The sequence below is a fragment of the Haemaphysalis longicornis genome, unplaced genomic scaffold (assembly GCF_048455015.1).
Source record: "Haemaphysalis longicornis isolate Haplotype H1 unplaced genomic scaffold, Haemaphysalis longicornis Haplotype H1 scaffold_15, whole genome shotgun sequence".
NCBI lineage: Eukaryota > Metazoa > Arthropoda > Arachnida > Ixodida > Ixodidae > Haemaphysalis > Haemaphysalis longicornis.
This window is the reverse complement of record NW_027526257.1, coordinates 26,369,317-26,441,405: the sequence shown is the minus strand read 5'-3', so window position 1 is coordinate 26,441,405 and position 72,089 is coordinate 26,369,317. Positions and strand designations below refer to the sequence as shown.

General features: G+C 46.9%; 2 protein-coding genes across 2 annotated transcripts; both read right to left on the bottom strand.

Annotated features, from left to right (window-relative positions):
• Positions 1 to 45,954: 45,954 nt before the first annotated feature.
• Positions 45,955 to 47,587, bottom strand: LOC144165726 (uncharacterized). Its single transcript, XM_077695521.1, has 2 exons — positions 47,488 to 47,587; positions 45,955 to 46,286 (listed from the first exon to the last, which is right to left on the bottom strand). Exons 1-2 carry the CDS (start codon positions 47,585 to 47,587, stop codon positions 45,955 to 45,957), a joined length of 432 nt encoding a protein of 143 aa, XP_077551647.1.
• A 54-nt stretch (positions 47,588 to 47,641) lies between these two features.
• LOC144165725 (uncharacterized) lies at positions 47,642 to 48,901 on the bottom strand. The gene is made up of 2 exons (XM_077695520.1): positions 48,828 to 48,901; positions 47,642 to 47,957 (listed from the first exon to the last, which is right to left on the bottom strand). The coding sequence occupies exons 1-2, from the start codon at positions 48,899 to 48,901 to the stop codon at positions 47,642 to 47,644; spliced, it is 390 nt and encodes a 129-aa protein (XP_077551646.1).
• Positions 48,902 to 72,089: the final 23,188 nt, after the last annotated feature.

Genomic DNA, 72,089 nt, shown 5'->3' with positions numbered 1-72,089 from the left:
ATGATAGATATGTGTGTTGTACTACATAACTTTCTGTCGTGCGACAGACATTCTGTCGTCCTACTACAGAGATTCCTGTCTCACAACAGACCATCCTGCATTCCCAAAAGAAATTCCTTTTGTGCGACAGAAATGCCTGTCGTACGACAGAGTTTCTGTAATTGTACTACAGAAATTCCTGTCGCACGACTGACCATCCTGTAGCCCCAACAGAAATCCCTGTCGTGCGAGAGAAATGCCTGTCGTACGAGAGATTTTCTGTAGTTGTACTACAGAAATTCCTTTCGCACGACAGACCATTCTGTAGTCCCAACAGAAATCCCTTTCTTGTGACAGAAATTTCAGTTGTGCGACACAAATTCCTGTTGTGTTTTTCGACTTGCAACGTGACTTGTAAGAAATAAATTATTAAAATTTGATTTTCCATTTAAAAATAGTCAAGATCAGGCCGTCTGACCGGTCTGAAAGATTTCTTCAAAGCATTGAAGACTCCACCGCCATATTTTTGCCTTGTCAAAGCATAAATGGGGTGTTATGAGTGGCGTCCCACGAGTGGGGAAAAACCCTGACGACGGCGCAGAGCAGGTGCCTCGATCAGAAGAAGATTTTGACCGGGCCAATTTCCCTTAGAGGGTGTGTGCAAGGAGGGGAGTAGCATCATCATGGAGGGCTGGCCTGGGAAGCGGAGCGAGCGACGGAGGATCCGGAGGGCAGCTGGACCAAAACGACCGGCAGGCGGGTCGAGGCTTTCGTGGCTTTCAAGGTTCGAGGTTCGTGGTCGCTCCAGCGGGGTGATTTCCACGGGCGTGTGACGCGGAAGACCGACGTCGCCATTCGAGAAGTTGTCAGATCGCCGCGACGACCCTGGGAGCCGCAGTTTCGAGGCAAGGCCTAGCGAGCGGAGCCAGCGGCGCGTGATTTAGCGGAACCGCGACTGGTATGCCGTCTTCCGAAACCCTGCGGCGAGGGCGTCAATGCCGTGGCGACTGAGCGCCATCACTGTGGGACAGAGCCGTGAGCGTGGCATTGTTTTTTTTTCCGCTTCTCTCCCGAACTCTAGTGGGTCGGACCTGTTTGTATTTTTTTTATTTCGCTTGTGTGCGCGTTCCATCTCCAATATATGCAATGTTGAGTTATCTGTTCAAGACCATGGCGTCAAGTTTCTTGTGATCTTCCTCCGCGAGTCACACACCCGTCTGCTTAACCCCAACGCCCTCACAATTTTTGGCGTCTGCGACAGGATCTTGCTCTACTTCCATCTGAAGAGCTTAAGCAGGCAAGTGGGTGTGACGAACGAGGATCGATCTCGAGAAGTTGATGCTCATCTGCAAAGAATTAGGGCTGTCAGGTCAGGACCTCAGAGAATGGATCGACGCTGAACGCGCAAAAGAAAGAGAGAAGCGTGCGACCGAACGCGAGGCGCCTAAAGAAGCCGCAAGGCTAGCACAGCAGACGGAGACCGAGACCCGAGCTCGAATTGAGGCTCAACGTGCCATGTTAGAACTGAGGCTACAACTTCAGGAGCGGTCGCAGGGTTCCAACGCGAGTTCGGACGCCGTGGGAAATGACAACGCGACTAATGCGGCACAAAGCTTCCACAGCCCTCACAAGTTTATTCCCGCTTTTAATGAGGAACGAGACGAGCTCGACGCGTATATACAGCGGTTCGAGAGAGTGGCAACAAGCCAAGGTTGGCCTTCGGACCAGTGGGCGCTCTCATTACAATTGTGCCTTACAGGTGAGGCGTTCAGTGCCGTTGGCCGCATGTCGTCCGACGATGCTCTGGACTACACGAAACTGAAGAAGCCCCTTTTACAGAGGTTCAGGTACACCAACGAAGGATACCGGTGCAAGTTTAGGGAATCAAGGCCGCTGAACTCAGAAACAGGTCGTCAGTTTGTTGGTCGTCTTCTCGGTTACTTCGACAGCTGGCAGGAAATGGCGAAAACGGAGCAGTCGTACTCCGCGCTCCGGGACAAAATGGTGTCCGAGCAATTCCTGAGCCAGTGCGACGAGAAGCTCATCATTTTCCTCAAAAAAAGGGGCAGCAAGAACCTGGACCAGCTTGCTGAGACGGCTGATCAATACCTCGAAGCTCAAGGCTTAGTCAACCTGGGCAGAGGAAGGGAAGAAAAGAAAGACAGTGGCAAGCCCCCTGGACTCCCTCGCGCTCCTGATTATCATGATCGCAAGACGACCAGGCCACATTGCTTTTTATGCAATAAGCTAGGGCACCGCCCGTCAGACTGCTGGGCTAAATCGCGGGGTTCCAGTCAGCCCAGCCAGAAGACGCTCTTTTGCGGACGGTGCCGAAAACACGGACACCTATCTGACGTTTGCCCCAACCAACCAGGAAACACGGGCCAAGCTTCCTGTTCCTTGACGGGACACGCATCTTTGACGGAACTGTCAAAGAAGGGGATACGGAATTCAAAACACAAAAAACCGAGAGCTAACCGGGAGCAAATGCCGACAGCCGAAGGACTACTTGAAGGGCAACCGGTGACACTCCTACGCGACACAGGCTGTAATTCCGTAATCGTGAAGCGGTCCTTGGTTCGCGATACCAGGCTCACGGGGAATACCAGCACTGTTTATCTGTTGGACCGAACCCGCCTCGTTTTACCGGAAGCGAAAGTGTAGATCGTGTCTCCATTTTTCTCTGGCCGAGTACTAGCCACCTGTATGGAGGACCCTCTCTATGACGTTATCATAGGGAACTTCAAGGGCGGCCGCGATGCCTCCATGCCGACCCGCGACTCGGAAAACAGATGGGAGTAGTCCCAGGAGCCGGAATCTCCTCCGACGAGTATCGGCCCAGCGAACGGAACAGGAAGCGTTTCAGCAGTCGTTCCAGAAGTCCAGGGTAGCTGGAGCAAACCGCTGTGCCCCCCAATGAAGGCGGAGTCAAAGCCCGACACACGCGTTGGTGCAGCAAGACGCGAGGCATCGAGAAAAACGCCGCGGCTACCGGCAGTTACTGTTAGCCCTTCTACGATCAGCGTTGCTGAGTTAAGACAAATGCAACAACATGATCGTACGCTTCAAAAGTTTTTCGGCAAGGTCGGGAAAAAGATGATGGTGAACTCAGCTGCTATCCAGTTTGAAATGGTAAATGGCGTTCTTTACCGGCGGTACCGTTTACCCTCGAGACAGGAAATAGAGCAGCTCATTGTCCCAATCGAGCTTCGAGACATTGTTTTGACAATGGCTCATGAAGGAATCTTGGCTGGACACCAGGGAGTCAAACGAACTCTGGACCGCGTGCGTGAGGAATTCTACTGGCCTGGCATGCAGGGTGACATAACAAGATTTGTGAAATCCTGCGACATTTGTCAGCGGACTGTACCTAAACATCTAGTAGGCCGCGTGCCACTAGGGAAGATGCCCGTGATCGAGACACCGTTCCAGCGGGTTGCCATCGATATAGTGGGGCCGCTCTCCCCCACCACAGAGAACGGCAACCGGTATGTGCTAACGATGGTGGACTTCGCGCCCCCCTACCCCGATGCCGTGGCGTTACCAAGCATTGATACAGAGAGGATCGCTGAAGCTCTTCTAGAGATGTTTCCTCGAGTGGGAGTTACTCGAGAAATTGTCAGCGATCGGGGCAAGTACTTCACATCTGGACTTATGAAGGAGCTCAGCCGTCTTCTTTCAGTTGCACAGCTGCCCACTACACCGTACCACCCAATGGCTAACGGGCTGGTTCAAAGATTTAACGGCACGGTAAAGCAAATGATAAGGCGGATGTGCCAAGAAACTCCTAAACACTGGGACCGCTACTTGGCATTACTGCTGTTTGCATATCGCGAGGTGCCCCAATCTGGCTTGGGTTTTGCACCGTTCGATCTCCTGTACGGCAGACATGTCCGAGGACCGATGGCTATACTGAAGGAGCTTTGGACAGGAGAGAACGTAAATCCTGAGGTCAAAACGTCGTATGCATACGTCGTCGAGCTTCGTCAGCGCCTGGAAGATACTTGCCGACGGGCACACGAAGAGTTCCAGAAGGCAAAGTTGGTGCAGAAAAAGTATTACAACCGAAGGGCGAAGACACGTCACCTCGCCGTTGGTGACAAAGGTTTGCTTCTGCTCCCATCTGACCATAATAAGTTAATCCTCACATGAAAAGGTCCATTCGATGTTTTGGAAAGGCGCAACGAAGTCGATTTTAAGATTGATCTTGGAAACCGGACGAGCCTTTTCCACATCAACATGTTGAAGAGATATGAAGAGCGAAAACCGTCTAAGCCGGATCCACAACATTTTTCCGTCGCCCTTAGATCCGACGAAACTGAAGGAGGCGACGTACCGGGTGTCCCTCTAAGACAAAAAGAGACCTACAGAGATGTGGACGTTTCGGCGGCTATGACTCCTGAACAACACGCGCAGGCATGTACACTTCTGTCATCTTACCAGAAAATGTTCTCAGACGTCCCTGGGAAGACAGAGCTGGTTCACTGCAAGCTGCGCCTTACAACAGACCAACCTATTCAAGTGCGGCAGTACCCGATTCCATTTTCCATGCAAGAACCCGTGGAAAACGAGGTGCAGGAAATGCTGCGAATGGGTATTATCGAACCCTCAGAGTCGCCGTACCAGTTTCCCATCTGGCCAGTACACAAAAAATTGATTGATTGTAAGGTTTAACGCGCCGGCGCAACGCAGGCGATGAGGCGCGCCGTAGTGGAGGGCTCCGGATTAATTTTGACCACCTGGGGATCTTTAACGTGCGTCGAAATCTCGTACACACGGGCGTTTTTGCTTTTCGCCTCCATCAGAAGAGCGGCCGCCGCGGCCGGGAATCGAACCCGCGACCTCGTGCTCAGCAGCGCAACGCCTTAACCACTGAGCCACCGCGGCGGGTAGTACACAAAAAAGAAGGAACGATAAGACTCTACATTGACTTCAGACAACTCAAACTTGTCCTTGTCGCCGACAACGAGCCCATACCTAGAGTTGATATGATGATTGCAAAGTTGGGAAAGAGTCGGTTCTTTTCGAAATTCGACTTCAATAAGGGCTATTGGCAAGTGCCTATGGATGAGGAATCGAAGCCATTCACTGCCTTCGCTTCTGCCTCGGGACTATACCAGTTTCGGTTTATGCCGTTCGGCATCAAGACCGCCCCAGCGGTGTTTACACGCGTTATGCGTAAGGTGGTTGGTGGGCTTCCACATATCTACCATTACTTCGATGACGTTCTCATCGCTACCGAGACTTGGGAGGAACACCTGGAAGCGCTCGAGACATTCCTCAGGAGGGAGCAGAAGGCGGGGCTTACGATTCGACCTGGAAAAAGCGAAGTAGGCTTCTCCGCAGTAAAATTCCTGGGACACATTGTTGGCCACGGTCTCCTACGCCCGCAAGCAGAAACGCTTAAAAAAGTTCACGACTCCACACGACCGACGACAAAGCGACAGGTGCAGTCTTTCCTCGGCCTCACGGGCTATTACCGGCAATTCGTGCCAAACTACGCTCAAGTATGTCAACCCTTGACGGAGCTGACTCGAAGCGGGCACCCAACAGGCTCATTTGGGGCGACAAGAAACAAACAGCGTTTGACACTCTTAAGGAACTGTTGTCAACCGAACCTATACTGAAAGCGCCGGACTTCTCCAAGCTTTTCGTACTCCACACGGATGCGTCGTCCACAAGCATTGGCGCAGTCCTGATGCAACAGCATGCGGAGATTCTTCACCCAGTCGCCTACGCGAGTCGCCGACTCTTGCCACGGGAATCTTCCTACTCCACTGTTGAGAGGCATTAGCATTGGTCTGGGCGATCAAGAAATTTCACATTTACCTATACGGAAAGCAGTTCATCTTACAGAGTGACCACCAGCCCTTAGCGTACATACACTCCGCGAGGCACATTAACAGTCGCGTCCTTCGCTGGAACCTCACAATGATGGAGTATGATTTCACAGTTCAATACGTGAAGGGTAGCGAAAACGTCGGAGCGGATTTCCTTAGTCGTATCTCCGCAGAGTAAATAGTTTTTTTTTTCCTTCCCCATGAATGATTTTTGGAACACTTGGTTTTTTTGGGAGGGGGGAACTGACTGCGAAGCACCTTCACTCCGGCACATTCCTTCGGTGCCCTGTGTCGCCATGAGCGAACATTTTTGTGTGCCGAGTTTTGTTTCCCAAACAAACCTCTCGAGAAGGGGGGTGAATGTGATGACTGGCGTCCCACGAGTGGGGAAAAACCCTGACGACGGCGCAGAGCAGGTGCCTCGATAAGAAGATGTTGACCGGGCCAATTTCCCTTAGAGGGTGTGTGCAAGGAAGGGAGTAGCATCATCATGGAGGGCTGGCCTGGGAAGCGGAGCGAGCGGCGGAGGTTCCGGAGGGCACCTGGACCAAAACGACCGGCAGGCGCGTCGAGGCTTTCGTGGCTTTCAAGGTTCGAGGTTCGTGGTCGCTCCAGCGGGGTGATGTCCACGGGCCTGTGACGCGGAAAACCGACGTCGCCGTTCGAGAAGTTGTCAGATCGCCGCGACGACCCTGGGAGCCGCAGTTCCGAGGCAAGGCCTAGCGAGCGGAGCCAGGGGCGCGTGACTCAGCGGAACTGCGACTGGTCTGCCGTCTTCCGAAACCCTGCGGCGAGGGCGTCAACGCCGTGGCGACTGAGCGCCATCACTGTGGGACAGAGCCGTGAGCGTGGCATTGTTTTTTCTCTGCTTCTCTCCCGAACTCTAGTGGGTCGGACCTGTTTGTATTTTTTTTATTTCGCTTGTGTGCGCGTTCCATCTCCAATATATGCAGTGTTAAGTTATCTGTTCAAGACCATGGCGTCAATTTTCTTGTGATCTTCCTCCGCGAGTCACACACCCGTCTGCTTAACCCCAACGTCCTCGCATGTGGGTTAGTTGCTTCGAAGTATGAAACATGGTTAAGTGGCGTGGTAAAATCGAGACAAAAGTAGAGACCACACAGGGCTATCGCTACACTTGAACTGAAGGTTTTACTACACACGTCAAAAGGTACACAAGAAAGGCGCATGCGTGAGCATGCTCAATGCACAAAAAAAGAAACATTATGACAGGGTTCGCGTTCAGATTTTTCCAGATCAGATTTTTTCTTTGTTGTTTGAGTATGTTCACGCATGCGCCGACCTCGCATATCTTTGTATACTCTATGAAAAACATTAGGAAAACTATTCTGCTTCAAAGATCGAATACAATCAGCCTCAGATTGCCAAATCTTTAACGAATCCTATTACGCACTAAACTTCCGCTGTACAAAGCACAAATGTCAACCTTTTGAACGCGCGAAATGACCATCCCGAATATTCATTCATCAAGCCACACGGTAAGAAGATATCTTTCTGAGGCCTTGTAACCGCAGTCGCTTCAAGCGGCAGCGGTTACAAGGTGTTATTCACTGGCGTAACTGCCTTAGGCACAATCTCCCAAAAAAGTGCTTTTCGTGTTTTTAACAAGGAATATACTGTTATTCAAAGTAGATGATATTCGGTAAAGAAGTGATCAAGGAATAAACTTTGGAGTAAATATACAACCAATGCGAACATATTAGTTTTCTTTGAAAGACGAAACCGAAATGCTCTCCTTCTGTGGCAGAGGTTGCGGTTGCTGCAATACAATTCTGGGAAACGTGACACCGGCTTTCGTCTCCAGCCAAGATATATTTTGAAGAAAATCCGCACGCCACATATTTAAATGTCAGAAAATGCCACTTCTCAGGGTGTGGCTACCAAACATCTACCACGGAAGTGTCCGAGATTGCTGATTTGGCATTACCCCAAATTGTCCTTCATATTTGAAGCATTATACATTTTTAAGCATCATTGATCGGTTTTCTGTTATTGAGTCCGAAAAGGTCCGGAAAATGTATCTGCAAAACATAAGGTGAATACAACTAATTGCTATGATGCCTAAATGATTCCCGTGGGAGATCTGGACAGTTCGTTGTCACGGAAGCTCTCAGAAATTATATTAAGCAAAATGATGCAAAAGTACAGCTTACGTATTTTCCTTAGCGGATAAACTTACATTGGAAATAGAAGATGTCATTTGAATTTTTTGAAATAAAACCGTTTTCAAAAACCTTTTCAGATCGTTTAGTAAAGGTCCTGATAAATTAGTGACGTGAAGTTCCGCGTCGAAGTACGTACATTTTGGTGTTGCAGGTATCAAATAAACTTCAGAAGTTCTTCATAATAGGAGGGGACGAATGTTTTTTTTTTACCAGCCGCATGAGCAGGTAGGCGATTTCACATGGGCAGGGCTGAAATAAAATTATTCAGAGATGACATTACCGAAACATAAACAAATCATTGTATGGTGGTTCATGAAGCCTCATTAAATAGCTCATTGAAGACATCCTTCGACAAACGAAATATAGGAAACGGACATGGAACAGTCCCGATGCTACCGCAAAAAAACGAAATTGATTGCATTATTATTGACTACCCGGGCATCGCGGAAGACATAGGGGTGTTAAGGAAGCTTCGGAGCAGCGATCATAGCATCGTTATATGCAGGATAAGGCTGAATCTCAGAAGAGAAAGAACAAAACCCGCGAAAACAAAGAAACACTGCATGGAAACAGTCACTGTCAGACCGCAGGCGCTTAAAATACCTCTTCAAAAAATTCCCGCTTTTAAAGGATCAGAACCAGCTGAGTGCAGAAAGGCTATAAGACAACCTAACATCGTCACGGAGCGAATCAGCAGCAGCTCTAGCAGAAGCAACATGTAGAGTACAAGCTCCAAAACTAAGAAAACGCAGGAACTAATTGCGAAATGTAACAACGTAACTGTCAAGTAGGTTGGATCTGATTGAAGTAGCCTTGCTGTGAAAGCTGGTTAGCAGAAATAAAACTAAATCATTGGGGCATATAACATTGCAAATATCGACAAAAAACACTGGTAAAAGGTGAAAGCTTCAATGTAACAAAGAAACAGCTAGCCAACGGCAAAGACACACACAAAGATGAAGTATGTACGCACGCAGAGATGAGCATAGTAACGGCACGCAAAACCTGTGGGAGATATTTCAGGGAGCCAAGGAATTCTACACCGGCGTGTATATCAGCGGAGATAGACCCAGAGAAACTTCTGCGTATAGACCAGGAGCAACTTCTCACTGAACTGGGGATGTCCCACTGTAAACTAAAGTGGAAACTGGAAAGGCTCTCAAAGGCATAGAAACAGGAAACGCTGCAAGTGAGGAACGCACAAGCGTAGATCTTTTGAAGGAGGGAGATGGCATTTTACTAGAAACGCTTGTACTATTTTCGGAATTCCTGATGTCTAAAAAATGCCCATAGCCTGAAAAAACATAAACATTATTCCTAGTACTTAAAGAGGGAGATCGAAATTAATTCAAGAATTACAGACCCGTCAGCGTAATGTCACTTGTTTAAAAGCTCTTTACAAAGTTATACTTAGCCGTTCAGGTGACAACATGGATTCCCATCAACAGAGAGAGCAGGCTCGGTTTAGGAAAAGGAACTCAAACATGAATCACATCCATGTTGGCAACAAGCGAAAGAAAAATACGCAGATTATAAGAGTATACTAGCCTTCTCTACACGGCATTTAGCTTGCGAGAAAGCGTTTGATTCTTCAGTAACCGCAACCGTTTTAAAAGCACTAAAGGACGAGGGAATAGAGCAAACCAACCGAACCGTTCTTGAAGTCATATATACGGGATACACGGGCAAGACAACCCTGCGCCCGCAAAGCGATAAATTTGCGATGTTAAAAGTTGTAATACAGGTAGATACCATCTCTCCAAAACTATTGAGAGCATGTCTGGAGGGGGTATTTTGAAAGCTTGGCTGGGAAAACATAGGATTCCGGGTAAACGGACTATACTTGAACAATGTGAGCTTGCGGACGCCATATTATTTCTGGGTGGGAATGCAGAACATATGCAGACACTGCTGCAGAAACTACAAACAGAAAGCCCGGCCTCACCCCCCAAAAAATATTTATGAATTAATTTAATGTAATAAGAAACATGCATGACAAAATGCCTTCTTAAGCTTGGGAAACGAAATGCTAGACGAACTAACAGAATTTACCTATTTCAGAGAGATAGATAGGGCGGACCCCAACCACGAGGGATAAATCCAGTGCAGTATAGGTATGGGCTTGGGAGAACACGAAAACAATAACAAATAATGAAATGTAGCCTACCTCTCTCACTCAAAGAAAAATCTCCAACCAGTGCATACTGCCGATGAGCATATATGGAGGTGAAACTTGGCTCATTATAAACAACTAAAACGTGCAGTTTGATTCGCTCAACAGGGCATATAACAAACAGTGTTAGGAATAACGTTAGGGACAAGAAAATAGCCCCATGGATGAGAAACCAAACTAGAGTTTATGATATCATCTTCCAATCCAGAAAAGATGAGTGCTTTTGCTGGCCACGTAGGGAGATGAACCGACAACCAATGAACAAGTAGGGTAACAGAATAGATATTAAGAGATGGGTATAAAAGAAGGGGAAGGCCAATAACACGATGGACAGATGACGTACAGGACTTCGTGGGTACAAAGGCCTTCGTCCTGCAGGAGACCTTAGCAGATTGATGTTGATGATGAATATGTAATTCTAATCTTGATAATTCGTAGGTGTTTAAAACTGACAGCATACAATAAAATTATAAAGTATCGGTGAGATCATTTCTTTCGGCGGCTCCGGCAACTTGTTGTGTCTGGCGTGCGGTGAAAATAGTCGTACGTAATGGTTAGTGTGCGGGATGTTGTCAGGACTAGGGGCGACCAGCGTTGCTTCGGAGCGTCACTCTTACGGAAGCTGCTTTTCGGGTCACACAACTACTAAAGTTTGGAAAATAAAAACCGTTCGAGATTACATAAAGGACGAGTTGAGCCGCTTTCCCCGCTGTCGTCAATAAAGGCTTACCTCCTAATGCATATTTTGTGTGTAGTACTGAGCTACCGAGAGGATGGAACCATACTTCTGCGCGGAAAGCTTTCACCAGGGCCTAATATTGTCTACCCGATACACTATGGACTTCAAAATTGCGTTCACCCTTGACTTTCAGTTATCTGAGCACGCAGGTTAACCAGGCGATGAATGGTGACGGCTGGGTTTGATGCGGCGGTGGTTTCCTCTGCGAAGATGGTCGTTCTGGAAGAGTTTGATACGTTGCATCTGGCTTTCCAAGTACGCGAAAAAAGTCCGGAGTAATTGCTATAAATGGTCTCTGTGGCTGCAAACATTGTCTCAGTTACTAACTGCTATGATGGCTTTTCGTAAGAGGCATTCCTTTCGGTCATCAGATGACTCCTAATCTGCTTTGCGGTCCGAATGTTTCAGGACAGCAAAAATGTTATTGTGGCCAGCTTCTTTCGCTTCTCGCTTTCGGCGTGCGTGAGCGTGGGAGAATTCTAGCCCTATGCGGTTCTTAACCTGTGTGCAAAATCTTTCCCACGTAAACTTATCGATTATTCTTGCAAGTTGGAATATCATGGTCGACAGGTTTCTGTTCAAGTAATGCTGTTGTTTTGGAAGTGTGCAATTATTGTGGGCCTTCCTCCAGGCGCAAAATTTATTCCTTTGTGGAATAAATTTTGTGGAATTTTATTCCTAAGAGTAAAGTGTGGAAAAAGATCACAAGAATAATTCGTCATGGTTGCTGTACTATACATTCGCTGTCAGCGGAAGCCAAGACAAAGCGGTATTCGGTTTTGTCCCTTGCAACATTTCTTTAAAATTATGCTACTATATAAGGATTTTTGGAATCTAGCGGCCAGGCACGCCTATTCATGGTAGACGATGTGCATAAAAACGATTTTCTAGTGTTTATGAAATGATACATGATTGCATGTGGCCGCGTTACAAATAAGGGTAGATAGGTTACGCCGGCTCCGACTGGTATGTGCTTCCCGAAATATGCCAAACTTTAGCCAACCTTTAGCAAGAACGGTATGTGCAGATACTGTACCCATGTCCGGTAAATGTGCGGTAAACAATTCCATCTCTGTACAGATTCGCAACACCGAATCTAAGCAAATTTCCATTTAGTTGCTCATTTTTCAGCATGCAGCGCCAGCCATAAACGGCCGCGTCCATTGCAAAGGCACAATGCAAAAATCACGTTCTCCGCTTGGCATGTGGGCAATACAATCCGTCTATATCAAGCGGGAGCATTTTTTAGACTTCTGCGATAACAGGAGAATTTATTCGGATGTGTAGGTATGTTGTAAAGTACTGTCCCTCAATTCTCTATATAGATCTGGATTTCCACATTACATTTTCATAATGCTGCAGTGCTCTATTTTGTAATCTGTGAATAGTAAATACGTGAAAACACGAATGCCCTATAGCTATGACATAAACACTACACGACGCGGAAAAGGCGTGTTTAGGTATTTTTATGTAGGGCACTTTATTTCATTAAACAAACCACTTGAAATTTGTTGTATATGTATGGAAACTAAAAAAAAATTATCAACAGTAATTAGGCCTCCAATGTGTTTGCCCAGTAACTACAGTTCTTAAATGCGAAGCTGCATTTGTTTTCTCGCAATTAAACAAGACTGGCCCTGTGAGCCGCCAGTAACGAATTGTAACCTGGCCCCCGAATCATCTATAACAGGCTCTGAAAAACGAACAAAATAACAGAATTCGGTTCAATTACGCTTGCCTCTTTGAATATGGTCACGTGTCATGATTTCTTGCAAGCCGCTTTTAAGCGAAACCTTTACAGGTTTTCAACAATAAAGATAAATTTTGCATTGTCTGATGCCTGTGGCTGTGATGGGAAGAAGACGTGCACCGCGTTTGTCGATGTGTGACGCGTGTAGAAATCAACCAGGAGGAGTTTTGGATGTATACTAAACCGACAAGGTAAGCTTGATTTATGCCCTATGCCCCCCCACCCCCCTGGAAGACTTGAGAATGGTCACACAAACATTCTCACCGCAAGTGTTAGGACAGGAGAGAAAAAACAAAGTTCGCATTCGCACACGTTGTCACGAGTGAAGTTCAATTTCTAGAGGCCGTTCACTTAACGAGGTATGTCCCTTGGTGAGCGACTGTATGCTTTGCATGAAGGTGGCCTCCTCGAAAAACTCGAGCAAGGTGGCGACTACTGCACGGCTGCGTTGAAACGTAGTCTCCGCTCACAAACGCCCCTCCTCGTCCCTCAAGCCCGGGCCTCCCCACATCCATGCGGCGGACCCTTTGATGCCTGGCCTCATTACCTTGTGCAGCCCCCAACCTTCCACAAGCGTCAGCGGCAACCTGCAGTTCTTGATGCCTTGATCTTGTTCCGCCTAGCTGCCAGTTGGTCGTGCGCGCCCCCTGATCCTCCTCTCTCCCTTTCTTTGACTTTCCCGAAGCATAAAAAGCGGTGCGTGCGAATGGTTCACTGCCAGTCGTCACCGTTACCACTGGATAATGGCCGCCAGTGACGGAGTTTTCAATAGCGCGTCCCTGTGCTTTAAACCAAACAAACGCAGTTTGTCCCCTATGCGGCGACACAAAGTTCACGGGGCACTTGACCATGAACACAACAAAACGTAAAAAAAGAAGATCCGAACACCTAAGCGTGAGCACTGAACGGCGAGCAGTAATTATTGGGAAGACGGTTTAAATCGTCACGTTTGGGTGATGTATGCCAAATTTACACGCATTGTACAGACGTAATACAATACGATGCAGTGGAAGAGAATATTGTATTGTATGCTGCGGTAAAGGTAAATAATTACGAACCATTTCGAATCTGAAGCTCGTACATTATGCTATAAATGAACATTATAGGCAACTCTGTATCCACTGCCGCTCCAGCGTTGTATAGCCAATGTCGACCTTGACGCTGCGAGGGTTGAAGTGAACGCGGCACCGCAGGATGTGAAAAGCGTGAGTGTTTAATTAGCTGCCATCTAGATATCGTAGTTTGCCGACACTTCGTTTGCACAGCTGCTGATACCGAATCGTGATAATATTCAAACTTCGGAACTTCGCTCTACTCCGGCAGAAGCAACGGTGCTCCTGGTAAGCTCAGTCTGGCACGGCTGATAGCTATCGAAGCCATTACGGCGAGTCAACATTTTAAAGACGTCCGAAACATTTCATCGCAGGAATGGTGCCGGTAGCGGCAGTTTCGACGGCCACACAATTTAGGTCTTTTGTGAGCGAGCAGCGGGCGTCCCATCATGAAGCGAATAGGCTCAACTCGTAACAGAAGCGGTTGTTCTTCATGTTCGTCAATTTGCGCGTGGTTTAAAGGGCCACTATACATACAACAAACTTGTACCTTGCTTACGTTGTAAGCAGGTTTGGCTGAATAACTGCTCAGTTTTCGACGAATACATTCAAAGATGAGAGTTTCCCGTCCGTGGCGCCCGGCGGGCTTGAAATGCCTTCGCACTTGCAGCACCTCAAAGGTTTAGAAAGGGAAAGCCAATTCAAGAATTTAATGCATTGGAAATTCCTTTGGCTGAAAGGTAGGGCTATATACCTTTACGCCAAAGAGCGGAAATAGCACATGCAAATATTTTTATTGTTAACCAATATTTGAAAGCGTATGTGTTCCTTATCTTCATTATAACCACCATCGTCAGATGAATGGTATCGTGGAGCCATCTCGGCCGGTTAGCGTGGCTTACATAGCCATCTTCGTAACGTTTGTTCAATCTATCTCTCTCCCTCTCTTAAAAATTAGAGAATTTTCACAATTAGCCTGATGGTACGGTTAGAGGTAAAATGCCCGTAACTGGTGTCCGCTCTTTTCGACTGATAAAGATTGTCAAGTTGCTTGGAACGGGATTAGGCTCCCGGTTGTGAATTTATTTTGGCCAAAAAAAGACAAAACACAACACATTCGGCTGTAAACTCTGTTATGGTCACGCTTAGGTAGTTTCTTGGTCGAGTCTTAAACTTGAAAGGGGTAGTTCACTTTGGTTACGTGGTTGTAAGGGGAAAACATTACGGTATTTCTTTAAAAGGAGAGAAATTGAATTGTAAATATTGCAGGAATACTAGCACGAAAGACACTCCGGAGTCCCTAGACCATGTTTCGACCACTGTGGGTGCGTTTAGGCGAATTTAGGCAGTAAAATATTCAAATTGAATATGTTGTGCTCCACTCTGCATCCTCCCCTATTTGCCGTGGCGTTTTTGTGTGACGTAAGGACAAATTTCCTTGGCTTGACTGCACCACTGCCCGGCACAGCGACCTTCCGAAGAGTCAGTCGGCCCAGCGTTTATTCCGCCGGCCGCCGACGAGTCGTCGCTGTTGTTCCCTCAATTTAAACTCAGCGATTACAGTGGAACCTCGATATATCGAACAGCGCATTGCCCGCGAAATAGTTCGATATAACGAGAGTTTGATATTTAAAATCACGTAACAAAACGCGTCAGAAACTGGTACAAATCAATAAATTAGTGAAGTGTGCAGTAAATACTCACTTGTAGCTTCAAAGTATTTATTTTCTTGGCTAAAGTACCGCAGCAGGGTAGCAAGGCGTGTTATACACGACTTCCTCAACGTCGTCCACACGTTCCACAAGCGACTGACCTGTGCCTTCTATAGCGCTGCAGTAGCGGTGCGGTAGGGCCAAAACCGCTGAAGCCTCGGTCGAAGACGGGAGCAGGGCACTATCAGCGCTTGCGGGGAAAACCTCGGCAGCGTCTTCGTTTGTGCCTCCCACTAGTAACCTCCGCTAGGATCTCCACATCCGTCAACTCGGCCGTCGTTCCGGTGCTGTCGTCACCGCCAACACAGTCATCAATGCACATGCTTCGTAGCTGAGCACCGACAAAGCGGTCCAGCTGGCCCCAGGTTTCTTCAAGCTCGCATTCTTCTTTTGCACCGTCCCATTCTGCTTCGGTGCAAGCGATGCGCAGCAGACGGGAACGCCCATCGCGCTACCGCTATCCTCGAGGGTACTGCGGGATAGCTCGCCGCCTGTCAACAGAGCCGGAGCGGTCTGGGCAGTCTGGGGTGGCGGAGTTCGATATACCCATTTCATGGCCGTCCCAGTTCGAAATAAAAAATCCCACCTCCCCTCGCGGGAGCCCCTGTGTTGATGCGACGCATAGGCGGAGCGGCGAGGGGACCGCGTTTTATAGCGCGCATAACGTTGAGGAGACTGCGTAAGCCGGTCCCAGTCGATGACGACGTTGGCGTACTTGTAAAGCGGCGTGGACTCTAGGTGTTTGAGCCAAGCATGGATATTGCTTCGCCGGAGAACGGCACGCCGGTTATATCAGCCCGATGCTACTATTTCTAGTTTCGGTTCTATTATTGCGCGCCAAACGCCAGTGGCGCTGGGGAAACAAAATGCTCTCTTTCTCTCCCGTTTTTCTCTTCGCTCGTTCACGGAGCGCTTTCCCTCACCCCCGCGTCGCGCCGTCAGCCCCGTCGCCCCGTCTTGCTGCGCATGCGCGAGAACGGTTTCCCTGCGCGACGGCGAGGCCGACGCGCGTTTCATGTAGTGGGCTATTTCTCGTATGTGCTCCCTCGGACATTACGGTGCTACAAAAGGGAAGCCAAGAAAACCAGGATGAATCGTAACGCGAAGACTCCGAGTGCTGTTAGCAAAAGGTGAGAACGTCGTTCGTATGCCGTACGTGAAGCTGAGCTGAAGGATAGGACTTGTGTTGTGCGTGTGCTGTGCTTGAAGACAGACAACCTTGTCTGTGTTGTATTGGCCATCGGTGTTTCTCGCCGCACGTAGCGTTCGCGCACGTAACGCGAATAAAGTGTTCAAGTGATATTCGAGCTGGCGTCGTTACTGCTCAAGCGGCGTTGCTTCGTGCCGGCGGAGCGAGGCTGGCGAGGCTTGCCCGTTGGAATCAGCGGCGTGGCGGCGGCGGTTGCCGGGTGGGAATGGGGGGAACAGGGGGTGGGGGGAAGGAATCCAACCGGCATGAGAAGGGAGAGCGTTACCTCTCCCCCACGCAAGCTGCGCGCCCTCGCATTGTTGCCATGGCAATTATTGCGCATTCTAGGCCAACATGGCGGTGGCGTTGCTAGGGCAACAACAACGCAGTAATGTTTCCCCAGGATCACCAGGGGAGAATATGCCGCATGAGTCACAATTAGCCCGGACGCTGGGTTGAAGGCTAAGAGTCCGCCTCCTGGTTATATGCGCATCGCGCCCGAAGTAGAGGAAACCGTGGAAGAGAGAGTACTGCACATGCGCCGGCCCCAGCGCGTCTGCCGCGGCTATGACGCAACACAATCCAACACCAAATCTAATCCAATCCAAGCCAAGCCAAGCCAAGCCAATTAAATCCAAGCCAATCGAATCGAATTCAATCCAATGCCCCTCGCCAGATAGTGTTCGCTATCGGAGAGGAGAGGTGGTGAGCGGTGGAGAGCGCAGCTGGCGCGGCGAGGAGAATGAGGGAGGGGCGGACACCGCCAACGACAACGACGGCGACGACACCGGAGGGACAAGGCGAGTGAATCAGATGCTCTGCATCTAAAAATTAAAAATGCGTGTGATTTTCCGCGGGACATAGAAGGTGTTCTATATAGGCAATAATTCGATATACCCATGTTCGATATATTGAGGATTGACTGTACACGTTTATGAATGTAAGAATGCACATTTATTTTTTGTGTTAGTTTGTACATTGTATCAATCTCCAAGTCCAGTTAGCTCTACACAAGCTCTGCGCAAGCGCGCATGCGGTGTTACGTAGAGAGGAACGCTAGTAGGAAAATCTAACGACAATTGAAGGCGGAAGAAGAGTGAACAAAGTTTTCATTGGTATAAAGGAATAAATTTAGGCAAAACGTTTGCCGTACTGCGTAAGACTAAGTTACAGGAAACACACAGTTTTTGCGCTGGGTGAACAAGCACAGCGGCCAGCCGGACGACCGCACATCGGCGAACGCTTTCATTTTAAGAAAGGTATTTGATAAACTTGCGATAATATCAAAATTTGGAGGACGCTTACTGCCCAAGTGCATTGAAGAAACAGTCATCCAAGCTGTTTGAAATGCTGAAAATAAATAAAAATGTAAACTCGTTATACACGATGTACCTTACATTTCCAACACTGGCAGCGCTGGCTTGTGGCCGAGTGGTCTGGAGCACAAGGTACGTTATTTTGCAAGTCGCCAGCTGGAATTCAGAAGGGTACACCTTTTTTTTGTAAGTTGATTTTTGTTTTCCGCCGAAGTTTTATCTATTCAATTTACTAATTCTGGTCCGTAACGTTCACTGCTCCACGAGCAAGTTGACAGAACCCGCGCCAACTGACACTGCCGCGCTAGCAAGTCCTCGTGGTCGTGGAAGTGGGCACAGGACAGAATCAGCAGACCCTTGGCCTTGTGCGAACATGCTTTTTCAAGATACAAGCATGAGTGAATCAAGCTCCATAGAGGAGGGGAAAAGCTCATTGAATGTGAGCGTATGCGGTGACGCGGAGGGCGTTGATCCACTGCGTAGGTCTCGCTACTGATTTCTACGATTCGAAGCAGTCCTGAAAGGCATATCTGCTGGACTACAGAAGCACGTATGGCGAAAATTAAAGGCCAACTGCAACCACAATTTACCTTCCCTAAATTCTGCTTCAATGAGTGGTATGCACCTCTACAGTCTCTTGTGACCTAATTTTAAACTCCACAAACGCGCAGTTTTTTTAATAAACCTGTTCGAAAACACGCCACTTCAGCCCAATCAGCACCTAGCGGAGTGTTGCCGCAACTAGTCGCCACTGCGGCGGACTTCCGGATGTCACGTGCCAGTCAGGACTCCCGTGCGGCCGTCGCCTCTTCTCAGTAGCCCTTTTACGTGCGGCCTCACGCGAGTGAGCAGTGTAATTTATGTCTATTGCATAAATAATTGTTTTTACGCGTTTCGGTAATGCGAGAAGATGAAGAAACTCTGGGTGTGCTGACACACAAAGAGCAAATTCGAGAAGTGCCGGGGCCGGTCTAGAGAGAATACGGCAGTAGCACAACGGCCGATTTCGTGGTCGCGACGTGGTCGTGGTCTCGGTCGACTCAATTTCGTGGTCTTGGTCGGCTCAATGAGCACGCGACACGCGTGTACGGCCTATGGGAGGCTGGTCGGTGCGGCCGCGCGTGAACGACTACGGCAGCTGTGCGGCGCACTGCAAGCTCGCGGCCGGGCATCTCTACGAGCGCGCAATACGTAGAACGGCCGACGCTATGCTGTACGATGTTGTCGCGGCCGCTCGGTGCGTCGGCGCGCGAACGACTACGGCGGCTGTGCAGCGCTCCGCAAGCTCACCGCCGGGCGTCTCTATGAGCAGAACGGCCGACGCGAGACGATGCGCTGTTGTCGCGGCCGGTCGGGGCGGGAATGAGTACGCAGCCAGCTGTGCGGCCCACTGCACGATCGGCCGGTGGACTTTTCAAGAGCGCGAGCTCTGCGCTGGCGCGAGGTGATACGCTGTTGTCACTGTTATCACGCCGGTCGAGGCACGGACGAGGACAGCACGTGGCGCACTACACGAAATGGATTCAGCTCAAACAACTTCGTCTAAAAACAAACCAATACTAGCCGCTGTTGGCAACATTTCTCTCGCCAGTTAGAAAAAATGGGCCCATCTCCCCGCTAGGGGGACTCGAGTAAATGCGTCGCATGGGGGGTGGGTGTATTGCGTTAACGTTTACTGTTTGGGGGGTTGGTGGTATCACGTGTACACCACGCACCTATCACGCCGTTAGCACGCCGCAGAGTCGCCAATGCACGCCGCTGAAGACGTAGTTTGAATGAGTCAACGATATAAGGCGCGTTTGTAGCCTTTCATTCTGTGTCAGCTTTCTGGCGCAGTGGGTAGAGCACCATGTACCTTGCGTTCCACCCGCAGGGTCGTGGGATCGAAACCAGGCGCCGGTAACTGTTATTTCTTTTAAGTGCGAATGCACTTTATAAGCGACCCCAAACCATCCACCGCCGGCGTCGGCGGCGGCGGCGGCGTCGGCGTCCGCAGTGCTCCTCTATAAAGAAACAGCATCCGGCGCCAGGTTTCGATCCGCGGACTTTGCGGCCGCAGCGCGACGCTCTACCGACCAAGCCACGGACGCGACGTGATATCAGCGTTAGTGACGCGCCTTATATCTTTAACGCATTCAAACTACGTCGTAAGCGGCGTGCGTTGGCGACTCAGCGGCGTTATAGCGGCTTGATAACTGCGTGGTGTACACGTGATACTACAAACCCGATGGAAGAGATGGAAGAGAAGGCGGCGAGGCGGTGGGCTGCGGGGGCCGAGCGCAAGCGCCGCAAGCGGGCCGACAACCGTGCATTCGCACTTTCACATTCTCCCCCTCGGGGAAAAGCGGGGGAATTTTTTATAGTGTAGGGGGGGGGGGGGGGCTGGCTGCTGCGGACGCCGACGCACGGGTGACATTGTGAGTTATACAAATGATCTGCATTTACAAAACATAAAAAACGAGGCCACATGTCGCAGCACTGAGCCTCGGGGAAGATCACTGCTTCGCGAGTGAAGACACTGCGGTGCTTTCGTCGCTGCATAGCATCATTATTTAAAGATTTTGCGCAGGCACCCTGCTACACAGGAACAAAACTGCCCGTGTAAAAAAAATAATAAAATCTGGATTTGAACTTTCACAACATGAGCTGAAGGCGATATTCTTACGCCCTAGCCGGCATGTTTCGACACTTCCCTCCCATGGTGGATTTTTTTCTTTTCTCTCACAAACACAGGATGGTTCGATGGGCACAGGGCATATTAGCTGTGGCGGCGCCCATCTAGCGCTCAACACTGCCTTTTGTGCACCCAGCTTTCCCGCGACGTCTCGCGATGCCTGTGTTTTCGTTTCACCGGACGACTACAGGCGCGTCTCAGCAGCTCACAACGATGTAATAATGGTTGCACAAACTTCCCAACCCCTTTTCGCGCAAGTTTCAAATGTCTGAAGCAACAGACGACCCGAAACACATCGAATGTGCGGCGTCTCCTCCCAGGCAGCCGTGGGAGAATCTTCTTGGGGAGAATCCGCCGGCTGCGCCAACTCGATTCCTGAGTGTAACGTCACCTCCGGGCGTTCGTATTGGCCGCCCTTTTTTGCAGTTTTGGTTTGAAAACAGCGTTTTTGATCTTCGTTTACGATGCAGCGAAGCACATTTGGGACTCGAAATTTCGCAGGTAGCAACTTTTAGATTAGACTACCGGAAAATAGTTCACTTAAGGGCACAGGGTAAGGCGAAATTCTGAAAAAATGACTTTTTGTTTTTATTCGCAATTAGGGAAGTTCAATTTCTTGTGCACATTTTCCATATTCACACTTGCCTTAAAAAGTCTTATTTCTCGCTAAAAAGCAGTTTTCCCGTAAGCAAGTAGTAAGTTCCCACATCCTCTTAAGAATGTTCTCAGGGTTTATTGTCATTTTTTGTCATCAAAAAACTTCTCGTTTCAGATCAGAATGCTTTTCTGGAACCAGCTGTATTAGGAAATTGCTTAGCAACCATTGCATAGCTGATTTTTAAGTGAGGGCAATCTAAAGACCCTGTTGCACGTTTTTTCCACATTTGCCCTTGAAGCTGCGGACAAAAAACATCTTTTTTGGGCTTCACACTCTAATGATTGCAACATTGGATGCTGTACTTTCAATAAATGGTGAAGGAATGCATGAGCCAGCATTTTGAAATCATTCAGACCAAAATCTGGGCGCAACACCACCATCAAGTGGCTTAAAGAGGTTGACCACAAGCAAAATACTTTGCGAACAGATCTGTACGATAGTGCACAAAATAGTCAAGGAACGACGGACAACCGGGTGAAAAGCAGAAAAATGACTTTGACAATGATTACGAAGCTGGTGGTTTTTAAATAAATGGCTCCAGTAGTGTTTATGGCAAAAAAGTATTGTTTTTCACCTTTTTTTACTTCAAACTCAATTATCTCAAAACAATGTTTTTTCTTACATAGGTACCATTATTTCCTATATCTTCCAAGACAACAAGCTGATTTTATTTCCCTGTCATCTACATAACTTGTCACACCTGCTGTACTAGAATTGAAAATTTGCACGTAACAGTTTTTTTGGTACACAAGTTTTAATACTAAAATGTAACAAAATTTAGGTACTAACGGACAAAAAATTATAAAAAACTGAATTTTTTAGGAATGTTCATAATTCAAGGACAGTTAAAGGAGCACAAAATATGAAATAAAATGATATATAAGTTATGCGGATACCTTTCTCAGATGCCGAGTAAAATGTACCTCAATATGGCCGAAAATACATGGGAAGTATAGGGCTTACCCTGTGCCCTTAAGGAGCCGAAAATTTCGTTGAGGTTTGCCTTTCAGATATCTAGAATGCCCATCCAAGCGTGTTCTTACACAGAACCGAAACCAAATTGTGTATATGTTAGTCTTAACCATAGTCTAGTCACGTAGCACCGTTACCTGACCTGCTGCGGTTAGTTGGTACAGGGACCGCAAAACGCGCATGGTAGTTTTTCTTTATATATAAAGATATATACATATATATATATATAAATATATATATATATATATATATATATATATATATATGTATGTATATATATATATATATATATATATATATATATATATATATATATATATATATATATATATATATATATATATTTATATATATATATATATATATATATATATATATATATATATATATATATATATATATATATATATATATATATATATATATATAATATAGAAGAGAGACGTACGGGACGAGAGATTCCGTAAGGACACATATCAAAGTTGCAGTCCTTATTGCCAGTGCTGTTTGGCGTTTTAACAGTGTTATAGTACCGAATGAGGTATGATTGCCTTTTTTTTTATGCAGGAATAAATAATGGAAAATTCAAGTCGAGAAAAAATGCGCCGTTTTTCCCGCTTCCGGAAAAAACGGCGCATTTTTTCTCGACTTGAATTTTCAATTATTTATTCCTGCATAAAAAAAAAGCAATCATACCTCATTCGGCACTATAACACTGTTAAAACGCCAAACAGCACTGGCAATAAGGACTGCAACTTTGATATATATATATATGTATATATATATATTTATTTATATATTTATATAAATGACAAACGAAACCAAAAAAATACCGCCTTATCACCCGGATAAACCATGACAAATGTGTCCATGTTAGCCAGTCTACACAGTGCAAGAAAAAACGGGAGCTTGACAAATTCACTTCAGTGTTTCTTTGGGGCAACCCCTATCTACGTTTTTTATATTCCTTAGTCCAACCAGCATCTATTCCTTGGTTCTTGTTGATTCACCTTTTGGGGGACTTCTAGGCGGCCGGCCGACTAAGACAATCTTTGGCACTGTTTCCCCGCCTTTGACCTTCTCCAGCAGTGGCATGTAGGTGTTTGATTCACAGGCCGTCACTCTCATTTCTCACTGAATATGCCTGTAGAGAAGCATGCACAAGTGAAACCCGTCCTTCGCCTCTTAAAACCTCTCAATGTAACATGGCGGCAAAGCATTTTTGTGGCCTGAGAAGACGAGATTTTAAATCAAATGTTATTTCAATTTGGTTTTAGCTCCTTTTTTCTGCTTTTGCCCTTCCTTTATCAGAAAAAGAACAGCGCACTGTTTGGAACACTGGGGCACTTGAGGAGTTAACGTGAATATGAAGCAAAAATATGAAGCAAAGCTGAGCCACCTGAGCCACCTGAGGTGCCAACAATGGGTGAACGAGCTCACTGTTCTCTTCTGCATGGCTTTTAACCTAAACGATTAAGCTACCCTTTTGTGGAGGCGCAACTATGGGACTAGCGAAGCATGGCCACTTACAACAGGTCGCTGGTGATAGCCTACCCGAACTCTGTTAAGTGGTACTAACGCTACGAAAACTGAACGTGCATTCAGCGAACTTTATTTCTGCATATTGTTTTCCAAGAAAAAATTTACAAGAGCGAATCTGCAATCTACTTTCTTGATCTTCGTAAAAGTCCATATCAGATATAGACAATGGTGAAAAAAGCCCGTCTGTGCTAAGCTGTTTTCAAAAAGGTTCACTGGCGTGAACAGTATCTGATTGCGAATTTCAGTTCATTTGTGTATTGAACCCGTGTATCCAGAGCGTGAGCCGAGTGCGTTGCAAAAGCCAACAAGAAAGAGGCACTGAAAGGAATTTCTCAAGGCATTGTTTTTGCTTGAAATCCGGAGCCTGGTTCAAATAAACACTCTTTTCATCGTTTATGCGGGAAATAAGGTTGAAGTTGAAAAGCCTGAAAGAAGAATACTCCCATGCGCTGTTTGCAAAGGCCACAGCAACTAACAGTAGTCACCTGAATTAAAGATGTTACGTGATTGGACTATGACCACGATTACAATTCAAACCAGTTTTGCTTTAGATTTGTTTTGTTTTTGGCCATTCTAGATGCCTTAGTAATCCGTATACCGCGCTTCCGACATGTCATCGGCAGTAAAATGCGTCAGATAAGGCTATCAGCATGCTGTCGAATCGTAACAATCAGTAGCGTGGGCTTACGCAGTGGAGGAGTGCCTTCCGCACCACCGGAGACACTGAAAAACGATGCGCATTTTCTCCATCTTTGGGGCTCATCTGGCTCGTGCCTGTATTGTCAGAGGCGTGTTCGCAAGAGGCCAAGGGTCGGATGATTCAAGGCTTGGCCCACTGCCCGTAACTGGTCAGTGCTTATTGCAACAGCACGCCAACGAGAACCCGCTAGCGCGTCAGTGTCAGTCTGCACGCGTTCTGCGAATTCGCTCGTGAAAGAATGAACGCTACAGCGCAAAAAACATTGCCAAAAACAAATAAATCAGCTTATAAAAACGTGCGCTTTCCGGGAATCGAACCTGCGACTTGCATAATATCCACCCTTGGGCTCCAGACGACTGCGCCACATGCCATGGATGAAAAGGGCACAAATTAAAGGTATATATTGTATAGCCAGTTTACTTTTTCGTTTAGTTCTAGCATTTCAGGCAGCTTATGCAACTACTTCGTGTATAACGCTCTCGCAGTAAGCGTCCCCCCAATTCCCACAATATCTCATTTCTAGCTACCGCATTCTTGAGATGGAAAAGCATTCGCGGATGCTTGTTCCTGCTTCTGGCCGCTGTGCTAGTTGACCGAGCGCAAAAAACGTGTTTTCTGCAGAGTGGTTTACCGGTGTACGGTAAAAGGCCCAGTTCATTTTCAAACCATAGTACCTACTTTAGAATCGCTGAAACGTCTCCCGCATCAATTGGCCTTAGATTGGCGTAGCATGCGCGTTTGTGTGGTTTTGAGGTAGAGCCTGATAGAGTCTGCAAACTGTCAGCTCCTGATTTTCGATGTATTCTCCACGCCGAATTCATGCCCGGCTCAATGATGAACACAGCGCACTTGGGGAAGGCAGTGCGCCCTCTCACTAGCAAAATGATAAAGGAAGACAGTGGTGGCCGACGCCTTGCGCTAGTGTAAGCTATGGCTTACCATTCTGCTTGGACATTCACTGTTTAATATTTCAACTACTTCAGCCCACAACACGTCAATTTCTATATGTCTGCAGTTTTGCGCGACACCCAAAATATAGGTATGTTTAGCCGCATGGTGCATGCACTAAGGCCCATCATACTGAAGGAGGGTATGATGGGCTCTTCTGATGGGTCTCTCCTGATGGGTCGTAACCGTTGTCTATGTCTAGGAACTAGGACCCAGCCTTCAGCAGACCCATCGTACCCACCAGCTATCGAAACATTTTGAGTGCTGACATTCCGCCTTTGGTCTGGTGCAGCGATAACTCGCACACAGAGTTCATTTAGCCTAACGAGTGCAAGAATTGTATCATTCATTGTTTAGCGAAGTCGTTACACGTGCGTCCGGAAGGATCTCCGAAGGGTTGCATTGGACACGTTCTGAATAATTCGAGCAGAAGAACGCCGTTCTATGTCCGAGAGAAAACTTGATTCCGAGTGAGAACGACCAGCAACAGTAAGGCATGCGCCAATCAACTTCCCGAATAGCTGGCACAGCCTCCAAATGCATACGCATGAAGGCGTACCTGTGTCGGTGTCGAGCACAGATATGGTTCCTTCTTATGCGGGAGGCCAAAAAAAACGAACTTTAATTGAAACATCTAAACTAAATCCCAACCTGCGTTGCAAATATGCATAACATCACTTCGGCGTCGACGAATATATTAGAATACTCTTGCGACTATGGGAAAGCTAGCAAAGCCAAGACATATTGCATTCGGTTATGGTATCGACCCTGCTAAAAAGATTGCGCTACGACGAATCATTTTCATTGTCCGTCATAAATACGCTTGAGCTAAAAAACAAATCCTTTCACTTTCGCACTACGACCTCTTCTCTTATGGAAATGCTCCCATGCTCCCGTGATAGTCCGCACTTGCCTCCGAGACAGCAAGCCACAGATTGCAGCCTTGGTTAATTACAGGCCAGCCACTGGTTCTCAAAAATCAATGGCCTAGAACTGGCGTCAGCATAAGGTATCTAAATACCCCAGAGAACCGATTATTATCGCCGGGAATTTTAATGCCAAAAGTTCGGCCTGGTTGTTACGCCCAAACAGATGGCTGTGGTGACCTCCCCAGGAAACTTCGGAAGGCTGTAACCACCTTATCATCAATAACATGCAAGACACGCATATTGGCCTATATACCAAGCAACAGAACTCCTCCCCGGACCTTACTTTAGCTTAATCTGGCAGTGTCCGGGACTGAAGCCTCGTTACAGCAACGTGGGGCAGCGATGATTATCCGATTCTCATCCCTCTTAACGGAAACCGCTTCCGAACACGCCAGGGCCTATCACGAATCGATTGGAGAACCTACCAGCACATGCCTTTGTCTACGCCGCAAATCACTCCAACAGATCATTACTGCTCCCCAGGCAAACTGCAATCGTTACCGAATGGGCACGAGCATTCCCAAGCCAGCGAGCACAAAACTGGAACCGGCCCTTTCTAGACAACCGCCCCAGATGTCTACGCGCCACGCACCCGAAGTGGAGCCAAAAGACCTACTACATGGACAGAAGGTGCCTCAAGGCTCTGCCGTTAGACATGCACTTTTTATTTTGGCAATGGCCCGCGTTGCACAGCAACTAGAAAAGGATTTTGCTGCATTTTTTGTGATATATGTAGATGATCTTACTGCATGCACCGAGGCTGCAGACTACGTGTGAACTGATGACATGATAACTGAGTTGCTGGACGTAGCCCACAGCCTCCAGAAAAAACAGAGTTCTCGGTGGTTCTCAGACGGAATAACGTACCTCAACTATATGCACCACACGATTTATCTATCCGACACACAAATTAGGTCTATGTGCAGCGGAATTAGATTGCTGGGTATCTCTTTCGCCAGTCATAATGGCCCACAGTGCCGGAAAAGAAACTCCGAAGTACCTGGATGGTAATGCTTCATATATTCTCTAGAATGTCAAACAAGTACGGAGGGGCCCATCACGCGGCTAGCGTTACGCTAGCACAAGCAGTGGCTCTAGGCCGGCTTCGCTAAGGCACCTCTGTATATATCTTCTAAAATAGTCACAAGGACCAATTATCGGTACTGTACAGGGCAACGATACGAACAATAACTCGATTACCGCGACGTAACCGTATCGATGACCACGAAAAGGCGGCTCCTCTGCCTCCTATAGAAGACCTGCTTTCTAAAGCTCCCCTTCAACAGCAACAACGCCGATCATTAACGTGTCACGGAGCGCCGCTAGCTAAGTGAGATGCTTGAGCCATGTTGCCACCACCACAGAGTCAGGCACCGCCTTCCCCTAGTAAAATGGCAATTGTGACATCGCCACATTAGCGACTTGGCATTCCCAAACAAGAATGCGTCCACGCCAAAAAGTCCTTTGTCGCATCCTGTAACTAAAGATGATGATGATAATGGTTTCTTCAAAGATTTTAGAACGTACACACAAAGGCCTATTGGCCAGGGCTAAATCGGTTGTTAAAATACGTGGGGATTTAAAAATACGAAATAATTTCCGTTAAGAGGCTTTCAAAGGAAACCTAGTCATGAATAAAACCCGAATTACCCATTAATAAGCACCCTTTAGCAAGAAACTTCTTCGACGATATTTCGGACCCTACGAGATTCTACGACGTGTTGGCCAACTTACTTACGAAGTGATCCCAGATGGTGACTCGGGCACATCACGACAACACACGCGGCCCGAAGTGGCCCACGTGGTTCGCTTAAAACCTTTCTACAGACGATGACGAACTTTTATTTTTATTTGTTCGGGCTGTCGCTTATGTTAGCATCGGGTCGATGCACTCTTAGAGGGGGGTAATGCCGCGAAGCATGCATTGGGTTTGTTTATTTGTGTTTTGCTTTTACAGCCCAGCTGCACCGGTCTGTGTTATCTCTGTGCCAACGGAAGCGCGTATTCCATTCTTTCTTTCTGTGCCGCATGTGTTATCTGTTCTGATACGGAGAGCATCCCGATCTAACGTGAACTGCCCGGAATAATCTTCTTGGATCTACAAGGTCCTCGATGCGAATCGACGATTCGAGAACCACGTGCGCCGAAAGATAAAAAGCCGGCAGAGCTGACGCCGGGGTATTCGATTCTGCGACGCTCGCCGACGCAAGTCACTTTGTTAACCGCTGCTTCGCCGCCTCTGTATTCTTTTGACTTCTTAGGGGAGCACAAGTTCACTCCAATAAACTTGTTTCTCCTTCAAGACAACTGCGTCGTCCTTGGCTTCGTGACAATATATTCTCAAACGGGCACTACAAAATGGTTCTTCACCAGATACTGCCTGCTACCATGACCTTCAATTCCTCACCGTGCTAGGCAGTTTTTTCATTGAGAGCGGTCTGACTGGAGTAGTGTGGGTCGGGGTCTAAAATCCACTCGTCCCCTCAAAAGGAACAATTAGATCCTCACTTGTGAGCTCTCTGCACTACCCTTCAAGATTCAAGAAGTGTTATTCCCCCCTCCTTAATATTCCCAGTTCCCACCTCTGGCCAACTGGCCTTCCCAACCAATTAAAGGACATTACTACTAGTACTCCGTTTTTCGTGCCATGTCACCACCTCCCTCGACAGGGATATCGCGGTAAACAAGGTACGAGGCTCCATTGCTGCCATAAGTACCTGATTCGCTCCCACACAGGATGGCTTAACAAGAAAATATTCCGTAACATTGACGATTACGCCATCCAGCCTCTCATGCGCAACATAATTCTGCAGTAGAAAATACCTACATTACTCCTCAGTGAAAAAATATCCAACGTCATCGCTCACCCCACGCCTGCAAAAAGTTAAAAATGGAAACTTTGTCCAATTTTCCTCGTTTGAGGATTCGTAAAAACTCTGAAACACTCATACTAAATAGTATCAACTACTGCATGATAGAAAATTCTCCACATCCGCACGCTCTGATTAAATTTCGTTCTAGCCTCTACGCACAAGACCTAATTCTTGCACTCAAACACGACGTACCTTACCGAGCGGACAGCTCGTTATCAGATAATTTCAAAATACTCGAGCTGCACCCAGCCGAAGCCTCTGATAATGGCAAATATCCTGACATCTCAGAGAACATCTGCATCCTGAGGGCTGCAAGGAGGTTGTATACCAAAATTAGCAACTTTTTGACCCATTCACTAGCAGCACTCAATATTACTACACTCAAATCTGAGAAAATTAACAAAAACAGTAAGAGCAGGCTCCAGGGCTGTGTCCTTTCCGGTTTTCTTTACCGTGCGTATGATCGGTATGCCAGATCTCTTAAGCAGCATAAGGAAGCAAAGCACAGCCAGTACGCTGAGTTTAGCTTTGCTTTAGAGAAACCAAGCCGTGCAAAACTCTGGGGGCCGTCTGAAAAAGAGAAACATCCTCAGCCCTTCTCTGCCCCTTGGGTATGATTCTTCCACCAGACGTGCTCAGCACGTGAAGGACAATGGGTAGAGTAAAGTTTTGTTTTCTTAGAAAAAGACTGGACCAGAATATGCAACAAGAAAACCAGGAAAGTGTTACGACGCCATGAATCATGTTCAATTGAGGTTTCGTTCAGTTGTTAAAGCATGCCAGAATACGCTTGCAGGAATTCTGACTTTTTTTAATGCAAAGTGATCAACCCAATCCTGGGATAGGCTCAGTATACCAAAGGTAACGTCATGAATTATCTTCCCGAGAAATTATTCCCGGGGGAATATGTAGCCTACACTTTCGTAAAAAAGTTTCCGTAGGTGTCGCTAGTATAGTTGTGCACAAAGCTATGAGAGAAATCTTCCATTAAGTACGACTAACCCTATACAAAACACACTATGCCACAACAGCGTGTTCCAACGTCCGAATGAGCTTTAAAATACTACTTTTTATGTAATATGCATTATATCAGCTGATTTTAAACATGTCCAAGTGAAAAGTTATATTTAAATCTCATGCGCGGATTTCTTGTGTTACCGTGTAGACCAAAGCACAATGATTTGTTAGAATACCTAAATTGGCTACATTAGAATAGAAAAAATTTCCAAGGATTTTACATGCAATACTCGAGAGCAATAGGCCAGCTAATTACTAGACGGGTATGTGTTCAGAAACTTTAAAAGGAGATTAACCTCCGAGTCTTCAAATAACTGCACAGACGACAATCAATCAGGCTGTTGGACATGGAAGCCTTGGCGAAATTACCAGCAGTGAATTTCATTTTGGTGGCATGCTGAAATAGCAATTCGTATGGGTTTATGGATAAATATTCTCACTGGTGAGCAGAGTGTGATGCTCTTAAACTTAAGCGTGAACTTTTTTTTATTGTTAGCAAACAGTCATGATAACCGGTTCTGAAAAAAAAAATGTATGAGCTTCTTTCACCTAAGAAAGCTCTAGGGTATTGCAGTGTTTGCGCGCACTGAAGCGGCTCCTTATTCTTCAAGGTTTCTTTGCATCTCGAGGTGAACAGTCTGTTTCTTTTTCGGAGTCTTTCAAATAGGAGTTATCCTTTACGTTGTTGAACTTTTGGGACTTGGTGAAGGAATGTAATTTAAATTAGTTCGTTCACATAACATTTAAACGCGTCCCACTCGGGCTCTACTGAATATATATACACATTTTCTGAGAATTAGTGTGCTATTGCAAATGTAGCCAATTTTAATTTCGAAGATTGCCTTAGAATACAATGAAATTTATTTCACAGTGAATGTATTTTTTGTGGAAGGTTGGCGTGAAATTAAAAATGTAAGTTGCACTTAGGTCATGGAGGTACGCTGTCTCTAAAACTACTTCCGGACATGGTGTCAGAATTATATCTATTGTGCTATCCATATCGATTGTTATTTGTCTTTTTAACCGCATGTGAAAACTAAAATCTGCTGATATATGAATAATTGGTATTCGAGGAATGCACGCAATGTACTGGCTAGCCTGGAGAAAACCCCATTCCCTCAGGTTGAAATCAAAAAAGAAGGACAGCCGCGGATGTCACGTGGTTAGAATATTAGATCAGTAGCGTGATTTGTTAGAAAAGACGATGAAAGCGATGGCGAATGCCAGCCGAGTGTAAATACGAGATAACGGTAAAAAATTAAACGCAACCTCAAACAACTCAAAGTTTGATAATTAGATAAAGAGGTGGTTGTAGAGATTTTGCGATACAAGGTAGACAGCCTTGCTTGAAAGAGAATATAAATTCATATTCCACTTTGAAAATACTATCTAAGACACGCTTCAGCTGCTAAATGGTGAATGACAAATAGCATCATGTTGGCAGCATTTTTATCATGGCCATGCAAGACTTGTGTAAGACCACAGGAATGGCCATATTCAAGTACTTTGGACGCAATACACATATATGTTCTCTTGAACTCGCATGTAATGTGGTTACTTCAAACTTATGCAAATATCGCCTTCTATATTTGTGCCTTTTGTTGGACGCGAGAAAATTTATCTCTTTTGTGTTTGCTGTTTCCCTACAAGTTTTATTGAAAGACACCTGCATCTATAAAGGGAAGTATTTTTGTAAAGTTTAGATTGCATTTTGCTTCGTTTTTAGGTGGTTCAATGGTAAAATTACTGACTTTAATTGAAAACAAAGAATACGCATTCCCTGTTTCGGAAAACGCGATTTGGTGTTTTTAGCTGTTGAGAGGATGGTTGTGAAAAGCGAGCAAGTTAATATATCTTTTTGGGTCGAGAGCCTTTTTTTCGGCAATACCAGCGAAAATATTGTAATCTTTTTAAATAAATGCTTACCAACTTAAACCAAAGCGTAGCACGATATTCACCATTCAGACTTCCTTTTTCGCAGTTCCTCGACGAGGTGAGTATCTGTTGTATGTATTTTTTCCGTAGGGTTTCTTTTTATAGCGTTGGTAGAAACAGAAACAGAAGCATCAGAATATAAGATATTGTTATACAGCGCATTAGTTGTAAGGAAAGCTAGTGGTAATTTTATAAGGTAAATATTTTTTTACTATGCATACTGTACAGGTTGCCACGTTACGGTATAATTGGAGGTTTCGCTGAAAATCGCTACTGAAGTGCCCCGCACTACTCGGAATACATTGTCGGCCAAGATATTAACTTCAGATTTTTTAGAGCGACACCTCTGTTTCTTGGTAGATATTACAAACATCCTTGTTATGTCATTATGATTTTTACGCTCAATAACTTCAAGTTAGTGCCTCGTACAGTTTCGTTATGATAATTATTGCTCGTTTGTTCAAGGTGGGGTAAGGGGAAAGCAATAGGCAGCTAGAGTAACGGCGCATGTGATAAGAAAATTTGCTTAACCAGTGGGACATACCGCAGAAAAAGCGAGCCGTTGCCCCACAAACCTTGTAGTTTCTGTGTCGGCAGCTCGCCCCACAAACTAGCGTTTGTTCTGTGTTTTTCTTACTCGTTTGGTCCGCCTTTTGCGCTAGTAAAATGGGATCATTATCGCCTAATCAACTTGCCCAACTTTCCGTCCCTAATTCCTTATTGCACCCTCTGGTCGTTGACTACATGTTCTCGCCAACGTTACTCAGCAGATTCTGTGTGTTACTCATGCTATAACTAAATACCGGGGGTTCGGCTAAAAACTACATTCGGCAGATTCTGCTGTTATCAACTTTAGCAAAACTTAACTATCGCTTAACAAACATGGTGTAAACGTTTTAATCCCGGCTTTTCTTGTCTGCCATTATCTGACGCATACGCTTATCTGGTGAATAAAAGCATAGTGCCCACTTTATTTCAAGGCTCCAAGAGCTGCCAAATTTCCTTCGTGCAAAAGTGCCAAGATTTGTTCCTAAACGAAATAGTTGAAATTACAAGTAGTTTCAAAATAAGTGAACGTCATAACAAACGTGCTATGAGAAGCACATCATGCATAGAACATCGCTAATCTTGAATATCAGACTTCTATGCCCGAGTTTCTCATTTCGCTTTACACGACAGTTGATCATCAAGAATCGCTTACGAAGTGTTCATAACCACAGATATAAACCCTCTTCCTCGAACTACCTACACGGTTGGAAGCGAAGCTTCAGTGCATGCAAAAACCCCGAAGAGAAGGGCCAACATTGAAGCACTGGAATCTATCTAGGAGCCCGAAATATCCAAATCAAAACCACTTGATATTAAAAGTCCGATCTTCAGCGATCAAAGTGCCAGGTGCATACGAGTGAGTCCAAACACCGGCGACAGCCAACGACTTCATCAGCTTTAAGCCCAGGTACCCCCCCCCCCCACCATTGTTGAATATGTGCGAATGAAGGATTAGAATCAACTTCGGCTTCATAACGGGACAGCCCAGGTTTGATGCCTGCCACCCGACACGCTTTTTGTGCCATCATCCTTGTGATCAACGTCAACATCCAAATCTTAATTCGGCGCCTTCCTTTGTGTAAAGGTGGGTGGTGCCTGATCACTCCCACGTGGTTTTTTTATGTTTAATTTTATTAAGATTTAAAATTCTTCTTTCTTTTCGCAAACCTTAAATGTCAGGAAGATGCTATCCCTGTATTCGAAGTGCCTGTTCTTGTCCAGAAATTTTTCAACAATCTATTGTTCAAGAACACAGTACTTTCATAGGCAACCGCTCGTTTCCGGTGCCCTTGATCGTGGGGTAGCGTGGCAGAGTTCACACGCCAAAAGACGCGCTTGTAGAAGGAAAAACGTTAAATTTCGGTCTGGAAACTCACCCTCTCCAGTCTGAAATTTCTATTCCCAGTAAAAATAGCTTTTCGGCCTGGCTTCGCATATATTTAAACCTCAAACTCCCTGAAACGAAAAACTGAGCTGATGTGCAAGCAATACTGTGAAGCACTTCACCTCTAACAAGGCAGGCAAACATTCCTCTAGACGTCAAGAGAAATCTCCCAGGCCAGTACTGGCTACACCAACAAATATCCCAGGCTATTACTGGGTACTGGCTACACCCAGGTTACACAAACTACTGGCACTGCCAGATCGAATTTGGGCCCGAAAAGAAGCGGAGGGAGAGCCTTCAGTTTTGGATTCAGACGGGGGTTTGGATTCAGCGTGTAGGGATAGTCAGGGTGCTTTTTAGAGGTGACAACTGATACAGGAGGGGGGTGGGGCAGGCAGAGAGATTGTGACACAGTCACGCGTGCCGCCCTCCTTCTTACAGTGCGCAACACCCTTGTCTATAACACTGAGTTCAACTTCAACTAGTTACCTCTCAAAACTGCGGACTCAAACTTGTCACAAAAAACGTTGAAGTCAAAATATATGATTAAGACTTCAGAATTACACAATAGTTTTCTTCAAATGCTTTTCGGTCGAGGCAAGATAAGGCCATAAGTACGAAACCTGTCTTATAGACAAGGATGTTGCCCTCTGTACCATCCAAATGACGCTCCTCTGTGTCCTTTCCGCGAAAGCTGCAGCGTTAGCGATACCGCCTCCGCGCTTCCCAGGTAACAGCTGCCAGAGTATGTGGTTCAACTCTTTGTAGAGCTACGTGTGCGAAGTCGTTAATCTGCAAAGGTAATCGTTGTGTGGGTTGGTATTACATTATTTGTTATAATCATTACCTTAATGATGACATTTCAGCAACTTTATCACCTTCAAAACAATAGTGATTACATTTCAGCAACTATTGCATTGAAATTCACTTGCAGATTGCGTACTTTAGGACATTGTTCAGAATATTTATAATAAGTGAACCTCACAAAGGACTTAAATCCCATTAATCGTATTGCAACAAAAGTAACAGATGCACGTTGGCTTTATTCACAAGGCGTTTGGAACTCACAGCCAAGACGAGGCACAACGGAGACCAGTGAGCAGCGGGAAGGAAAAAGCACTTCTTCGCCTCTTTTACATGCACGCCTACCCCATAGATCCGTTTCCACTGCCACATATCCTACACGGGGTACTGACTGATGATGAACGTTACAGACAACCTAGCGATGGTTGTGCATCTGACACTGTACAATTTAGCCACTTTCAGACTAAGTGCACCAAGCGAGCTAAGTGTTGCGGCTATGACAATGCTTCCTCCGAGCTAATTGCACGAACTGTATGTTGCTAGAGCGACGGTCCTGAGTATCAACTTTGGCGATGACCTAGATCGCAGCACTGAGCTGAGGCAGCAGAAGAAAAAGGCCAGAGTACGTACGCACAAACGTTTGGTAGTGCACTCGTTGGCGAACTAGAGCCCACCGCCAAACGTGTTCGCCCGGGTTGTAGGAGACTAATGGTTGGCGCTTATCGTAGCGTGCTTTTATTTGACCCTGGTAGCTGAAGGTGCGAGCTCGAGCCAGTCTTTGGGCTTGTTTAGCGAGTCGCAAACTGTCACCCAGAGACACATCTTTTTGGAAGGAGAATGAATCTATTGGGTCTGGGAAGCTTTAGAAAGGCGGACGTGTAGAAGGAAGTATTGACAGTGACATGGCGCTTGGTGGTAATTTAAACGTTGTTTATAAAGGCAAGAACTGTGTCCGAATTGTTCTGTTCTTAATCAATGTACACAAACCGCAAATTGCCTGCGATTTGTGCGTTCAGGCAGTCTGTCAGTCTGTGTATGGGTTGTTGTGAAACGCCTATATTTGGAGCCACAACGCCGAAGAAGCGCTTCCACGTCATCGGCGTTAAAGCGGAGGCCATGGTCAATGATTACAACTCCACGAGCTTCAGGGGGCAGAATAACACGATGCACGATCAAAAACGCGACATCCGCAGCCGTTGCAGTGCAAAGAGAAGCAGTCTCTACTTTGCGCATCAAAAACTCCATACAGAACGTGCTCCAACGGTAACCGGCTTTGGACTTCGGTAGAGTACCTACCAGACTAATTCCCACTTTGTGAAAGGGCAACATCGGAGCATTCACAGGGAGCGACGGTCCTGGAGAAGGAGACGTAGGACGCTTGTGACGTTGACAGTGAGGGCAGCTGGTCTCGTAATGCTGCGTGGCTTTCGGCATACGAGGGTAGTAAAAGCGTTTCCGAAGCCAATGTAGGGGGAGAGAGAGTAGTGGGGACGACAAGAAGTAAACGCGCCGCATCTGCAGAGCAATTTTTCTTGAACAGAACGCCGTCTGGGAAACAATGGGTATCCAATTTTGTCCTCCGCGCTTGCAAACAGCCTGAGCAGCGTACGATCTCTCCGCTGTGCTTACTGAAGGAGTGGGGCGTTTGGGAATTCCGGTGACACGAAAGGCAGACAGTCTTCGAAGGTGTCCTCGTCGTTCGATGTGCCTGGTACAGGTAAGAGGGACAAACAGTCCGCATCAGTATGGCGCCGCCCACTTTATTAAGAGACTGTAATGTCGTACTTTCGTAAGCGTAAGACCCATCGAGGTAGGCGACCGGAAGGGTCGCGCAGTCCGACAAGCCTGCATAACGAATGGTGATCAGTGACCAAAGTGAACTGTCCCTCATACGGATAGCATTGAATCTTTTGAACAGCGAGCAAAATGGCGAGGCATTCCAGTTCCATTAAGGTCTAGTCGCGCTCGGCTCTAGACGTGCGCTCAGCCGCCACGTGGTGTGCCCATTCATGTAACTCCTCCATCAGCTCCTGTGCCCACGTCACTCGGGTCCGAGTGCATCTCGCTGGGTGCCATGTGGTCGAAGTGGCGCAAAATTGGGCCAGTTGTTAACAAAAATTTATGCTGCTGATAGGAAAACTCGCAGTCGGACGTCCAAGAAAAAGGGCTGTCTTTACAGAGTAAGGTCGTGAGGGGATGGGAAGTTTGCGCGAAGTCAAGTCTTTAAAGAGTCTTGAAGGAATCATCGGAAATAGGAGCAAAGTCCGACGAAGCTAGACATCTCTTTCAGTGATCGTAGTGCTTGGATATCACGCACGGCGGAGATTTTCTCAAGATCCAGCCTTATGCTTTCCTTATCCACTCGGAATGCGAGTACTTGTGTTTGGCACTCCCAAAAATGAGTTTTTTAAAATATTGACCAATCCCGCTTCCTCGATGCGGTCCAGAAAAAGGCGATTCTTTGACTGGACTCTTAAAATAATATCCTTAAAATATGGACATCGTCTTGGTAGCACACGCAGGTATCCCATTTTAAGCAACGCAGATTGGTGTTCATAGAGTGTTCAAATGTAGTGGGCGAATTTCACAATCCAAAACCATTCCATCGAAATCAAAGAGCCCACCAAATGTGTGAACGCTTTCTTATCTATGTCGGATGGCTGCACTGGTATTTCCCAGAACCCAGACCAGCAGTTTACTACGTCTTCAATGCGCGGAAGGGGATGTACGTCTTTTTTTGTGACAGCATCGAGTCTTCGATAATCCACAGAAAAGTGCCAAGAGTTACCCTTCTTCTTCAGGAGAATCCCAGGAGCTGCCCTTCTTTGAGCGTCTCCTGCGTCTGTTCAGTTATTAGTTTGCTCTCAGAAAAGGACACGATGCATGGCTTATGACGAATTGGTGCAGAATTCTCGGAAGTAATTTCATGCTGAATGCGTGACGCTGGCCATGACGTTTTGTGGTCATCCCAAGAAAAATCAAATAAAGCAGTACGTCGGGTAAGTACCTCAAGTAACAGCTGCTCCTTATGAGACGGAAATGATGCATTCATCATGCGCTTGTCCGGGGTGGTGTAGTGTGGGTTCGTAGCAATCGCGTCTGGCGTCGTACTCACTGCGTGTGTACTGACGGTCACCTCTTTCTCATTATGAGCGAGTTTGAGTACATTGGGCAAACGTATGGTTACACTGCATGCGTTCACTGTCCAAACTTGGCTACGCCCATCAACGACTTCAACCAAAGCACGGGATATCATCATGTTTTTTTAAACTACATTTGCAGCATCCACCTAAACTATGCTCTGGCAGCTCCCCCATCGACATTTTTCTAATATTATGGTCCGAATCATACCCGTCATGGAAAGTAGCAAGACATCATCGGTGACAGAAAACCGGGCTTCACTGCCCTTTCACCCTTTTCGAGGCAGCATTTCGCATGGGAACAAATTTGACCAGTTCCGCAGTATTTCATCGCACCGTATTCGAGTAAAAATGTATGCCCGATATAACTCCATGCGTTGCATGAGTTGAAACAAGACTCCGTTGGAAAGCTGTGTTCACATAGTGAAAACATCGCTGAACACATTCTAACTGAACACAAACGCTCGCTTTCTACTCCACGAGACTGAATCTTTTGGTCCGAGGACAACATACCGTTCGTTTGAAGACGGGTTATAAAATCGGTACTCAACACTGAAGCCGAATCACCAGTGTCTATCAATGCTAACGTGTTGACACCATCTATAGAAATAGTAACTTGGTTCTTTGTCATAACAACACGAAGCGGAATTGACGAAAACAACAGGGCTGCGACCTCACCCCCGTCGGCTGCACCACCGAGTTTCCCTCTGATTGTGGGCTCACTCGGCAGCGCGTCGTTGGAGAACGCAGCCGTCTAGTGTTTGGAGGAGTGAAGCTCCCCTCACAACCTGGGGATTAGTTGCGCATTGTAGTTGGGTGGAACGACTGTGGAAAGGGTGTGTTGGTCTGGTTATCTACGCATGGCTGTTGAGGTGCCGGTTCGCATTGCTGGAGAAGCGGGTGGCAAAATCGTACAAATGGTCCTGGATTCAACAATTTTAGGAAGTGCGCTGTTGAAGAAATGGGACCGGTTGTCCAGAGGAATGGCGTGGTCGGGAGTAGGCTGCAGGTGCTTGAGGGTTCGGCTCATCGATGTAATGAAATGGAGGACTGGAAGCTGTGCCCCTTGTATGGTCTTCACTGTCAACCCCAACAGCTCAAATGGGTAATTTAAAAGCAGCTGTGTAGCTACCCAGAAGCAGTGATAGGCGAGCAAAAATATTCGATTGTTGAAGAGACATATCACTGCAAACGTAGTTCTGTAGCAGAAAGCCCTGTTCTAAACAGATAGAGATTTATTCTTGGAATCCTGCAGCGCATATTGGTGAAGATCCCTTCGCACTGCCTATAACCACAAAATTTAACATAACGCCGGAAATTTATTTTTGTGGTACTCTTCAAAGGAGAGGAGTGCGTGTGAACGAGTAGCATATAAATGACAATAACGTCGCAATCTTGACGATGCAAAAAACCAGATTAGATATGCCGAATAGAATGAGAACTGTTACCGCGAGATTAGCTAAATTATCCCCCTGCTCGTTCCCCCTGATGTCCGTATGGCCAGGGACCCCTAGCCACACTTTTCTTCACGTGCCTTTGGACAAAAACAATAGTCGGCGGTACAAGGCAGTGCCCGAAGAGGAAGTTAATGCCGATGTAACTGGCATCGAATCAAATAGTAAGATGATTTCTGATACACGCTTCAGTACTTTACATAGATCGACAGCAAGTGCTGCAAATTCTGCCATAAAGAAAAATAAAGGTGTAGTGCGGAATTTGTAGCGAAAAACTCCAAGCCAGAGAAAGTGAAAAAAACTATTTCAGCGTTCTTGGCATTTTGACATGCGTCAGTGTAAATCAGCAGCGAGCTGGGAAAAGCCTTTTCCCCCTCTCCTACTTGCCAGCCTACTCCTGGATCCGTTTCCGCTGCCACCTATCCTACACAGGCGTTTGACGGATGACCAACGTTACAGACCGCGTAGCGATCGCTAGATAACACGGTAACAACGTGTTATCTAGCAGTTAATTTACCCTTCCGCTCCTGCATCTTCTCGTCTCTGGGAAACAATTTCTTGGAATTTTTTGTTAATATTTGGACCCTTCAAGATTAAGAACGAGTAATTGAGTGTTTGATGCAAGTAATTGTAGATTTACAATAATGACAAATAATAATATCATGAGGCAAATTAAGTTTATTTTTTGCTTGTTTTACCAAAACTTGCAAATCAGTGAGCCCATATATAAGAATAGAACTGGTAGTGCTAGTATTTTGGTACGTACAGCCTTGCCTAAAAAATGAGTCGGGTCCATGGTGCCCCTGTTGCATCGTTATGGTTTTCACTACAACGTCTTCCTCTTACTGACTATCAGTTGCAGCAAAATAGGTGCAATTGGGAAATGTAGTGATAGAGGCTTCTAAAGAACTGTTTACCAGAAAAGCAGCTGTTTTGATTTTGTTTTCAAATTCCTTGAAGTCTTTGGGTTCATGCCCTGATTATAGGACACCAGGCCCGAAAGGGTTAAAAGCGCGAAATGCAAGAATATATAATAATTTCACTTGCTTGTTGTTCACGTACAATTTTTATTATATTGCCCTGCGAGTACTGCTAGTCATTGTAAAACTAAGCTAAAAAAATTGTACGCATTAGTATTGTTTTAAATATTGCAAATAATGTTGTACTATCCCACACTGGTAATATATCCTACACTCTGTGACAATTCCATATCATTAGTGGGATAGAGCGGTCAGTTCTATGGTAATTTTTATGAAACTAAATTTCCTTCAGAAATTGAATAAAATATTCTTCTTTCAAGAGTAAGAACACAAATATTGTGCAATGTAAATGAGTGTTGCAGGTTAGGAATCAACTTTGGGAAAGCAAATTCTAACCGTAAATCCATCATAGGTATAAATAAAAACACGAGCTTCATTTGTTAGGTCATTCTAGAGAGTTAAGTGATATTGTTAACAAATGACGCTCGTGTTTTTATTTATCCCTATCATGAATTTACGGTTAGAATTTGCTTTCCCAAAGTTAGTTCCTAACCTGCAACAGTCATTTACGTTGCGCAATATTTGTGTTCTTACTTTAGAAAGAAGAATATTTTATTCAATTTCTGAAGGAACTAACCACCCCAACCAGAATTGGAAATAGTGTATCCAGGGACACAACCCCTGATCTCACCTTCTCTTATAACCTCAAAAACCTGGAGTGGCTCCTACTGGATGAGACGGTAGGGAGCGATCACTATATAATACAGTCTGTTGTTGCCCATCACAGAACCTCGCAACGCATCGGAAAAAAAATCACTGACTGGAAAGCATTCTGTGAGGAGACCCAGCCGACCAACTTCGATTCCATCGAGCAATGGTCAGATGGAATTATCCAATCGGTTTCCAAACACACCAAAACAATTCAGCTTACCACCGATAACCCTGACACTGATCCGCACCTCCTACACCTATGGGAGGCTCGCAGAAGCATGATCAAGCGGTGGAAAAAAAGGAAAACCAACCGTGCCCTCAAACTACGCATAGCTCAAATTACTGCACAGGCCACGGAATATGCACATCATCTCAGTAGACAGAACTGGGACCAGTTTTGCGACCAACTACAAGGCACGCAGAGCAACCGCCGAACATGGCACATTCTGAAAAATCTTATCCGCAATACAGAAACGAGGGCAGCCACAACAGACCATATACGCCGTGTCATTCATCAATACCAAGGGGACGACCAAGAATTACTCAGAGACCTGGCTGACCGTTACATAGGTCCCATCCCCGCCACCCATCGTCGGCTGCCCGCTTACGCTGGTAACCCCAACCCAGACCTTGACAGACCCTTTACGGAGGCGGAAATAACCGCAGCTCTTCAGACCCTGACAAGAAACACAATGCAAGGTCACGACAAAGTCAACAACAAGACACTTAGGAACCTGGACTTTCATGCCATAGAATGGTTGCTGCACTACATCAACGAGCAATGGGGAAAGGGTCAAGTACCTGCTTCCTGGAAACATGCTGACATCAGCTTAATTCCCAAACCTGGAATACCCATAAACTTCGCAAACCTACGTCCAATTTCCCTGACATCGTGCGTAGGCAAGATATATGAACATATGGTGCATAATAGGCTTGCCCCTTACCTCGAAGACAAGGATCTCTGGCCTCACAGCATGCACGGCTTCCGCTCGCACCTTTCTACACAAGATATACTCCTGCAAATCAAAGAAGACATCCTGGACAATCTAAGCAGCCAGCACAAAAGCGCCATCTTGGCCCTTGACGTCAAAGGGGCCTTCGACAATGTCACACACCATGCTATATTAGAAGGCCTACAGTCAACCCACTGCGGCAAGCGGGCATACAACTTTGTACAAAATTTCTTGACAGACCGCACAGCGACAATTGGCATCGGGAACCTTAGAACAGACAAACTACCGACACCACCGAAAGGGACACCCCAGAGCTCTGTCATATCCCCTCTACTTTTTAATTTGGCAATGAAAGACCTTCCAGTACAATTGGATAATATCCCTGGCATCAGTCACGGTATCTACGCCGATGATATTACAATATGGACATGCACGGGCTCTGCCGGCACACAGCAAGACCCCTTGCAAGAAGCAATTCAAACCACCGAACAGTACCTTCGCCGACGTGGCCTGTACTGCTCTCGAGATAAATCCGAATTATTGCTCCTTAAAAATCGAACCAGAGGTCGACCCCCGGCGCCAATTCCTGATACGAACTTCGAGTCAACAACGCTCCAATCCCCCAGGTCAAAACTCTCCGCCTGCTGAGACTTACGCTACAGCGAGACAGAGCCGGCATGGCAACGCTCCATAAACTGCAAACTACAATTCATCAAGTTCTACATCTGATACGGCGTATTACAAATCGCCGACATGGCCTCAAAGAACAGGACACAATTAAAATTGTGCAAGCAATAATAACGAGCAGAATTACGTATGGAACGCCGTATCTAGCCCTGAAAAATAACGAAAAAGAAAAACTCAATATCTTGATCCGAAAAGCCTACAAATTTTCTCTCGGTTAACCCCTCACTGCTTCTACAGACAAATTATTGCAATTAGGCCTGCACAACACTTGGGAAGAATTGGCTGAAGCCCACAAAACTAGCCAATTGGAACGCCTAAAACTCACCAAGACGGGAAGACACACCCTACGAAAACTGGGTTACGAAGTCCCGAAAGAAAATAACACTAAACAACGCATTCCTCTACATGTTAGAGAGAAAATCACTGTCGCCCCAATACCAAGAAATATGCATCCGATCCACAACAAAGCACGACGCAAGGCAAGAGTTCAAGCTTTTCGAACTGCATACGGAAAACGGCCTGACGTTAGGTACGCGGACGCATTACTATACCCCAGTAGATCAGCCCACGCCATCAGCATAGTCAATAACCAGGGACTGGAGCTAGCTTCAGCTTCTATACCTACCAAGGACATCGACACCGCCGAAGAAGCAGCCCTTGCCCATGCAGCTACCACTGGCAAAGAACATGTCATCATCCTATCAGACTCCCAGACGGCGTGTCGAAACTTTCAAATTGGACGCATTTCATCAACAGCAGCAAAAATTTTATCGGCCCACCCTGATTTACCCGAACTTTATATCATATGGACACCGGATCATTCATCACTGGAAGGGAATGAGGCGGCTCATGCCGCAGCCCGAGCCCACACTCACCGGTCGCCTCCTTCTGGGATGTCAGCCAGTCCTTCCATTAGCCCAACAACAGAAATAATCCCCAGAAGGTACAGTGACATCCTGGCCCACTACCGCTTGGGACGAAGAACCTTTCCGCCTCCACATCTCAACATGTCTCGCGAAAACACGGTCATCTACAGACAGCTACAGACTAACACATTTCCACATGGTACATTACTACACTCAATGCATCCGACATTGCACACATACACTTGTAAATTCTGCGTGGAGCCATGCACTCTCTACCACATGGTATGGGAGTGCCGCAACACATCATTCCTTGCCCCAAATCCGAATCCCTCACTTGGGCAGTTGGAGGGTCGAGTGACCAACTACAACCCGGATCACCAACAACATCTGGTAGACCTGGCGAGACAGGCCTCCAAGACCCAGGGCTTCCTGGACTAAGGAGGTCCCCCACTTGGCGGTCAACCCAACAACATTTACTGCTCAATTAAATGTATATTCCTCCTCCATCATTTGTTGGGCAGTGTCGCTTAAGAACTCGAGGACTACGGAATTCTTTCCAAGAACTCAAGAAACATTTGCCTCCATGGAAATCGTTAATGCTCCAGCATTGTTATTTTACAGTGCCAATATTTTGGCGTCGTATACCTACACCGATTTTACCGCATTTTCGTGTTTTCCTTTGTTGCCTAGCGCCCCATGGGCAGCATCTCCACGGCCGCAAACGGGAAACACAACACAATTTTCCAAATATGTATACGTGTGAATTTAAGGTATTTATGCTATAAAATTACGTAATGGGGAAAATTTGCGTGGCGAAAGTTAGGAAATTTTATATAGTCAAAAAAGTAAAGAAAAAAGAGATGAGTGAAACATTCTATATATATAAAATTTTGGAATATACAATTAGGTGCTACCCCGCACACATACGTTACTGGTGCGCATGATCTAAACAAAAATCACACGAGTTGGGAGAACGAACCGCTTGTAACAAATTTGGTATGCCCCGTCTATCTATAGCGCGTATGACATATTGCATACATTTACTTTTGTTTTCGGCATACTCATTATATTGTCACGTACTAGAGGACGACATAGGCTTTCTTCAAGAATCAAAAACTTATTCAGTTTCTCCGGTAATACCCAAACAATATTTGGGAGGACTGCCTGTTGCAGGTGGTACTAATTGAGCTTGCATTGCGAATTTGAGATGGTTGAGGGTGCGTGTACCTAGCACCTTAACCAGATGCCAGGTATACAAAGACGAAGCAGGCTTTCTGCATTGAAGAAAGCTTTATTGGAGTGAACTTTTGCTCCAACAAACAAGGGGAAGATAAAAGCAGCGTTCTAGCAGTCAACGAATTTAATGGCGCCGACTAGCGTGGGCAAATAAAATAGCGTGATGTCAGTTTCCAAGTATTTATCCTTTGGCGTGATTGTATTTCGAACCGACGAATTACTTCAATACTATCAGATAAGAATAGTGCCATGATTTGTCACGCATTTGTGAACGTGGGACGATTGCGGTGCCAATAATCCGAATGACGACCTGCAGCTTGTTGGTGGAGACGGTGGCTGACTGCGAGTGGCTGTGCTCTTCGGTGTTTCTTCGGAAGCCGTGCACATTGTTTCCCACCGTGCTTGTCGGGGCCCGCAAGCTTAGCAGGCAACGATGATTATGGTCGGAGGGCGCCAAACACTTGTCCCACCCTTCATCCCCAAGTTTTTCGTCCAGCGCAAACAGAAAACTACACATGTTACCCGGCGAGTAACGGTCCGGCAGTCTCCACAATCTAGCACTCCGCCTGAGCACAGGTGTCGATGTAGGTGTGGCAGCGACGGAAGTGGTGCCACAGTGGAACACTTAGAACCAGTAATTGGTGATGTGCTGGCAGTGGCCGGTGTAGCTCTTGGCGCCCTGCCTGCTGGCTTCCTTAAGGTTGCCAGTTGAGGTTGCTAGGCGAGACCTCACATTGCTAGCGGGCCGGTACCATGTGGTCCCGTCCGACATGCGGACAAGCAGTGATGGCGCACTGGCAGGAGAGACCGCATCCTCTGTGAACATGGGTGGGCCAGGCCGAAACTTCCTGGTGAAGGCTGGAGCCCCAGACTCTGGCAATTGCCCAGGACCACAAACACGGTAAGCAGACAGCTTGTGCTTCAGCTCGAATGGTGTCTTCACGATCCGGCCCAACAGGAGCTCGCTGGGAGCTAAGCCCGTGACGTTGTGGGCTGTGTTCCGGCACTAGAACAGCACCCGGGCAACTTGTGTTTGAAAATCCCCAGCCTTGCTGTTCTTGAGCTTGTCCTTCACAGTTTGCAGCACCGGGTGGTACGGCGGAACCATTATCCGACGTATTCCGCTCTTCGTGAGCCAGGCCAGGTGCTCCTCGCTGGCGAAAGCAGGATCCTTGTAGGATACAATGACGTCCAGCAACCCTTGTCCTGTGAAGACTGGCCGCAACGCCACCATGGTTGCTCCTTCCGAAGAAGTGGTGACTGACAGTACTTCCACCGACATGGAAAAGGCGTACACCACCACCAGGAAGTAGTGGACCTTGCAGGGGCTCACGAATTCTACATGATGGAGGGACCGGAATCTCTCAGGCAACGGCTAGGTGCTGATCTTCAGAAGACACGAGGCTCTCTAGTTCTCTTTGTAGATTTGCGAGAAATGTCTTGGTCCATGCCAGGCCACCAAACGTGGGACCGGGCCACCATTTTGATCTTCTCAACGCCTGGATGACCCATGTGCAGGAAATGCAGGACCCTAGCCTTCAGGCTGTATTGAACCACCATCCTGAATCCCCAAGCAGGCATCCCTACTGCAGGATCAACTCGATGGCCTTATGGCTGTATGTCCACTCCGCCAACCCCTCCCAGCGGGACAACGCCTTGACCACCTGTGATAAGACTGGGTCGCGGCTGGTCGCCTGCGACACTCCCATCTGGACAGCACCTCGGGATAACCGTGCTCTAGCATGAACACTTCGACAGGCTCAGGAACAGCAGCGTGCACCTCTGTCAGGGACAGTCGGCTCAGGGCATCAGCAGGTGCCATGTCATTGCCCAGAGAGTAGACCAGCGATTAGCTGTAGCCGGAGTGCCTTAATGTCCAGGGCATTACTCGAAGTGATGCCTGCACTGGAACCACCCTGTCAGGCCCGAGCAGTCCCCGCAGCGGCTTAAGGTCCACGACCGCCTCGACCTTTCGGCCACACAGGTACTGGTTAAAGCGCTGGACCCCTAACATTACAGTCAGGCTTTCCTTATTTTGCTATCTCTAACGCTGTTCTTCAGCATGAAGCCAACGAGACGCAAATGACCGTGGCCGTTCCTGGTCATTCTTCTCCCGGTGGGCCAGGACGGCTCCCGCACCATACGGCGACACATGTAAGGTCAGGACGACAGGCTTGCGTTGATCGAAGTGTAGCAGCCCCAGAAGCTTGCTGATGAGCTCCTTGCTGCGTTAAAAGGCCAAGTCTTGTTCCTTTTCCTGGCGCATTGCTGTCCATCCCAAACCAGAAGATGCAGCTGTTGTAAATGTGACGACAGTTTGGGCACGAAGCTCCTGTAGAAGTTGATGAGGCCAAGGTAGCTCGGCCACTCCGTATCGTTTTGGGGCTTTTGCGCCTGGAGCACTGCCTCAAATTCTCAGCGTGCCGGTTCCACGCTGGCCCGGGAAAAGACGTGGCCCAGGTACTGAACGCTCGGGGCATGAAAATGCATTTGTCCACTATGAGCTTCATCCCAGCATCCTGCAATCGCGCAAGGACACTGTAGAGGTTCTGCAGGTGGTCCTCGCCGTCTGTACCAGTCACCAGGATGTCGTTCAAGTACACAGCCACGTGTCTCGTCCCCCTGAACAGGTTGTCCATCTCCCTCTGGGAAATGGCTGGTGCTGAGGCCACGTCGAACGATAGGTGCGTGTACTAGAAGAGTCCCAGCGTTGCCGACATGGTGACATACTTCCGCGATGACTCCTGGATCCCCAGCTGCTGGTAAACATCTATGAGGTCGAATTTTGTGAACTTCTGTCCCCCGGACAACGTCGACCACAGATCATGAATACGGGGCAGCGGGTACTTCTCCACCGCAGCGGCGGGGCTGAAGGTAACCATGAAGTGTCCGCCGATCTCAACAGTGCCTTTTTCTTTGAAAACTGGCACTAAGAGAGCGGCCCACTCCGACGATTTCACGGGCAGCAGGATGTTGTCTCGCTGCCACCGCTGAAGCTCCTGGTTGACTCTATCGTTCAGGGCGAACAGCAGTCTACACGGCTTGAAAAACTGGGGCGGGCTTCCTGTGTGACATGAATGCTCGCCGCTGTGCCTGTGAACATTCCCACTGTAGGCTGGAACAGAGCCTTGAATTTGGTCAGGAGGCTCCCGATGTCTGCCACCACCACAGTACTGCTTCCTGGCACTCCGGCAGCCGCAAGCCCAGAGTCTGGATTCAGTTCCGTACGAGCAGCGTTGGCGACGGCCCCTTGGTCAGGTAAAAGGAAAGGGTTGAATCCCTGTTGCCAAGCGAACGCTGACGTGGGCTTGACCCTCGACCTGGGCTAGCTGCCCGAAGTAGCTATGCAGCTTCACATCCGACGCCTAGATGTACACGCAAGGGATAGTGCAATTGAAGACGTTCGCGGCCATGAGCGACCCCCTGGTCCCTGTGTCGAGCTTCATGGAAATGGGTTGGGCGCTGACTTCGATGTTCAGCATGTACGGTGGAACAATGACTGAAGTACATTCGTGTGCCACATGTCAAAAATAACTGGGTCCTCGGCCGCGACGTGAAGCCTAGCGGTTGCACCCGAAGCTGCTCCCGCACGCCCCCGCCTCCAGCCCTTCTGCTGGTTCCCTTGGCCGTAAGCTTGCGTGGAACGCGTACTCGATCCCAGCTGGTGCTTCTGCCGTTCGCTGTCCGTCCCCCATCGGCATGCCCGAGCAATGTGCCGAGTTCCACGCGAAGTACACCACTTGCGCGAATTCGCAGTGTGAGGGGGTTGTCTCCACCGCAGCGACAGCACCAGAAATACCGTGTCGCCATCTTGTTTACCGCCACTTCCGTTGACGGTGAGCCGGTCCCACATGACATGCCACGTGCATCCTTGGGCACAGATCCATCGCCAGCGCTGCCTTCACGGCGTCGTCCAGCGAGAGGTCAGGAAGCTCCAGGAGTAGCGTCTGCATGGCGGCGTCGGTGATGCCAAAGACGAAACGGTCCCTGAGTACCGAGCGGAGCTAGTCCCCGAGAGCGCTGCCACTCTCTACCCTTCGCCGCACTACGAAGCAGTAAATTTCGCAGCGTTGCCTGCGACTCCTTCCTTCTCGGCGGTGATGGTTGTTGAAGCAGAAGTGCTTCATCAATGGGGCCGGGAACGGGCTATAGTGCGAGCGGAGCGTTCCGAGTAGCTCTCCCAGTGACTTGTCATGCCGCGTGGCCGGCTTGAGGAGGTACAATAGGGGAGCGAAGACGCTCCTTAGCCGGAACCCATGTTTTCCACTGACCATTGTTTTTTCTGAGAATGGGAAATAAGCACATCAATGTGCAAATCCGCTCTGGTATAGCGTGGTAGAGAATAGTCGGGGCAGCGACACTCTTGCCTGCTCCAAAGCTGTGAATAACCCAGATTTGTTTGTTGTTGCCCTCTAAGCCATGTTGGAAGGGGTAACAACGGGCTCAGGTAGAAGTGGCGCAATTATTAACTGCCCCTTGGCGACAACATCAAAGAATCCCATGATTAGCCCCGTAAAGGGCAATATTTCGAGATACAAAATAAATCATCTTGTACTGCACAATTGCATGCTAAATAAAGCTGATGAGAATAATCCCACTCCTCGTCCCCATGCACCGCGACCCTTGGTAGAAATACCACAGTAATCAGTGCTATGGCTCATTTTCAGCTAAACTTTGATAAACAAAGACTGCGAACGAAGTTGCAATTACGCCACACATGACGGTTGTTGCGACCAGCCTGAAGTAGTCGTGATATGCTCATTCTATAAACTCTTTCTCTTGTTCCTCCTTCCAGTAGTACGTACTTCGTCTTGAAGGCTGACGTTTTGCCGTGACTGGCTGCTTGATGTGCGCGTCTTAGTGGTGGGCGTCGCCTTTATTCGTCTACAGAGGCATTGCGTAAAGGTGGCTGGCCCGGGGTAGCAGTTCCTCACCTCTTTCGGTGGGTTTGGTCGCTCCGCGGGCTTGTTCCCTCGTCGCCAGAGTCACGATTTCGCCCGCGTTTGTGAACGTGGGAGGATCGCGGTACCCTCCACCCGAGTGACGACCAGCAGTGCGCTGGTTGTGTTGGTGACTGAACAATGGCGGCTGTGCACGTCGCTGTTTATTCGCCAGCCGTGCACAACGTTTCCCACCGAGCATGGTGCGGCCACGGATCTTAGCGGCCAACGAGGATTATGATAGGGGGGGCGCCACACACTTGTCTCAATTTATCATCATCAGCAGAATCTCTTTGCCCTCTATAGGGCAAATGCAGCTCCCATTATTCTTGAATCACCCGGGTCCTGTGCCAAATGGAACCAATTTATCCCCGCAAACTTCTTGATCTCCTCTGCCCATCTAACTTTCTGCAGACCCCTGCAACGCCTGCCTTCTCTAGGGATCCACTCTGTTACCCTTAATGAGCAATGGTAATCTTGCCTTCGCATTACATGCCCCCCCCCCGTCTATTTCTTTTTTTTAATTTCAACTGTTATGTCCTTAACACTCGCTTGTTTCCTGACTCACTCCGCACTTCTTGTCTTTTAACGTTACACCTATCATCTTCCGCTTCATTGCCCGCTGAGTCATAACCAATTTAAGTTGAACCCTCTTAGTGAACCTCCAAGATTCGGCCCCGTGGGTGAGTACCAGTAAGATGCAGCTATCATACACTTTCTCCTTCAGGGACAATGGTAGGCTGCCATTGATTATCTGAGAATGTATGCCGTATGCATTCCACCCCACTCTTATCCTTCTAACTATCTCTGCCTCTTGGTTGGGATCGGGGGTGACCCCTTGGCCTAAGTTCTAATATACAATTAGCACTTCAAGTGCCTCGCCACGTATCTGAAGCCTATGTGCTGTCCCGAGGTAATTGATCATTACTTTGATTGTCTGCATATAATTTTCAGGCCCACGGTTCTGCTCTGTCTAGAGCGGAAAGCATGCTTTGCAATTGGTCCCCCAGTTACTTAGCACGGCAATGTCATCAGCAAATCTGAGGTAGCTGAGGTATTCTCTATAAGCCCTTAGTCCCACCTATTCCCACTCGAACGTTCTTAATACTTCTTGTAAACATGCTGTGGATAATATTGGAGAGATTGTGTATCCTTGTCTGACGCCCTCTCTATTAGTTATTTTACTGCTCCCATAAATAATGATAATGATAGCCGTGGACCCAACATAGATATCCCTTAGTATTCTTACATATTGCTCATCTACCCCCTGGTTTCATAATGCCTGAATGACTGCTTAGGCTTCGACCCAGTCAAATGCTTTCTCATAATCTATGAGGGGTATTTATGGGGGTTCAGTATGCTCAGCGTGCTTCTCTATCACATAAATAATTGTGTGAATATGGTCCATTGTTGAATAGTCCTTACGGAACCCTGTTTGGTCTTTAGGTTGACTGAAATCTAAGGTTGCAGAAATTATGTTAGCGATTACCTTGGTAAGTACCTTGTAGACGACTGACAGTAAGCTGACCGGCCACCAATTTGTCAAGTCCTCTTTGCACCTTTCTTATGGATTAGGATAATTTTCGCGTTCTTCTAAGATTCCGGAATACTTGCGGTCATTAGGCATTGCGTAAGCAGGTTTGCCAGTTTTCCAGGCACAATTTCTTTTCCATCCTTCATCTGGTGTGCTGTTATTTGATCCTCACCAGGTGCTTTGCCCCCTTTTATTTCTTTCAAAGGCTTCCTTACTTGTTCAGTCGTTACTGCTGGGATGTCTATCTCCTCTGAACTACTTCCTCGTTCGGCATTACCCTGGAAATTCCGGCTGCTGTAAGGATACTCATTGAACTCCACGGCTACTGTGACTATTTTAGCCCTATTTGCGATGACATTTCCTTGCTTGTCTTTAATGCATATATGTGATTTCTCCCCACCCCAAAACGCCTCTTCACTGCTATCAGGCTACCTCCGTTCTTCGCAGCGTATTCAATATTCTCAATTATTTACTTCCGTATGTCAGCTGTCTTGCACTTATTGATTAACTTCTAAGGCTTTGCTAGTTCTAGGCTGTCAGCTGCGGTGGAGAGTGTTATGATTTGCCATTTTCTTATTAGATCTTTTCTCTTCAGGCTAAGTTTGCCAGTATCCTATCCAGCCATCGTGCCCCGACTTCTACTGCACACTCCGTCATAATGCGTGTAAGGTTGTCGCTGGTTTGGTGTGCAGTAAACACTGCTTCCTCGGTAATAGCTGAATATCAGTTCTGCAGCGCGATCCTGAACTTTTCAAGTTTACGTCGTAGTGTTAGCTCATTAGTCTGCTTCTTCCGGAAAAGCTTGTAGCGGTCCCTCCGCACATCTAGGCAAATTCTAGATATTACCATGCGGTGGTCACTACACCTTACCCTCCGAGCACCTCTACATCCTTTACGACGCCAGGGTTATCACATATGAGGAGATCTGTTTCTTTTAAATGCTCCCTATTCGGGCTCCTGCACGTCCACTTCCGGGTCTCCCGTTTACAAAAGAAGGTATTCATTATTTTTAGGTTATTCCTTTCTGCGAGGTCGACTAGTAGTTCACCTTGCTATTTCTCCAGCCCAAACAATAGTTCCAAACTGCTTTGTCTCTAGCCTGATTCTTGCCTACTTTAGCATCTAGGTCCCCCATGACTACGGTATACTGTGTTTTTACTTTGGATTGCCGATTCCCGATCTTCATAGAGGCGTTACACTGCCTGGTCTTCGCGGCTGGATGTGGGCGCGTAGTCCTGTGCCACCTTGGGTTTTCACCTCTTATTGAGCCTAATTACAAGTCATGCTGCCCTTCCATCAATACTATAGTAATCTTCTATATGGGGAGCTATGATTTTATTGACTAGAAGTCCTACTCCCAGTTGTCTTCTATCCACTAGGCCATAGTTTCAAAGGACGTATCTATTTTTCAGCACTTTAAGGGCTTCACCTGCCCTCCTAACCTCACTAAGCCCTATGACAACCCAGTTATAGCCCTTTAATTCCTCTAACAACACCTCTGCACTCACTTCACTAAATAAGGTTCTCGTGTTAAACGTTGCCAGGTTAAGATTTCAATGGCGGCCTGTCCTGGTCCAGGTATTCTTAGCACCCTCTGCGGCGTCGCAGGTATGACCGCCGCCGTGGTCAGTTGCTTCGCAGCCACTGGAGACTGAGGGCCGTGGGTAATTGGCGTATTTATCGGAGGTTGTGCCCGTTACTTCACCAGGGTGGCCAATCCTACTCGGGTGAGGGAGTGCGTTAACGGCAATGGTCGCCAGGGCCAGCCCGCACCCCAAGCCCCGTTCTGCAATTCCATCAATAACTACAATTTAAAAAAAGTCCTGCTGGAATTGTCCGGCACAGGGATTCGAGCCACGGTTTTTCTGCACTTGAGGCGGATGCTCTACCTCGACGCCACAGCTGCTCTCTGCTGCTGTCAAAATTATTCTGGTCAATTACCTACAGAAAAACACCCTCCATGCGAAGTAATATAACCTGCGCTGCATAAAAATACGCCCGTCACTTGGACACAGATAACCGAGCGAAGCATGCCTGGACACATAATTACAGAAAATTCCGCCAGAGCGGCGGTGTCCGGCGAGCTATACCGGCAGACACCACCACTTTATACCGGCCGTACGTCGGCAGAAACAAAATGGAAGGTATAGTCTATCGAAGGGTGAGAAAGGGGAATCTAGCCATCCTGATGTGTTAGATTTGGGAATACCCCCACGCCACACAGGCGCAGGCACCGACAAAATTCGGCATGGTAGCTCAGTGATTGCCATTTATAATTTAAAGTAGTTATTTAAGCAAGTCTGAAACTTCCAAAAAGCTGAGGGTACTTTTCAATCGCTATTTATCAAAACCTGTTGCTTCATTTTATTTTCTCTCCCTGCAAACCAATTCCTAATGTATCGTTGCCACATTACGACCGAATTCCGTCGGGTTCTAGTTACCCAAAACGTACTGACGAAGACGTAAATTAAGCTATGCGAAGGAAACTGGCAATGGGCGTGAGCTGCGCCAAAACCGGCCCAAAACAACCTAGGTCAAAGCGATGACAAAGACTATGGAATGGGTCGTGCCTGCAGGGGCGAGGGGGCACCGGGCCGCGGGAAACGATGGTAATAGCGCCCATTCGTCGAGCCATATATACTGTGCTCCGGAAGTTAGGGAAATGGACGGTACATCGGAGAGACTGAAGTCGCCGCTCATCGTTTTCTGACTCTATGGTAGCCTCGAAAAGGCATTCTGCCCTTCCACAGCCTCGTAGGGAGTTTCTTGTAGCGAACGCCATGACGAAACCATCGTATGGTAGAAGTAGAAATCTTAGCATTGAGAGAGAGAAACACTTTATTTTTTTTTACTCGACGTTGCGACGCAGAAAGACAGTGATTTCTTCCCTTCTTTATGCGGTAGCACCGGGTTCACGTCGAGTTTATGCGGAATCTATAACGGCACATCTGGACGCGCATTCAAAATCAGTGACCGCGATCATGTCTCTTGGTTCGTGCGTCTCCTCGATGAACGCAATTGCATCGCCCTTGTTTCAATCCTGGTGTGCCTCCGTGAAATTAGTTGCCAAAAGGTGGGATTCGCTTTGCTTAAATTACGCAATGCCTGTAGCTATGGAGACACGGCGGTAGAGGACCAAACTTCGGTTCCGGTCTTTAATAGCGTCTACGTTAGGGACAGCATTTTCACAGTAGATGGAGAATGCAAAGATTGTGCTAGTGCCAAAGTGATGGGATAATCGATGAAGATGATGATGATGAATATTATTAGAGCCCCACCCATCGTATCGGGAATTCGGTTGTTACCAACCGGCGTGCCTGTGTTATTCTTCTCATTTGCCATAATCTCAACTAACCTATTTGGTAATCCCAACTCCCCCGATATTTAATTCAAATCGATTCTCCCTTTTTGCTCTTGTACACCTGTTTACCCTTTCGCCTTCTGTTCTAAATTTTATTTTGGTATAATACTCTTCCTACAACCCACTCTTTTCTGTACTGTTCTTCCACCACAACTCCAGCTGCCTCTTCGTTACCTGTATAGCCCAGAAGTTCATGCTGCCTCTCACATCAAATCCCAAAGCCTCTGTCAACGTCGTTTTCCCATTGTCCAGGCGCGGTCGTATCACTGCGTAGTTTATGACAAATTGTTCTGCGGTCTCGCGATCCCTGCCGCCGCACACACAAGTTTCGTCAGGTTGCCTCTAGTTAGCCGTGAATTCCCGTGTTCTCAGACAGGCCGCCTGTGCTTCAAACAGCAATGCCCTGCCTCGCGTATTGGCATAGAAACCTTCCTTCTCTTTTACAGTTTCTTTGTTCAATAAGTCTCAAGGGTTGTTTCCTACAATTTTTTTCTGAATTCGAAGTCTATGCTTCTTTTGCATGAATTATAATGTTGTGTATACACCATCTTCTCGTACCGAGATTCCGTACTGCTTCGTCAGCTGTCTGGTCCTCCGTCTCTGTGGCATGTCCACGCTCCTATTATACAGTTATATGAGGAGCGTGGACATGGACCAGCTCATGGACATGCTCTCATAATCTCTCGTAGTCTCTCTACACATATACATATAGTCTCTCCTGAAATTATATCTTGATCTGCGTCTGCCTCGCCTCAAAGAACGACCAGCCCATATCCCCCTCTACCACTTCATTAGTAGTTTAGGTATGGGCTTCTGGAGCCAGCCTGCCTACCGGCCTCTGAATTACCTCCAAGCCCGCTCGGTTCTCAGACTTTATACAAATTACCGCATTTCCGTAAGTCAATCCTGATGCCATGGCCCCCTTCTAGACTCCCCTTACCCCTCGTATTTTTTGTAACCCCACACTGCTCTAGGTTTTATGATACCCGCATTCCGTCATCCCTTTGTTTTTAGAAGGGCTTCATACTCATGCATGTATTCTGCGTGGTGATTAAGTCATGCTCTCAATATTTAAACTCTTTTACCCGTGGTATTTCGACTTGTTATGCCGATACTGTTTCGAGGTCCGCGTCATTGCTGAACACCATGATCCATGACTTTTCTCTAATAAAAATAGCCGAAGGTGCGTTGTGTCCTGTCCGCATATAGGCCTCCTGCGTTGGAGTTTTGGCGACATGCAGCGCCCCTAGCGGCCAACGCCTCTGGGTAGTACAAAAGCAGACGACCCTCGCCGCCCTCCATGTGTTTTCAATTACAAGCCAGAGTGAAAGTTGGTTGTGGCGCTTTGTGGCGAGTTTAAATGACTGCATATTGTATGAAATAGCCCTTAAAGTAGTTGCAGAGGCTAAACAAAATAATATCCGCTAAAAGAAGCCGATTTGTCGGCTTTCTTTTAGCCAGCTTTCGCGATGGTCGCGGCGTGGGACAGTATCGCCAGGTCGGGTGGTTTAACTGTTTCACGACAGTTACAGTTTTTTCTTCTTGCGTGCGGTCGACAAAGGAAAGTTCACGAGTAGCATAAACACGGAACGCTGCTCATCCTATATACTGAGGTAACTGCAAAAGGTTGCTTCAGCGGGAGCATGCAAGAGAACGCAAGAATTGCGCAGCCGACACAGCTGACACTGCTGGCCTGGCACCGCCTTTGAAACGAGTGGAAATTTTGTTTCGTATTTTCGCAAACTAAATGATTCTTACGTAACGCTTTACGCCGCAAGATTTACGAACGGGAGGGTACATGTATTCTAGCGAGTAGGTGGGGCAATAGCGCCAAATAAACAAATTAAGCGCTATTAAAGGACGCAAAACATGCACCAAATCACGCGCCCGCTGCATGCAGAGGTGTGTACTTCTATAAAACCACATAACACAGCATAACATAACACAGCTGCATACACGGCGCGGGGCCCCGAATATTTACATACGATCATCACTGACTGTGTTGGTTTTCTAGTGCAGGGGTCGTCGAATCTGAACGCCGACACGCCAGTTTTGACTTCAAATGGAGTTAGACAGCGAGGCAAGAACCGAGAATTGGAGTCCTCCTGTTGAATTGTACCCCCATCTTCACACTTCGCCAGATTATTGTCAAATATTATTAGAAATTCGCTGAATTTTTTTCTTTTTGCAATCAAAGCCCCCCTCCTCTCCCCCCCCCCCCCCCCAATTCCGATTTGCCGTCCAGCCCTCCGCCGTGTCGGCTGCATGGAACTCGGCCGTTGCTGACCCTCATTCTAGGCTAATAAGTGCGAACTGGGAATGTATACTGCAAGAGCGTAATTATGTAAAGCGAGAGCAAACAAGGAAAGCGAGCGGCCTCTTAGTTCGCCCGACCACTTTGTTTTACGGCCACTAATTTCGGAATCGCAAAACAGATTTGACGCTTCTGACGGTCGCGGCAATTTGTCACTAAGACACGCAACAAAAAAAACAAGCTAACGCGTCACCGTGTATTCGTAACGGCGACACAAACGAACACTGTTTAATGAAAGTGCACGCATAGTGTGCAGGTACGCCAAAAAGAGCGGCGCACCGCAGCAGGCGAGCCTGCGGTCCGCCGGACTCGCTGGCTTTTTAAATCGCGATCATCACCGATTGCGTCATTCTTCTTGGGTGGTTTTGAGAAGTCTCTGTCACCTAGAGTATTAGTTTAAACTAGAAATTTCACTTAAAATTTCACTTCGTACGACCATCGATCGGTGAACCTGCGAGTAGCAGACGCCGTCACGGTCCCGGCACTTTCGTCGGCGCTGTAAACGTGTTAAGCGCTGCAAAGCTTTTTACCCTAATGCCAAGTTGATCGCTGAAATAGATCGGACGCGTCGGGGATGAACTGGTGACCACGTCGCAAAATAATCGGGAGCGTCGAGCTCATTTTGCTTCTGTCAACACGGGATCCTATGGGACCCGCGCAGCTTTGTACTACCCCGAAGTACTGCCCGGAAGCCGCTTGCGCAGCGCCCCCTGGGCAGCGCAGGAGGCCTATATCAATCAGGCTTTCCACCAGGTCATCCTCCAGGTTATCCTCCATCATGAATATATCGCCTAAATATATTATTCCTGGTATCCGCTGTTCCTCCAGCTTTCCACTTTTAATATATGACAAATTGAATCCCGGCCTACTGCATTCTAGCTGCATTTGTAAACCCGCCATAAAGATCACGAACAGCAGTGGCGGGAGAGGGCATCCTGGTTTCAAACCCTTCTAGTTATGTACAAGACTATTGTATGTAATCCCCTCCCACACTATTTCAACTAGATTCTCCAGGTTGAGCTCTCTGAGCAAGTTCATGAATTCGGCCCCCCTCCCTCGTCATCCAGGATACTCCGAACCCGCTCCCTTTCTACATTATCCTAAGCATCTTAAATGCCCAGAAAGGCTAACCAGAAAGGGCTGTTTTTCATATTCGCCACGTCTATGCGTAGGCTTTCTGCAAATCGGTTGTCGTCTAGTCTTCTGTACTTTCGAAACCCATGTTTGAAGTTCTCCTAATACCCTATTCCCTTCAACCCACCGCTCTAGTCAAAATTGTCGGTCTGCGTTGTCAACCTGTATAGCACGCATGTGACGGTGATTGGCCTATACGAGCTCGATTTAGTCTTGGCTCTTTTGCCTTTATATATTAAGCTCATCCTGCTAGTATATCACTTGTCCGGTATTACCTTTTTTATATCCCTGGGCTGACGGCTTGCAGTACCGTTCCCTTGCTCTTTGGTCCTAACTGTTTAATCAACTCTATCCGTATCCCATCGTTGCTCACCGCGGTATTTTGGGACATTTTCCTGTGGTCTTCCACACTTCAGCTTGTCCAGTTCTATCTCCGGAGCTTCCGGCTTCCGCGTCGTGACTTAGCTGTGGCGCTGGTTGCCGCTCTATCAACCTTACAGAAATTCTCTGTGATAATTTCATCAAAGTATGCCAATGCCTGCTCTCCCTTGTGCATCTGCCCCGCTTCCTTTTTTGCAGTACCACCGCTGGCATGTCCCGTGCGTTTCCTTAATGCTCGCACATGGTTCCAAATCTTTTCAGTGCCTTTCTAATCTTTCCTTCTATTTTCACCACCCATCGCTCGTCATCGCCCTTATTTTCTTCGGCACCAACAGTTGGAATTCCGCTTCTATTTGCTTTTATTGGTCCTATTTTTTCTCCACCTCTTTCTGCTCCCTGCCAGTCCTCTTGGCCTGCATGTGTTCTTTATACGCCTGTATACGCCTCTCTATAGCCTGTTTGATTTCTCCGTTGCGCTAGCTTCTGGAAGTTGTCTTTGCTTTTGTTTGACTCGCTCTTCCTGCCTTGATTTTTTTCCAGCATGGTTTTGATGCGCCTGTCATATTCCCATATTTCTCCAGGATTCCTTTCTATTTCAGCCTCCATAGTTTGGGCTATAGCCGCAATTTGTTTACTGCTTAACTTTTTGTGCTGCCCGGTCGGTCAGGTCTTTTGCCCCCCGGTTTCCCAAACTTCAGCTGTATACGCTTGTGGTCACTGTCCAGGCTGCGACCCGCTTCCTCATTCATGCGACCCGCTTCCTCATGCTGACTTGCCTGTCGGTCACTGCATGTACCCGGATATCTTAATATTCTAGCTCTCTCCCAATCTGCAAAACTTTTTCTTGTTTCCTGCCAGCCTGCATGTTTATGTACACGATCATCAATTCTCGCCCTGCGTTATTTACACACTGGCGTCTCTCTTTTCTTCCCCCTGCCCCAACCTGTACCGACCTAGCTATCTCTTTTGGCTCCCCGTTTACTACCTCCTCACAGAGGCCTTCTGCGCCAATAAAAAAGCCACTAACCGCGCTGCGTGTCGCCGGCCGATAGTTTCACCTTCCTGCCTGCTTAAATGAACTCTGTCCCGCTGAACGCCCTCTTCCACCCCACTCGTCGGACATCAGTGCTGATGTAAATTACTGCTGCGAAATCAATTGCCTTACCTAGGTCCCGCATCTCCCTCTTTCCATCTGTCACCTTCCTCACCACATGCACCTCTGTCCCGATAATCTCGGGTACTGCGCTCACAATGACCAGCATATGTGGGCACAGCGGCCTAAGCTTCCTCAGTCCCTTCTCGAGCTGTTTTCCCACAACCACCCCCGTTCTCTGCAGAACGACGTCGTAAGTCCCTCCGGCTATAACCACTAGGTTCTGCCCCTGCATGTTTTGCACATCTTGTCCTTAGCCTTTTCCAAAACACCACCGACCGTCTGGTCAGTGAACACGCCCACCTGCACTTTCTTGTCTGCCCTCACCCGTCCTCTAATCTCCCCCTGAGAGTAGCGCATGTTCAAATCGCCTGCCATGATCACAATGCACCCTTGTTCTTTCTTTTGCCTGCCCCTCGACGCGGTAACCTGATCTGGCTGCGTGTGAGCCAGCCGGATATCCTTATCTCTTTTTGGCCCTGTCTTCTTCGCTATCCTCCTCGGATATGGCCGCACTGGCACTCCATGGATGCCAGGTGCTGTCCTGTCGGCCATCGTGTTCCTTGGGACAATCACGCCCGGCGCACCTGTGTTGCTGGCTACGCCATTCTTGGCCATAATGACGTCCCTGGTCGCTAGCATGCCCTCCATTTCCGCTACCTACTGTTCGAGTGCCTCCCGCTGCCTCTATCCACCCTTCAGCTCTCTTATGACTCGGCAACGTTCACATGGAGCTCTTGATTTTCTGCCTTGCGGCGGTAGATCCGGGACGCCAGCTCACACACTCTGCACATAAAATCTTGCCGTTCCACATCTTGGACCGACTCGCACCTCGTATTTTCGAGCGAGTATTTGCGCTGGTACCCCGTGCAGACCCTACCCGGCTTCTTTTTGGTAGCGTGGTACTTCACGTTCTCAGGCGTGCCCAACTCAAACTCTTTTACTTCTGCGTTCTCCCACGCAGTCAACAATACTCAAGAAACAAAGCCACGTGTAACAACCTCTTGTCACATTTGGTTCGTGTGTTTCCCAACGCAAACCACTGCTGCTCCTTTCAACGTAACCCTAATGGCTGAAACGTAATGTGTTTTTTCAACAATTTATCAATTTCAAATAATTATAGGAAAATCCAAACACATATCCTTTTTCGTCGTAGGTGATGCAGCTCCCCTAGCATGCCCGTACCGGCGCCGCCGAAGGAAAACATCGGGGTCCCAGAGCAGCGCGGTGTTGGGGGTCCGGCTGCCCCATCATGGAGTGACCAGAGGACAACCTTAACTTCATCGATTATCACGCGGTTGTCCGTGAAATCGTATAACGTCATTTGAGAAGTTAGGAAAATTATGAACGCAGCTGCGTACGTGGTGCTGTTTATGATGACACGCGATGTGCACATTCCCCGTAGCGTTTCGAGATGGCCTGCTGTCCTGCGTGTGTGCAGACCCTACCATCTGGTCGTAATTTTCTTAATATTGCATAGGTAGACCCCATAATTACTGAGCAGTCGGCTCCCGTATATATAAGGGCGATAACATCAGAACCGTCGATTGACAACTGTATGTCGGACGCCTCCTTCCACGAGTTCCCGGTGTTTCTGGCGTCATGTCAGGGCTTCGGCGTGTTGACAGTTGGGAAATATGCGTTATCGTTTTCGCCGTCTTCACAATGGCAGGCTCGCTGATGTCGGGTAATCCGCGTGCCGCGTGGCTCTCGTCGTGTTTAGAATTCAAGTGTGAGTTAGGCCGGTGCGTCTGGCTGTGTTTGCGTAGAATTCTGTACATGGTCGGTAGCATGCCATCTCCGCTTTCCAGTCCTAGGTGGGCTTACGCACTCGAATAAATGCTGGGCGCCACCGCTCACCGAGCCCACGGCTCCTTTACTACAGCTTCATTTCATTTGCAAACGCCAGCACTCTTTCATTTCGGGGCTGCTTGCGCGTCTCCAGCAACTACTGGGCCCGTCCAAGTGTTCATTAGTAGGGAAAGTTTTCAGAAATTTAATCTTGAATCCCATTCTTTAATCACATTCTTCAAGAACCCATCCCTGAAAGTGATTTCGCCGTCGGGTTTCATCACCAATTGCAGGCGCAGTCTTCTAGATATAGGAAAATGTTCGTTAGTGTTCCATTGTCCTCTCATCATTTGAATACCCGGACGCGCTCGAGGTCTTCCAGCCATTCCTCAGGATCTTCTCAAGGTGATCCTAGAAATAATGGTGTCTACGGGCATTACTGCAAGACAAGAGAAGTTGTTTCTTGTGCAATGGTGGCTTGTGCAGTGGTTGTTCTCGTGGGTCATCCTGGCAGGAGGTGAAACTCGGGTGGTAAACTTTGTATTTGGCGGCTGGCGCTGGTTGGACTTGCTTGGCTGCTTCTAAAGGGTGTAGGGTGTATAAAAGGCGAATCCCGCTCCTCCATCAAATGTCACCCAGCCAAAGACAATGTGAGGTACCCAGGCTGGCGGAAGCGAATATGATATAGTTGCATCTGCCATCGAGTAATCCCCTTGCGGCGTATTTGTTTCTCGAACCATAAAAAAATATCGAGGACACTGAAAATAAGAAACCAATTATCAGGGTCGCAACGACAAGGTGAAACAACCTTTTTTCAAAAAGATAACCCAAAGCTGAATAAAAAGAAAGCGAAAGGAACACGCGATGCGCGTGGAGTACAAATAACACATCCTGGCGCGGCAGTACAATAATAGGGAGAAACAAAGAAGTAAAGACACACAAAGCATGGTTCACAGTAATAGTTTGAGTTCGCAAGCGTCATGATTTGACTTTTTTCACGGTTGAACAGGCGGAAAAAGTTTAATCCCTTAGTGTTTTCTCATATTGCAGATACATATGTATGTTTTTTCCATCAGTGTGTAAGCAAATGTAAATATACACTGCACCTTTGCATTAGCGGTTTAAAGACTACGGAAAGCGCTACGGTGGCGGCCACACCTGGCCTATTCTTAGTTGGGTTTAGTTTATTCGTGCCTACATTTGCACACACGCCCAAGTATTCGGAGTGCTCATGTTTCGAGAATCATTTAATGTTTTTCAACGTGGTGTCGTCGTTAGACACCACGTGTAAGCATTACCAGTCGTTAATAAGGTGTTTACCCCTTACGCCTTCCCCCGCCTTGGGAGTGGATCCAAGATTAGCTGAGGGCGCAGCGGGAGGGGCGTGTATTATAATTTTAACAGAAGATTTGTTTAGGTTTGAGCTTGGATCGGGGCGTTCGCAAACGACACAAAATACCAAGTCCTTGTGAGTATGCACCTAGGAAAGAGCCACCAGCGTCGTCCATGCTTGCGCGTATTCGTGCGTCACTTGAAAAACGTGCAAAAATAAACAAAACATGCCGAGCGCACGTACGGGTGTGCCTTGTGAGATGCTCCCGCCGTCGTCCAGCTCGAACTTTGAGAACGCTCCGCCCACCGTTCGTGGTGTGCTCTCTCGCGAGATCTGGGACTTGAAGTTCACAAAAATTTCAGAAACAAATGTGTCTTGCAGCATCCGGGTTCCTGAATAAGGAAGGAACAGGGTCCGCCAGTGCTGTTTTTGCTTGAACCTTTTACTACCTAGTGTTCGTTGCACCACATTTTCCCTCTCGTTCACTGGCCACCGTTATTGTTTGTGTTGTGTGGCTCGCACGATTTAAATGTGAAGTTTATTACTCTGCGCATCTGGGCATTGTGGCTTCTTTTATTTTGGCTATAAATTTTCTCTTTGTACAGTCAAACTTCTCGACTCATTAAAACGAGCAATTGAGAGAAGCACTCGCAATGCGTCTGCAAAACCCTGATTGTACTTTTTCTGCAACACCTGTCAGAAGTGGCGACGCGAGTCCTGCAACAGCTTCGCGTGGCAAAGCTACACCAAAGCTGCGGTTCCGGCACGCAGAATGACGTCATTGCTCGGCTAGGTTTTCCATAGTCAGTTCTCCAAGTAACCACCAGGTCAAACTGCATCGCTGTTACAATTCCGTTGTTACATAATTTGGCATGAACAGAACAATTCAGCATGGAAGATTGAAATGAATCAACGAGATCAAAGCGTCATATTTTAAACAGCTGAATAGGGAAACAAATGGTAAAAAAAGATAACCAACCAAATTGGCTGATATTGTTAAAACGAAGAAAATTTGTTATTTATTCTTTTTTGCCATACACACATTGAGCATCCGGGCCTTTACAAATATAGCTGGAAGTGGGCGTAGGAAATACAAATTTCGGCTATATTTTGTGGCAAAAACAGGAAGTGACCGAAAATATGTAACAGAAAAGGCGATGGAGTTAAGTGTTGTAAACTGCTGGAGTTCACACAAAACGTGACAGACTGGTGACGGGTAATAAAGTGAGTGATTGGAAAACAAATTGATTGTGACATAGATATCACAAATATATCTAAAATACCTTCTTAAGAAAACAATAAGAAACAAAAACAGGTACACGAAAAAGAATAGAAGTGTAATTGCTTGAAGCTTCAAACACAATTACAAGTTCATTACTAGGTGACCGTGATTTTCTTTGTTACAAGTATACGCAGACCTGGTGTTATGCGTAAACACACAAAAAAATAACACAACTACAAAACATTGAGGAAATAGAACGCGAACCTACATATGATTGAAAATTACTAATCTCGGACCTTTCACATGTATGTTTAGAGTGGTACGGTGGTGCAATTGTTGAGGATTACTAATTGTATGCTTTGTAAAATCGGGTCCTGTTCCTGAATTTGAAGGCGAAAAAGTTCACGGAACCGACTTGAAACAAGCAATGGTGCGTTTGCCATATATGTTAGGCAATATTGGTAGGTTAAAGGGCAAGTTGGAGTAATCCTGTCTCTTGATCGGCAGCCACATTAACAATTGAGCGCTTGAATAAAGTGTTGTGTTGCTGTATTCGTTTGAGCATCTAGGCTATTAAGAATTCGTTATTTTACGTATTGAAATTGTGTGTAAATCTTGAAATGAGATAGGAGCATCGCGATTTAGTTTATTTTTGGTCATAGCAATCAGTGCTCTTATTGAAAAATTGTGACAACATTTAGGTAGACGCAAATTCCTTCCAAGGCATTTGTGTTTATGTACCGGTTAAAGACGTTTTCCATCTAAACACAGTTCAGCCCGGCCGCTCTGATTTTATTAGTTAGACAATAACGTATATCGTATTTTTTAAAAGGGTTTTTTAAAATCTAGTGTTTTTCAAACATTGTAATATGTTAAAGAGAACAGCGTTGGTTGTATTTCTCATTGTAATTATCCCCTTGAAGCAGAAGGAAATCACAGTAGCGTCTTCGTAAATATTAGCATATCCATGTTCAAGTTTAAGGGTGGGGTATATACATATGAAGAGCAAAGTAATGGTCACAAATGTGATCATTGTGTACGTAAAGGTCAGTGATCGAGCAAGCTAAAATAACACATCTGTCTCCAGTAAGAACACACTATTGGCATCTCTTTTTGTAGTAATAACTGGGTCGCTAGATTTACGATATTGGTGTGGATTTGTCGCATGTTTACTACACAAGCGTTTGTCAAAAAATAATCATGTAAAATGGCGTCAAGGATAAAACACTGCCTAAACGACACCTACTTCATATTCCTTTCGCGGTTTCATGCTAGTTGTGTCCGAGTGGTCTAAAGCACTAGATGTAGAGCGGTGCAGAGGACAGCTTCCAAGCTCCATAAAATCTTTTTGTATTTGATTTTTTCTTGTTATGTTATGCTTTGTTAAAGGCAACTTCACTGCTCTACGATAGAGTTGCCAGACAACTTGCTGACAACACTAACGTGGTGGCGATTTCTCGTTAATGTGAGAACAGGACAAGCACTGAGAGTAACCGGGCATATCGCCAAATTCGCCAACTGTCATGATGGAGGGAACACCTCTTACGACATAGGTACGCACAAGCATACTCCCAAGGTGACGAACAATAGCCTCGCGATACCGCGACTGCATCACGCGGATGGCTCTAAGACACAAGATACGCATAGGTTTGTGTACGTTGACCTTCTACGCGGTACTGGCAGGCTTATATGACCAATTCTACTGACAACATAGGAGAAACGCGGTATGCCGAATTCTGAGGTATCGAAAATGCCCAACCACTTATAACGTTGAAATCAAGTGGTTTTTGTGTAGAAACGAAATTAGAGCTCGTTTCAATTCTGATCATACACATCGTCCATTCGCAACGCACCTCCAATACGCGTTTCTGCGCTTAGTTGTGGCGGCCGCCGCAGATTCGCATTGTGTTGAATCTTCTTTGAGGGTTTATAAATAAATACTGCTTTACCGACCGGACAAACAATGCAAGGTGGGTTTGTTTGAGACAGTCTATGCAATACAAACAAAAACGCTAAATTGAAAAATGTCACTTCAGTGTCCCCTAAAGAACATATTGTGAGCAAAAAATAAGACAAACAAGCTAAATAAAATGCAGGCCATTTACCGTGCACACCACCTCCACTCAAAAGTCTCCAAAACACTGAAAAAAAACCAAATTACAACTATTTTACACATTTACATTTCTAAGGTATATTTTTGTAACACAAAAAAAGAATGCCCAATATCTAACAGAATTAGTAAATGATTTCTGCATCAATTAAGAAAAAACTAATGTCTAGAAAATAAACTATAGCATGCGTAAGCCAGTGAAACGTTATGCAAACTACCTGTATAAGATCCGACTAACAGAGAAATGATTACTGCTGCTGACAATAATACTCATATCTCAGTTCCCAACTACATTTCCCTACATTTATAACTGAAAGTAATTCCTCCCAACTACAAATGTCTCGGGGCATACGTTGCCCACGAGAGCTGCTTTTGATCGAACCACTTTAGACAGGCGGTATGAAAACAGCGGTGGCGCACTCTAGCTTTCGTCCCACTGTCCTTCTGCTACAAGGTGACGTCCCAGCAGGCATTTGTAGTTTATGGACGTTGGATAAAGGGGTTTATGTAGAACGCATTTCACAAGGAAACCAATGTGTCCTGTCCCGTTATCGGGTCCAAACAATGAGACAATACTACTCCCTCGGGCCGAAGTTCAAAAATGCTGCCAAGGAGCCTGCAGAACGACCACCCCCCCGCAGATTTTCTTGGCATTCAGAAGTGCACGAAGCTGCAGTAGTAATTGTCATGCCTAAGTTAACAATTTTCTTTTAGAGGTGACAATGACAGTTTAGTTGATTCTCCCATAGGGCAAAAGGAAGCGAGGAAGCCAGGTCGCCGCGCGACCTTTTATCCCCACTGGATGGTAACCCCGGATAGGTGCTGTAAACTCTCCACAAGACGTTGCAGTTGCCCCAGACCTCAAGACTGTTATTGTAACAAATATTTGACAACAATTGAATACTCAATTATTACCAAAACGTTATTTCACAGATACCCCACGACAGAATTTGCATTGAGCAATCATTACATCTTGGAACTCCTTCATAGTTCAATTCATTTGTGCGTGCAGACTTAGCGGCGAATCCAATCAGGAACATTTCCATGTAAAAAAGTTATTTTTTCTACCGGGGCTTCCTTAAGACTGCATACACAATTGTTATGAAAAATTTTGAAAAAGTAGGTTTTTATTTCTGACATTTTTAAATAAACATCAGCCCTGAGAGAATGACTTTTTTTAGGTTTGCGATATTGTAAGTGTTTCCCGTATTTTATTTCTCACGCGTTTTTTGTGTTCTTGTCTCGTGTGGGGATAATACATGGGCTCCTATTTAAAATCAAGAGTAAAAAGCCTACTGACTTTTCATATTTTTTTTAAATGAGCAAGTAACGTATATGCCAACCCATGTCAAGATGTTGACTTCGTAATTGTTGACGTGTTTTCGAAGACATCGCAAAAGTATGTACTACGTAAATTAATTTTGGTCGCCACAGTGCAGTGATCCGCACAGTAGGACTCATGCGAACCGGCTGAGAAGATGGCAAACTATAACAAGAAGTAGGAGCTTCTAAACAATCCAGACTGAGATAACAAGCGGCATTATGGTGACGTAGCGGATATAGGGCATTGTATAATAATGGCCGTGGGGTCAGCCAGCTGGGTTTTCGTGGAGCTTTCGCATAAAAATGCATTGCGACGGATAGCATTCACGGCGACAAAAATAATATCCTTACAAATAATAACAAATACGATGACGACTGATCAATAGGCGCCGTGGCTGTTATGAACGTGTCTTTGTACTGTGTGTTTTATGTTTTGAATAAATAACTCGTAAGCTCAGCAAGCACTAAAAAAAATATTTGCAATACCTGCTGTTAGACAAAGAAGGCCGGACACAGCAAAGGCATGCCGGAATAAGAAGACAATCGTCTATTTTTTTCGCTTCTGTTTAATTTCCCTAACCTTTGTTGAAGTAAAAGAAGCTCTAAGGAAACTGCATAGTGGAAAACTGATCAATAAAACGGTAACTGTTATATGCAATACCGGAAACGCGATGTTTATTAAAGGCGTTACTACCATTTTAATCCAATACTGACATTTTGCTTCCATCACTGGCGCAACAAACAATTATTTTTGTCGGGTATTGCCATGCCGGCAAAAATAAAGTAAGAGATCCAAGGCCCATTAGCCGCTTGAGTCAGTTTTTGCTTCCAAATAGATTCAGGATTTTGTTTGATTTTTTGCAATATCCAAGAAAATATTCAGAGACAGGTTTTCTTGGGATTTATTCGTACTCATGGAGCACATGGAAACGATTCTTGTTTAATATTACTTTGAAACAATAATATCTCCATGAGCTGTGTGCACACATTGTTGTACAAAAGCTAGAAAGATGGCGGAGAGGATTGTGATGTGGTCAGAAAGTTCCAGAGGGTCTTCCGACATCATAACACACTTCGGCTGCGCCATTAGAAGATATGTTTCCTTTGTGCAAACAGCACGTGTGGACGATAGGACGACCACGGAAGCCTTTGGGGCGGCCTTCGGTGACGGTGGAACATTGGCTGAACGCCTTTAAACGGGGGCTCAGGGCTACAGAAATTCGGGGTTCATCAAAATAGGCGCACTATATTGTTCTAGCTGGTCTGAACCAGACCAGGGTGACCATCTATATCATTGCGGGGCGGTCGTAAGATAGAGTGCGCTCTGCACGAGCTTTTCAGAGCCGACGACGGGGCCCGAGAGCTAGTTACGGGGCGGCAGCACCTCCATATGGCCCAAAACCATGGTTCGGATTTGTGTGCTTGTGTTCTGTTTTTTGCGGACGGCGGTGTCGGGCAGTGTTATTGGTGTCCCAAGTAAAGCGCGTGTCCCATTTTTTCCCCTTATGGCTCTCGGTGTAATTCGACGGTTCGGGAGACACCCGCGTGGAAAGATAAATGCCCGCAGAGCACGCACCGCTGCCTTCCGTTCGCCGGCACTCGACGGCGCATATCACTTTTTTATTGCTACTTCGCCCACCTGTGTATTTTTTAGTTGTTAAGGCAGCACAAGTCCGCTCCAAACAAATTCTTTTTCCTTCAAGACAACTGCGTCATCGTTCCCTTTTGTGACATCAGGTGAAGGTGCAGGAGCTCGATAAAATCACGAGAGCTCGCTAACTTCAAGGAGCCTCTTCAAAATGGAATGTTTGAAAACGTTCTGAAGTGTTGTGCATAAAGGACAAGCAGAGCTGTTCTAGCAGAAATGAGTCCAACGCCCCAACGAAGGCGTTTCGTAGAGCTGATGACGAAATGACACAAGAGAAGCAGCTGCTCTTTTTAATGAGGAGCGTTAAAAAAGGGCTCTTCGCTGTAGAAATTCGCCAACCACTCAAAAACCACCGCTCAGTTCGAGACCGAGGCTTCCATGATCTAGAGCACACTAGAACACTAGACATGCGTTCGAGGCAGTACAATCGACCGCTCAAAGTGCAGTGGGGAACCCTGTCAACGCTCTTGGATTCGAAAAGAAAGACTTACGAGGAAAAACTCATGCCTTCATTCGCGAAGAACTGAGGAAGCTTTTCTCCACAACACCGACACACCAAGACGCCTTTCTGACCGACGTGATCCCAGGAGATCAACACGCACTGGGGACTTCTACGCCGTAGGGAGCTTCCATTAAGCCGCTTGCTATGGCCTACATCGAAGCTTTTCGTCGACCCGGCTGTGCTCCAAGCCATCTTTAAGAGGCCCCAACGTACCACCGCATACGGTCACCCGCCCGACACCATGTAGTCGAAAACGAGTTGTAGAGGAAGTAGGACGCATAGCGAACAACCGATAATCGTCCTTTGTGCTACCACTGCGGAGAGGCCGACAACGTTTATAGTCGTTGCCAATACAAGAGACTTGGACTGCATGGTTACTCCGTCGATGCACCTCTCCTTTTCCCTGGCCAACGACCACGCCAGATCTACGAGTATCTACCTCGAACCAACCGGGGCCCTGGTCGTTTGAACCGTTCGACTTCTCTCTACCCATACCAGTCGCAGAACCACCATAGCAATGCTGACTTCGCACATGAGAGGTCACCGAGCACATGCAGGAGAAACTGAAAGCAGCAACTTATTGAGGTAAATTGGCACAGCGGTGGTAAAACGAAAACCTCCAGCAATAAAATTCACCCTGTGCGACTAGTACCCGACATGACCGCGCCTGCTGGTGTCAAAGACAACAAAAACGAAGCGTAGTTTCCGACTGTCAACACTGACAAGTCGAGATTCGGTGCTCCGACCCACCTGGAACTCGGGGAATGTGCCGTTGTCCATGGACGGGTTTTGTGGTCTGCATAGTAGACCCGGAGCCGACAACTGAGTAATGAGTGAATCATTCGCGTCTAAGCTGAGGAACGTTACGGCCAGATGTCACGGTCCCATTTACTGACAGCAGGTGGTCATCTCATAGCACCAAGTGGAACGTGCACATCACGCGTCACCATTGACGGCAGAACGTACTCGCTCCGTTCGCTCATTTTGCCTAACTGCTCCCGCAACCTAATTCTCAGAATAAAATTTTTGACGGGCATTGGTGCAATAGCTTTGATTGGTAGACAAAGTCTAGAACTTTCCAAGGGTTCACTCCATGACTCCGGAACCGAACCACGTGCACAGTGCTGCTGTAAGGATCAACAATGATCATTACACCTTTACACTCTGCGCAAGCTTGATTATCATCGTCGACTGTGATGACGCTGTCTTTCAAAGTTTGCTTCCCAACCATGGTGTCTCTGTGTCAAGGGGCAATGCGTACTTTGCGGAAAGCAACTCCCACGTTTTGTTTTTCACACATTTAACCAAAGTGTTCCAGCATATAAAAAATGGAGCTGCAATCGCGTTCCTCGAAGAAATGCACGAAGCAAGTGACGTGAATCCGGTGCCCGACGTTGAACGCATACTCCAAGACGCCTTCAATTTTCTGCATTACTTCGACCTTAGCGTTGAACTACAGCAAGAAACCCTGAAAAAACTATTGATTTTGCTGCCTCCCTACAGATGGTGTTTTCATCGAAGTCAAAATCACGTCCGACACCTCTAGCACAGCACCGGATAATAGCAGAAGATGAAGCCCGACTAGCCAACTGTCTCTGTACCACGTTACTTCACAGGAGCGGGAAGTCATCCGGACACAAGTGGAAGGCGTGCTGAGCGACGAGAGTATACAGCTATAGAAAAGCCCCGGGGTTGCGCCGGACGTATCCGCGAAGAAAAAAGACGGCACACGAATGCACTATCAGCAACTGAGCAAAAATCCAAAACACGAACGCGCTCCCCATGCCACAAAACGACGAGGTCCTCGAACGGGTGTGCCACGCTATGTACGTCTCATCGATTTATCTGAAGACAGGCTACGGGCGAAATGGACAAAACAGACGGATAGAAGACTGCATTATAACACCTGACGGCAGATACGAGTTCAAGGTGATGTCTTTTGGGCTGTGCACGGCCCGAACAACGTTTCAAAGAGTCATGGACACTGTGCTAGCTGACCCGAAGTGGAAAATTTGCCTCGTGTACTTTGCCGTCGTGGTGGTAGTCACCCGGACTTTCGACTAACATGTCGTAGGTTTCGAGTCTGTATTCGAAGCCATTTCTACATCTTGGCCAGCGCTGAATTATGAAAAGTGCTGTTTCGTATACGAAGAAAAAACGTCTTAGGGCTACGCCGTCCATGCCGCGGAAGTCCTGCCTAGCCAGGCGAAAACCTAACCCATAGCGAACTTTTCAGGGCCGAAGTAAATTAAGGGCCTACGTCTATTTTTAGGGATGTGCGCTTAGTTCTGGCCTTAGGACGCAAACTTCGCACGCATTACAGAGCCACTTTGGCGCTTCGGGAAAGGTTGTGCCACTTTCAGGTCAATTTTTCGGGATGTGCGCTTAGTTCCGG

What these genes read in the sequence shown, in the direction of transcription:
- LOC144165726 (XM_077695521.1), bottom strand. Translation starts at nt 47,587, where the DNA reads ATGGACAACCTGTTCAGGGGGACGAGACACGTGGCTGTGTACTTGAAC. An exon ending in CCACCTGCAGAACCTCTACA is followed by an intron (nt 46,287 to 47,487) that starts GTGTCCTTGCGC and finishes TCCATCATGTAG; the next exon opens with AATTCGTGAGCCCCTGCAAG.
- LOC144165725 (XM_077695520.1), bottom strand. Translation starts at nt 48,901, where the DNA reads ATGCAGACGCTACTCCTGGAGCTTCCTGACCTCTCGCTGGACGACGCC. An exon ending in GCAGCGCTGGCGATGGATCT is followed by an intron (nt 47,958 to 48,827) that starts GTGCCCAAGGAT and finishes CCTGAACGATAG; the next exon opens with AGTCAACCAGGAGCTTCAGC.